This window comes from Juglans microcarpa x Juglans regia, chromosome 5S (assembly GCF_004785595.1).
Source record: "Juglans microcarpa x Juglans regia isolate MS1-56 chromosome 5S, Jm3101_v1.0, whole genome shotgun sequence".
In the NCBI taxonomy this organism is placed as follows: domain Eukaryota; kingdom Viridiplantae; phylum Streptophyta; class Magnoliopsida; order Fagales; family Juglandaceae; genus Juglans; species Juglans microcarpa x Juglans regia.
Window position 1 is genome coordinate 7,987,354 of NC_054603.1, and position 66,438 is coordinate 8,053,791.

Here is a 66,438-nt window from a genome sequence, read left to right on the forward strand (position 1 = left end):
ACTCTTTAGACCGCATCATTCATGGCTATATATAACATGCCAAAGTAGCAGACACTAAAACATCAACCTCGTGACATAGTCAAAAGTTACCTAAGGGCACAAATAAATTAAGGTAATCAATTATGACCTACAGGACTCACACGGTGAAGAAGTAGGGAACTATTCACTCACCTTTACTATTGGTCGCAAAAAGCACATGTAGTATGAAATACATGCTACGGTGGAGTTCTCTTTCCAAAGAAAGAGCGTATATCTAATCTCAATTCACCATACAGATCTTAGTCTAGTCGCTATCTCAGCGCCTAACCCGAGTCCCTCCATTTGCTTGTTATCCAAAGCGCCAAAGAGGGTCTCGTATTTGGCTAAACTACAGGCTACATGGATTGCGAGTAATCATGCACGGTCCTTAGACCTCATCTTAGCTCCCACTAAGACGACATATCTTTTGTGTCTTCCAACTTATTCCTCTCTGGACAAGTACCAAGTGACACATTGTCTCATATTTGCTCGCTACCTCTTTATAGCGCCAAAGGCGATCGCTCTTGTGAGTGAGCCGATCTAAGCCTGTCAATATATCTTTTTCACCATAACTCCTAAATTTATGGTGAATATGTGTGCTTACCAAAGAATGCTTCCAATCACGCCACATGATCATAGAACACATTAGTATCATGTGCACGATGAGCAATACCATGAGGTACAGAGAAATCACATGATCAACAACAAATTATTAAACCATAACTCTCAAGTGGTGTTTAATGACCATTTCTCTTCATGCGCATTCTAATGTGTAATAACTTTCTAAAGCATGCTCCTATTAAGAGACTCAACTTTTACATGTAAAAGTCCTTTACACAACCATGAAGTCAGCGATGACTCATCGCGAATCTCATTTAGGTCAGACTCACAATATAAGCCTTAGATTTTAGTCAGCAAGTCTAACTGCGATTTTTTAGAATCTACAAGGTAACCACAAATGTTATTCAGCAAACTTAATTTGCGATTTCAAGGTTTCATATAAATCTCTTGCACTCAACAAAAGCATGTGAGATAACCATAATTTATTTTTCATTAAGGGTAAAGCGATTAGGGCCTTTGCCCCAAAAGACAATCATAATAGTCTAGTCATTACTTTTAACGACAATCGCATCACAAACTTACTTAATCAAGTAAGCCATATTTACCATCTAACAAGATCTTAACCTCTAACTCCCATGAGCAAACCATAATGGAAACACCAATTAGTATAGGCAAAACTAGATTCTTTAATATTTTCCATCTCATTAATTGTCTATGGATTTTGAGCAAGAGCTCCTAGAAACTGTTTTCCTCATAAACAGTCTCACAAGACATGAAGCCTGAGTTTCTTTTCACAAACCCATGTCCATAACCTCGTAGTATGGAAAACCTTTTATTAGCAAATAATTAATTATTTAAGACAACCAGTTCACAATATCTCTTATAATAACACTTTTCTAATATTGTCAACAGCGTTCAAAGAACCACATTTTATTCAATAGGTCGTTTAATAAAAAAAAAGACTAGGTACATTAGATATCTTTGAATAGATGGTTTGTTTAGGCTGCATATAAATAGCACCAGCAGCATTCATTCGCTTTCAGTACCAACATAGTACTAGCAACAATCATGCGCTCAAAGTACTTCATGCCTAAACATCACAAAAGCTAACCATATAATTCTCCTATGATAATCAGCTATTTAATTCTTTTAAGAAAAGTTTCAATAAATATGCGATCAATAGCTATCTAAATGCAACTCAATTAGTGACAAGAAATGGATCTATACCTCTATTAAATCCACTTTTCCTTTGTCAATTAGATCAACAACCCCAGGTTGGATCATATAAGTGAAGCGAATCTAAGATTCTATGTTGGGATTCCTATTATGTGAATTCAATACCTTTAGCAGAGCCATATTATAAATATTCTTTTCTAGTCTCTAAACGACGAGAGAATACTGATATAAAACTACTACGCTATTTATGAGAATCCTTATAATCTATAACTTTTGGGAGTCACAATCACTAGTGGTACACCATCACTCAAATGTATACTCACACTAGTTGTTGAATTACTCCCACTATTTTCGGCGATCTTTTAAAAAAAAATTGAAAAAATTAAGGTAATGTAGAATGAAACGTGATGAAAACATTCTTTACAAAAAATAAGTGTTACAAAAATTCACAATTCCCCACCCTCGCCGAAAATACGAGTAATTTTCTTGACTCAACCAAAAAATGATCAAGTTTAGATCCTCTCGATTTTTAATAGAATTCACGTTTGCACAAAATAATCACTCAACCTTTCTCAAAAGCGAATAAACTCGATCTAAAGACGACAAATAAGAATTAAGGCCGCAACCCCATATTACATCAACCTAAGTGTGATGTAACAATTGCTCTGCGCCATAATATCATTCTCAGCAAGTTAATAAACTGCGAGATACTTGTTCTCATCATATAACTCATACGATTGCGATTTTGAAAATATTTTAACTGAAAAATATATTTTCCTAAAAAAAAAATTGGATCGCATTTATATGATGAAACAATATTTTTATTATCTAAGTCCTTAGTGTGCATGTATAGGAACTTTCACATAGAAAATATTCATATTGTCTTTTCTCTTTGACTCTTCTAAACCAAGGAGAGAGATCCCATTAGCGAGAAAATCTTCAATTTCTCAAGCTTCACACCCATTATCCTATGCCTCCATGGCATATTTTAGTATATCATTTCTCCATCCGAGAAATAATACTACTGAGTCAATGAGTGACCATCCAACTTTTAAACCTCTAGGAATTCTCACTAACACCACTATTTTCAATAAGTCTTAAATCAAATTAGGTATAGACTTCACAAATATCGCATTAAAAGTACTAATAAAAACATCGCTTTGTGCAACAAATGCAGTATATGACGTTTTAGCTGCTAACTAGCGTTATATCCTTATTTCTTGCATACTCAATATTTTTCATATTCTTCAATTCATTATAGGAGAGAAAAGAAAAACTTTGCGAGAAATTATCGTAGTTTAAAACTTATCTTGCATCAGTACAACCACGAGCAAGATTTTTAGGCTGAATTAAGTTATTTCTAATTATTCAGATTTTTGCTATAGTTACTATGCAAACTTCTAAGGTGCTTGGTATTACATTACTCTCAAGGGGTGTTCCAAAGTTTATATATCTGCAAGAACCTATTTGTTCTCGCTAGTGAGAAATAAAACTTAAGTAAGATTACCAGTGCTAATACCACATAAAGGTGCATTGATAAATCCTTTAAAAATGAATGTGTTAATCAAGAATGTACTCGACACTCTTGCACATTCAGATTTTAATTTACTTACTTGCCAGACATACTAGCAAGTTTTAGAGAGTATATGCTTATCTGTGAGTTAATCTAAGTTGCTTTAAGATTATAATGCTCAACCTCAAATATAGGTGCAATTAATCTTTGTGTTACAAAACAACACGCAACTTCTGTTATTACCCACAAAAATTCAAAGCCAAAATAGTGGTTTAGCTCTATTTGACAGTTGATCCCATCAACTTCTATAAAAAATTATAATGCATGCGTCCCACGCGCACTTCCAATTTTCTTCTAGACCTTTCAGAGGTTTCACAATAATGATGGTCTAAGACTATTTGACACTCATATTAATCTTTATTTGTTTCCAACTACTGTTCATGTAGGAGATTAATGCGACGATTAAGTCGTATAAACAATCTCTAGGCTTTCTTCATGGTTATCTCAAAGTTATTAAATTATGCACATCTAATTGCACACATATCTAAAAAATTTGCCGCGTTAATCTAAGTCAGAACAAAAATAATTAATACATGTCGCAAGATCGAAAATTTGCTATGCTTCCTAATCATCTCTTGCGCCTCAATGCTTAATTATTAATTTCTAACTTAATTTTCACGCAAATTTATATCGTATAAGAGATAAATTCCAAATCAATCTCAACCATACTCCAACTAGGATAAGTAATCTACCGAGTTAGTCTCATGTAAAAATAATTTCTTCCTAGATCGAAGAAATCAATTTGAGTCAATCATAAGCATGGACTAATCAAACTCGGGCCACTTAATCCTTTAGTTTATCACATTCTAAAAGGCTGAAGACTAATTCTTAAAAAAAAGTCTAACAATACAGGTGATAAATTAAGCTCACAATTACATGCAATCACAATACATATACGAAAAATAATCACATCACATTTCATCCCAATAATTATTATTTACCAAAAAATAATAATCCAAACTATTTATAACTTAAAATAAAATGCCTAATACATCATAATATCATGGCATGCATGTATTCAATAAGTACATGCAAAATATATTTCAGAAAAAATAAATAAATATTATATGCCACAATTACATGTTGAATTAATAAATAAAATCAGCACATAAGTTCTAGCCCAATGGTTATAACCCTTGCGTGAGGTCTTGGGTTCAAATCACCACCCAAGCATTTTGCACAAAAAAAAAACTTGTGCCACTGAATTTTGGACAGCCAATGGGCCACACCCACATGGGCGCCCAGTTGCTGTGCAAGCCTATGCCTGCTGGGCTCACAACCCAAATCGCCCAGTGGCCCCCTTTTTCTTAATAATAAAAAAAAATGCTGGGTTTTCAAAAAAACAATTTGGGCCGAGGGTTATTTAAAACAATCGCATTTCGTTTTGCAGCTACGGCTCAAAAACAGGTTCTTAGCCCAAAGAAAATATAAACCAAACAGATGGGTTTAGCAGAAAACAAATTTACAGGGCTGGGCCTAAAGCTTTATTTAAAAAAAAATGGCCCAAATCCATTTTGCAGCCCACATGTATATATCAACCAAAAAAAAAAAATGCACTGTTCTTCTTCACTACAACAAATTTGAGATTTTGGGACGAAATTATTTAGGGACGAAACTTTTTTCATCCTTAAAAGTCATTTTTTGAGACGAAATTTAAATTTCGTCCCAAAAAATCGATGAATTTAGAAAATCGTTCGAACGTCAAAATAACCGTTCGAACAGTATTTTCTGTGACGAATTAAATCGTCTCAAAAAAATTTTTCCGTTCGAAAGTGAAAAAATACGTTCGAACAATAAAATTTGGCGGATAATTACTTTATTATGGCGGGGAAAGTTCAAAAACGTTCGAACAAGAATTTGTTGTGTTCGAACGGAAAATATTTGGTGGTAAATCCTGGCGGGAAGGTTTCTAAACCGTTCGAACGAAATATATTTAGTTAGAACATATTCAAGCACCACATTTATACATTCGAAGGTATAATATTAATCTCGGTACGAAACTCAAAATATAAAAAATATATATCATATATACAAATTCATTAATTAATTTTATGTAATTAATTTTAAAATATTTTAATAATTTCTTTTACGTTAAATAAGATTTTTAGTTAAATAAATATTATCAACCACATATATATTAATCAACCAAATAAAGCAAATTATCAAAATGCCATATATATTGTTCATAATTACAACAAAAGAAAATATAAATAAAAGATAAAAACTATTGTGATGCGAGGTCTCTACACACATCCTCGACTGCAGCTAATTGTGTCTCTACCTGTGTCAGTCGAGTACTAACTGTGACCTGAGTTGCATTATTGGCATTAATCACTGTACGTAACTCATTAACCTTTGTACGTAACCCAGAGACGGTAGCCATAATCTCTGTACGCAACTCAGACATGGCAATATGCACTGCAGTATGCACTGCATCAATCACTGCTGATGTGTGTACGCTGATCTCAGCACGCAATATGTCAGCCATCTCCTCGCGAATATATGTGCGTGATGTCTCAGCCTGTGTAGATGTCTCACCAGCCGATACTCCAGTATCTCCCGGCTGCGCATCTTTCTGAATCTCAGCCCTATCAGGAACAACCCCACGAAAATGAAATCTAGAGTGTCCCGTGCTCCGTGATAGGGTGGTGCTGTTGATCGGTGCCATCGGAAATCGGGAACGCTCAGCAGGTTCGGACACAACCCCGGCATGTAGCAAAAATCGAGTGATGAGGATCCCAAACGGAAGTATATCTATCGTAATGAACCATGCCTCTGATCGGATTCTCTCAAATATATAACCAACGAGGTCGATCGGGATGCCACGAGCGACCCGTATCATAAATCTCGCTCGATCCATGCCGACCTCCGTCTTGTGCTGCCGTGGGTCAATATTATTGGCAATGATCAAATTCATAATCTTGAAAAATGAAGATAAATCTGCCTGCCTAATACTCTTGGAGCCATCGTACACTGGAGCATCTGGACCAACAATCAAGTCTCTGATCTCGTGATCAGCAAGTGTATCGATCTCATCTGTGTAATCTAGTACCTCGTCCTGAGACATAGCTGCATCACCTAAAGGACCAGACTCTCTAGGCGGCAGGTTTGGATAGGCATCAAGAAGCCTAGGAATACCCAGATATACAGAGAGTCCGTCTGTTAAAAATATAACAGGAGCTCCTCGGACACAGATACTATATGCCCCTCCATCGTCTGGGCTAGCAGCACCGAGCTCTTTATAGAACTCAGTAACGATCTCAATGAAGGAAACGAACTCCATTACTTCTTCTCGCTGATCTAAGATTGGTGCCCAACCACGATCATTGAATACTGATGGGAGGGAATGACCCTCCCATATAAGAGCGACAAAATCAGACAGTTTTACCTGTCGCTCAAGTAAAACGGTCCGCTCTCGAACTGTTTGGATGGAAGGTTCTCCTGATCTACCACGTTTACGGCCCCGATAAGACATTATTATGATCATGAAATTTTAAAAATAAAATATACATTCAAGATTAGTGATAAAATCTAATTACGACTAAAAGATTTACAAAATTATATACTAATAGCAATTTAATAAATTAATTGATAGAACATATAATCAATTAAACGATGAAAACAATTTAATAAGCTAATAAAATGTTAATGGAATGAATTTAATAATTAGCATTCGAACGTCTAAATATATGGTCGAACGGACAATTAATAATGTTCGAACGTGTCGATCAAGTTTGAACGTACAGGTTTACCGTTCGAACGGACTGGTTAATACCGTTCGAACGTAAAACAGATCTAACTCGGCCATGGCTGAGTCAACTCAGTGACCATGAAAATACTCAAAAATTAATCGATTCCGTGGTTTCTTCGACTAAAAATAAAGTACTCTTCATTTCTAAACATCTTACGATAGATTTATGATGTTCTACGGTAATTATTGATAAAAAATGTAATTTAAAAAAAAAACAAATAAAACCATAAAATTATAAAATAAACGGTAAAATGAGTTTGAAAATACATACCTTTACTTGGGAAGAAAAGTGATTGACGTATGTGCTGATCACGACGGCAGACGGCGGTGAATGTAGTGCGTTCAAACGTTTTCTCACTTTTTCAAACGGTGGGGACGGCGGCGTGAGAGAATGAGCTGCTTGCGATAACTTATACGTGCATAACCGTTCAAACGTTAATAGTTAAAGTTCGAACGTTAATATAAAACCGTTCGACCGTTACTATTTCACGTTCGAACAGAAGTTTTGTAAGTTTATTAAAAAATATATTAAATGTATACTATATTTATATTCCTATAAATTGTTATAATATATATACTATTATAGTAGATTATATATAATGTAATATATATGTAATATTATAATATATATTATGATAGTAGAATACTTTAAATGAAAGCATAATAACTTATAAAATATTTTTTTATAGTATAATAGTAATATATCATAATACTTTACTATCAAAGTGTTATATATGAGATATTAATATGTATATAGTACCACATAATAGCATGTAGTGCTATATGGTATGAGTTTATACTTAACTAATATATGTCATATTATATATTCCATTATACTTTACCTACTAAAGTTATATATGACATTATACAACATATATATATAGAGTATAGCTTACTAATATACTATCATCTTATAAATTTCTCTACAGTTTATTATGTGACCTTAGTATATTTGAGGCTATATATATGTGAGTATATATTACTAATACATATGATCTTAATAATATATATGATAGTATAGGTCACTACATATATGATAATATATATTACTATATATATATACTATATATTTAGTATAGATTACTATATATATGATAGTATATATTACATTATATATGATAGTATATATAACTAATACATATGATGTTATAGTACTTTTCATTTAATGATGAAAAAATTTATATTTAAACATAAAGGATATGTGTTCGAACGGTACTCGTAAACCGTTCGAACACATATGTTAACGTTTGAACGTAAAAAAACATTCGAACGGACAAGGCAAATGGCGGGAAAACATCCCGCCAAAAACAAGACAGTTGGATTACCGTTCGAACGTAATTTGTTATAGTTCGAACGGATTATTGCAGTGGTGGGAAAATATCCCGCCAATTAAACTATAGTATCATCTAATATGTCTATATATATTAATGTTGTTCTTTTATTCAAAAGGTGTAATGAAAAAAAAAATATAAATAAACATTTACAATACCGTTTGAACAGTTAGAAATTAAAGTTCGAACTGTTAATTTTCGAGCGGTAATAAATCAATAACGTTCGAACACATATGTTAACGTTCGAACGTGAAAATTAGGAGGGAGTTTTCTCCCACTTAATATTTTCACGTTCGAACGGTTAGTAAATAACCGTTCGAACATGAAATGTTCTTCAAAAACACGACAGAACCTCACAATTCCGTTTCTCTCCTCCTTCTGTCGCTCCGTGTGGTCGCCTGAAGATTACCCCTTCGCATATCAGAGGTATTCTTTCTCAAACTAGCCCTTAAGCTCAAAAAAATTGTTCATCTCACTCCATTATTCTCGGATTATTACTTGTAGGATAGTTTGTGATTATTCTCGGATTATTCTCGGATTATTTCCTTTTCATCTTCAAAAATTCAGGTATTTCTTTTAAAATAGAAATGTATGGTTTGAACTTTATATTTTGCAATGTTAGAAAGTTGTATGCTTTGAGATTGTTGTTTGTGTTTGTTAGAGTTTGGGATTAATGGAGTTTTCGGCGTTGTTGAAGGCGACTGGAATCTGGAATGAATACGTTCGAACGGGTTCGGATTACCGTTCGAACGTATTCATTTTGTTCGAACATAGGTTCTCATAGTTCGAACGGATAATGACATTACATCAATAACGTATACAGAATACGTTAGGTTTGGTATGGTTATAAATTATATGTACTACTAAATCACAAATAATTAGGACCAACTACCATTTAATATTGTTAATTCTAAATAAATAAAATTAATATTCAAATTAAAATACTACTAAATCTTTAAATTAAAATAGAAATAGTTAAGATTTAATAATACTTAAATACTTAAAGATAAATTAATAAGTTTAATATTCAAATTAAAATACTACTAAATCTTTAAATTAAAATAGAAATAGTTAAGATTTAATAATACTTAAATACTTAAAGATAAATTAATAAAATTAATATTCAAATTAAAATACTACTAAATCTTTAAATTAAAATAGAAATAGTTAAGATTTAATAATACTTAAATACTTAAAGATAAATTAATAAAATTAATATTCAAATTAAAATACTACTAAATCTTTAAATTAAAATAGAAATAGTTAAGATTTAATAATACTTAAATACTTAAAGATAAATTAATAAAATTAATATTCAAATTAAAATACTACTAAATCTTTAAATTAAAATAGAAATAGTTAAGATTTAATAATACTTAAATACTTAAAGATAAATTAATAAAATTAATATTCAAATTAAAATACTACTAAATCTTTAAATTAAAATAGAAATAGTTAAGATTTAATAATACTTAAATACTTAAAGATAAATTAATAAAATTAATATTCAAATTAAAATACTACTAAATCTTTAAATTAAAATATAAATAGTTAAGATTTAATAAAACTTAAATACTTAAATATAAATTAATAAAATTAATATTCAAATTAAAATACTACTAAATCTTTAAATTAAAATATAAATAGTTAAGATTTAATAATACCTACTAATTAAGTTTTTGTTGTATTGTTGTATAAATAATATGTTGTTATTGTTTGACATATATTAGCATATTTTGCATTGTTTGTTCATCAAAATAAACCTTAGACCCGTTCGAGAATTATCAATCCGGATGAATGCTTGATTGATAACTCTTGAATTGTCCAGAGTGGACAGTTTGGGATTGTAAGATCATTCTCGCAAACTATAGAACTATATCTGTTGTCGTCCAACATTATGATTTTGGTAGATTCATCCATTGTTCTCTGGATATGCAGTTTCGGTGATGGTGCAATGACGTGTTAATCGTCAGTGCACACAACCAAACGAGCATATTTGGAGAACTATGGGGAGATGCTGCCGAAATTTTGTTGGACGTGACAGATAATAGATCATAGGTTGGCGACTATGATCTTACAATACCGAACGGGATAGGACCAACTACCCGGTGAAAGGTGGCATACTCATTAATTGGTACATGATACATAGTTGTTTGCTGATGCATTACAATATTGTTTGTAATGAATATAGTTAGGCATGGATAAGAGTTGGATGAGAGTTAGCGATCGATTGGGTCAGAATTACAATGTATATGGTGAAGGTGTTAAAAAATTCTTGGAGTTTGCATTGGGTACATGTGATAGTGATGGACGTATCAGATGCCCATGCAGAGAATGCAGGAATTTGCGTTCTCATAAGATAGACTTGGTGAGAGAGCATCTGTTTGTCAAAGGTATTGATAAGGGTTATACTGATTGGGTCTTACACGGTGAACCATATCCAACTTCATTTGAAGCTCCACATGAAGAAGAAGAGATCGATGAAGATGTACAACCAGAGATTGTTGGAGATGATTACGATGAGGATATGGAGGAAATATTAGGTGACATCGGTGCGGGAATGTTTATGAATGAAGGTGACATGGACACATCAAGCTCAAATGATGGGGGCCATAACACTTTTGCACGCTTGTGAAATGATTCACAGCGTGAGCTATATCCAGGATGCAGAAGACATAGTAAGTTGTCGTTTACCGTAAGATTGCTTCACATAAAATCAATGTGTCGATTATCTATTAAGGCAGTCAATATGTTACTTGAGCTGTTTAAAGAGGCACTGCTGACAGACAATACTTTACCTCGTAACTTCTATTAAGCAAAAAAGTTGGAACGAGGACTCGGATTTGATTATCACGTAATACATGCATGTAAGAATGACTGCATATTATTTTGGCGAGAGAATGAGCAGTTGAACGAGTGTCCTATATGTCACGAGTCAAGATGGACATCGGACAAGGCAAATGTTCCGCAAAAGGTCATACGCCACTTTCCATTGATACCTAGATTACAACGATTATTTATGTCACGCGCAACGGCTGTAGATATGACATGGCACTCATCAGACAGAGTAAGGAACGATAATATTTTGTCACATCCTGCTGACTCCCAGGTGTGGAAGGAATTTGATCAAGAACACCCATGGTTTGCTGAAGAACCGCGTAACGTAAGACTTGGGTTGGCAACAGATGGATTTAATCCTTTTGGGAACATGAGTACTAGTCATAGTACTTGGTCAGTTGTACTTATGCCTTATAATCTACCACCGTGGAAGTGTATGAAAGATCCATATTTCATGATGAGTTTGCTCATCCCAGGTCCGAGGTCATCGGGAAATGATATAGACATACACTTACAGCTATTGATTGCAGAATTGAAAGATTTGTGGAAGAATGGGGTTGTCACATTTGATTCGTCAACAGGCAAGTCGTTCAAGATGCATGCTGCGGTGTTGTGGACAATAAATGATTTTTCAGCTTATGGGAATTTGTCAGGTTGGAGTACTAAGGGGAAAATGACATGTCCAACTTATAACAAATATACCAAATCTGAATGGCTTACGTACGGGAGGAAATTATGTTTTATGGGTCATCGTCGATTTTTACCTGGTGACCATAGATGGCGTGGAAATTCTAGAATGTTTGATGGAACTGTTGAATGGGGCCAACCTCCACCATATTTGTCTGGCGAAGATGTACTTGCACAATTTATAAATGTTGGCTGTAATGAATTTGGTAAAAAACAACAAAAGAGAAAACGAGCTACGAATGAGTTGAATTGGACAAAGAAGAGTATATTTTTCGAACTCCTGTACTGGTCGAAGTTAAAATTGCGACATAGCCTTGATGTTATGCATATTGAAAAAAATATTTGCGAATCCGTATTGGGAACATTGATGTCAATTGAAGGAAAAACAAAGGATACAATAAACTCAAGGAAGGATTTGAAGCGGTTGGGAATAAGACGGGAAATGCAGTTGCAAGAAAATGGTTCGTCTGCCTACATGCCGATTGGGTGGTATACATTGTCAAGGAATGAAAGGGTTACATTTTGTGAGTGGCTAATGAAGATCAAATTACCGGACGGTTATGCCTCGAACCTAACAAGGTGTGTGAGAACAAATGATTGGAAAATAACTGGATTAAAAAGTCATGATTGTCATGTTTTCTTACAGCATATCTTGCCTATTGGTATCCGTGGGTACTTGACCAGAGATGTGCGTGTGGCTTTGACTGAGTTGGGTGCATTTTTTAAAGACTTATGTGCTAGGATGTTGAATGTAGAAGCTTTGGATCGAATGGAACGAGAAATTGTCATAATATTGTGTAAGCTAGAAAATATTTATCCACCGTCATTCTTCGATGTCATGGTTCACCTAGCCGTTCATTTGCCACGTGAGGCTCGACTTGCAGGACCAGTTCAATATAGATGGATGTATCCCATTGAACGATTTCTTGGAAAGTTGAAACGTACAGTGGGTAACAAGGCCCATCCAGAAGGATCAATTGCAGAAGCATATATTGACGATGAGTGGCATACCTTCTGTTCCAAATATTTCCATGGAGTTGACACTCGGTTTGATCGGCCAGAAAGAAACTTTGACGTTGACCAAGCAAGACAACAGAATATATTTTCTGTGTTTTCCCAACAAGTTCGTCCAATTGGTGCAGTGCGTGGTTATGACTTGTGTGGAAGAGAGTTCGAGAAAGCTCAGTGGTACGTGCTGAACAATTGCCCTGAGATAGAGAACTACTTGAAGTAAGTTATAACTTTTTCTTAATTTAAATTGCCTCATTAATTTTAAAAAAATACAAAATATAAAATATTTGTGGTAATCATCAATTTCAGTGATCATATTAACGTGCTCAAGGAATTAGGAGTAAATGATATAAACCAAAAACATGAAGAGGAGTTCCCAAGATGGTTTGAAGAACGGGTAATGAAATTACATATGCGTTACTCAATAACAAATGAAAAATTATTAATTTCAACTTTGATATAGTATACGCTTTACTCAATATGTAGGTTGTACAATTGCATGCGAATAATCCAAATGATATATCTGATGAACTGTATGCATTGGCGCGTGGCCCATCGAGACGCGCTGCTCGATTTTCTGCATGTATTTCTCGGGGAAGTAGGTATCACACACTGGATCGAGATTGTTATAGGAAAATCCAAAATAGTGGTGTCCTAGTCGAAGGAAGTCATGATGGAGAAAATATTGATTTCTATGGGGTTATTGTCGATATAATTGGAATGAAATATTTAGGAGAGCTTGCGATGTATCTGTTTAAGTGTGATTGGTGGGATTTAAGCAATCCTCATACTGGAGTCCGTGATGATGAATATTTTTTTAGTGTTAATACATCAAAAAAATGGTATGAAGATGATCCTTTTATTTTGGCTTCTCAAGCATCTCAAGTATTCTACTTAGATGACTCGAAGTTAGGAAATCAATGGCGAGTAGTTCAAAAATATTCTCCAAAAAATATATATGATGTTATCCCTCAGGCGGAAGGACAAGATGAAGAAGAAGATGACTCTTCTACTCAAGAAGCATACCAAGAGAGTCAACCCGCCTTAAATTTATTTGTGGATTTGAGCCAGTATGAGATGATTCCATTAAATAGAGAAGATATTGAGGCTGAAATTGTTGATGCGACAGTTGAGGAAAATGTTGAATCATCTGAAGTATCTACAGATGATGAGAGCGAATTGTCAAATGAAACTGATACAGATTCTGATTGACCAATTATGTGTTAACATTACACTTGATGACAAATATTTTACTTATTGAATGTATCAGTAGTTTGAAATTATGCCGCCAAAGAGGAAGGAAGTTCGCAACCCATCTCCACCTGTTCCTAGCTCTCCTTCATTGTCACCATTAGAGATTGATTTTACAGAACAAGGTAAAAATCTAATACTCATAAAAGTTATTAATTAAGGTCCTATAATAGAGATATAAATGAAATTGATTACAATGTTATATTTTATAGAATCTACAGTACAATCTCGTCAAGGTCGAGGCACCACTAGAGGGGTGACGTTGGAAAAATATCGGAAGGTAGGTAAGATCAAGGTTAACATTCCTGACGAACATACTGGGGGCGAAGGACAACCAGCAGCTTGGCTTGCATCACATGTGTGTGCTCCTACACGAACTTACGCACCTTTGGCAACGACTTCATGGAAGAAAGTCCCCCAAGATGTTAAAGAGTTTATCAAGAAGCGTTGTTTGGTAATGTTTAAAACATTGATTTAGTAGAATAAATTTCTATATTTTCCTTAAATTTAGAATATTATAAATGATAATGTGTTTGTGACTATTTTTTTAAGGATGATTTCGAATTAAATTTTGGTCGGAGAGAGGAGCGTAAGACTGTGGAAGAGCTTATGGGTAATGCATTCTGTAAATATAAGGCGAGGTGTCATGAGTATTATAATAAGTTTGAGAAGAAGGAAGATGCACGCCAATATCCTTTCAGGATGTCCGACCTTCTGAGTGGGAAAAACTTTGTGACATGTTTGAGGATCCATCATATCAGGTATAATGAAATTTAATTATTTTACTTGTCCTATCTGGCATTTCGCTTCATCATATTTTCAATTTCTTTGCAGGAGCGAAGTTCTATAAACAAAACAAATAGATCAAAATTGAAGATTAATCATCATGCAGGCTCAAGATCTTTCCATCGCCTTTCTAAGAAATTGGTATTGCTATTTTTTTTATTGGATATAGTTAATTATTTGGATAAATCATAATGACTTTATATCTGAACACATTTATTGTAGCAAGATTCAGATACTAATTATGATCTGACAAAATTATATGCTGCATCGCACACTGATCGTAATGGAGAGTGGACTCATCCTGATGCCTATGAAAATTATGTAAGTTTTATAACCTGTTTTAATTAAATATATTAGAATATTTATGACGATATTAATTCTTTATCTTATATATGGCTAGGATAAAATGATTGCCCTACGTGCTGAATCTGCGTCAGATCAAAATTCCTCAACAAGTGATATTGAGATTTTTACACAAGTCCTGGGTCAACGTTCAGGATATTTGAGGGGTTTGGGTTGTTGTGTAAAGCCTGGTCCCTCTTCCTCTTCTTCTGGGAATGCATCTATGACTTCTATAGCGCTAGAGAATGCGAATTCCAGAATCGAAAAATTGACTGCAAGACAGCATGAGTTAGAGGCTCAATTGGCAAAACAAACAGATATGGAGATGCGCCTTAAACAACATGAAGAACAACAAGAAGAGTTCAGAAGACAGATGCAACTCCAAATGCAGCAGCTTATGCAACAGTACAGGCCTCTAAGCAACTGATGGATTTTGGGATTATCTATTTATGTACGAACAATGCCTGTCTCGACTGTTATTTATTTAGTTTGCGCATATTTTAACACTTTTGTGAGTGTTAAACAGTTTCTAATGTATTTTTTCAAATAGTATGAATGTCTATTTGGTTTTCTATTATTGATTTAAATTAAAGAGATATCGTTTGAACGAACGTAAAACGTTCAAACTCTATGTAACGACAATAACGTTCGAACGTAAACGTAATGTTCGAACGAAATTTATGTTCGTAGAGTTCGAACGATCACACAACGTTTGAACGTAAATAATTTCAGTCGTGTTCGAACATAGCCTATACCGTTCGAACCCATATACCGTTCGACCTGACCATTTAACGTTCGAACACAAAGACAATTCATAACGTTCGAACGAATTCATGTGTGTTCGAACATATTTCGAAATCGTTCAAACACGTCACTACTGTTCGAACTTAAAATGTTTTCCGTTCGAACCATTTTCTAGGACGAATTTAAACCGTGACAAAAAAAATTTTCGTTCGAACGTGTTCGAACGGTTTCCTTCAATTTCGTCCCAAAAGAAATTTTTTGGGATGAAATGGTGATTTTCGTCCCAAAATACCTTTTGGCACAGTGATATTGGAACGACTTTGGGACGAATTTTTTTCGTCCTAAAAATTTTTTTGGGATGAAATTGGGGTCTTTTGGGACGAAAATTTTCGTCCCAAAAGACCTTTTCTGTTGTAGTGCTTCTTCCTCCCAACGGTTACAATGTTCTTGTAACGAAAGATAAATATATTTTTTTTTCAGCTGCTTGTAACCACCGACTGTTAAAGTGCGGTGGCCACTAACCGAGACTCTGAAGCTCCTGGCAAAGGCGCCGAGCCGTGGTAGCGCCCCCCCCCCCCCACGCTGCACTGTGTGCAATGCTACACCATGGCAGGGTTTTTGAGGTGCTGCATCTTCATAGCAACACTGGGCAGCATGCTATCTTCAGCTGCCGCAAGCAGCGCTGGGGAAGACGAACCAGCCGGTGTGCGCAAAGCCTTGTGTGGCGTAGCATCCATCTGGTGCCCCGAAGCTTGTCCCGCAACACCACACAGCACTAAAAAAATGGAGTTGACGTGCTCTGTGTGCAGCAGAGCTCGCAGCACCACCATGGTGCGCGTTGCTCTGCGCGCATCAGAGGACAACACCTCCGTCGTGGCGCTCGCAGCTATGCATGTAACAGAGGCGGCCATGCGGCTCCTAGGTGCTTCTCGCACCTCCAAGTGCTCTGCACCCTGTGGCAAATTGTCAAAGCCATCGTGGGTCGCGTCCCTTCATATGTGCTGTGGTGGTGGCACCCTATTGGTGCGTGCCGCTCTGTTCACTGCACCACCATGGTGCGCATAGGTCTGCGTGCAGCAGAGCACGTTGCGAGGCATCATCGCGGGCTCATGAGTGTGATACACCGTCGCAGCGAGGTGGGTACACCTCGTTTGGTCTGTGGCATCATCACATGGTGCCGCAACACCTCAGGTGGATACCGTTGCCCTCTTGCGCGCGTAGCACCAAGGTGCTCCAATCACCTATGGTTTGCACTGTGCAGGTGGTATCTCACTGATATTATATTGTAAACCCAATATAATATTATATATAAGATACAATGAAATTTCAACCTAGCTAGCATGCAGCATGCTAGGCCGGATATTATAATATGACATGTATATGAAACAAATCATGATTTGCCCTCTTTCAATAAAAAACTATTGTATTCATGATTTAACGTTTTTCTTTGAAGTTGTGAACATAATAATTTAGCAAAAAAAAAAAAATGATATATAGGAAGTATACAGAAAAGAAGAAGAAAAAATGTTAGATTCAACGTCGGATCGCATATATAATAGAATAAGGTTTTATGAGTACTTATGAGTCTTTTTATAAAGATATTATGTTTAGCTTTTAGAAAACAGCAGCTTTTAGGTCCAAAGTACTGCTTGGACGACTTTTTTAAAAAAACTAATTAATTTGTAGTTCAGATTCTGGACTAAATTTTGACTTTAATAAAAGACACAAGTAATTGTTTCAAATTTTTTAAAACCGAGTATCCCATATTTTGGGGAGTTAAGGGATTATTTTGATTTTTTGGGAGAATAAATAATTTTTAACAACTTTTTGGGTTTTTTTTTTTTCAATCACTACCAATTATTTAATTAATTGTAGTTTAACATATCCTATAAGATCTGACCAATAATATTATAATATATATATATCACTTCACTTATTTCTTTGTTCATCACGATGATATGATCATATCATATTTAGAGGAGAGTGTGTTTAGATGTTGAAATGAATTGAGTTGAGATGATAAAATATTATTATAATATTATTTTTTAATATTATTATTATTTTAAGATTCGAAAAAGTTGAATTGTTTATTATATTTTGTGTTGAAATTTGAAAAAGTTGTAATAATGAGTTGAGATGAGTTGAGAGTAGTTGAAGATTCAAACAAAGCTATATCCGATTATGTTGTAAATTGAAGAAGAAAAAGGAATTTTTTTGAGAATTCTAGTAATCATATTTTAAACGTTTGCGGCAGTGTACATTTAAATGAACATGCATGCATATATGTATGTATGTATATACATGTCTTCTCATGCACACCGTCGTGATCTCTCAAACTATCGAAGTTCCCCAAAGAAAATAATGGAGGGTGCGCGCGCGCGCTAAAAGCTTGACAAAAGAAGCATCCAAGCCATGCCTTAGTAGCATCTGCAGCTTTGATTTCTGCATGCCATTCTGTGCCAAAAACTCCCAGACAAAACCTATATTGGGAGGGTGAGAGAATGTTGGTATGTTTGTCTTTGTCCTACATCAATATTGTTCGATGAAAGAATGATGACTTTTCAAGATTATTTTCCCCTCTTCTGATCCTTGTCTTCTTCCCCTCGGACCAATCCCACCTAGTCTGCATCAACAAAGAGAAGAATTTGTGAGAGAGATGTTTATTTCAGAAAACAAAAGGAAATAGTCTAGCTAGATATATAGCTAGATCTATCACTTCCAAGGCTAATTAAAGGGAGTTTTTTTTTTTTTTTGGGGGGGACAAGCTGACACACAGCATCATCCAAACCCTATTATTCCTCCAGACACACCCTTCCATGTGCTACTTTCAACATTCCCTTTGGAGTTTCTTCAAAACCCTTTTCCTCTTTAGCAATGCTGTTGCCTCTCTCCTCATGTCATGTACACTAAACAAAATAGCCCCCCTTAGATTTGGCCACTCAACCATCTTCCTTTTGGACTTTGCAGCTTTAGTTGCTGATTCTCTCAATCTTTTTCTAAATCATTGAAATTATCTCATCGAACTGCTAAACTTGCTTGGAACATTTGTTTGAAAATGAACGATCTTGACAATACCGAAGAGTCCCTATATATAGAAATATATATTTAAGGATCTTCAGAGAGCTAGGTTAGTACTCCACCGTCCGACTAACTTGAGAAATATTTATACATATACAATACTTTTCTGAAATGAGCAGTAGTACTAGGGAAGAGCAGGCCGATTCCACCGCCATTCATTCCTCCATTGCTCTATTGCAGGAAAGGTTCAGAAAGCTGCAGAAAGTGAAGGAAATGAGAGAGGAAAGAGAGCTCATGAGAATCCTCGCCGAACCAAAACAACACATGAAAAATCTCAACAACGTCCCCAGCATGCATTGTGACCAATCAAGGTCCTTTTTCCACTCCGAGTTTATCCTTCCACCACCACCAGGGTCGCCTCCCCAAGTTCCCCTCCCCATTTTGCCGCCATCTCAGAGCAGACAATCGGGCTACAGTGCTGGCTACAGCGACGGCACCGGCACACTCTCGATGAACTCGTGGCCTATAGATCATATACCCTCTTCGGCAGCGCTCACTCCTTCGAATAAATTCAAGGATTCCGATTCTGACACAGATGTTGATACTTCTCTTCATCTGTAAACTCCTATATATAAAGCTTTTTTCGGCGATGATATATATATATATATCTATGTATATGTATATGTTTATGTAAGACATGTACGTGCTTGCCATTTCGGGTGATGTGATATTAATGGAAGCTATAATCAAAAGATTTTCAGTCTATGCACCATTAAAATATATCAGCGACAGTAATTACTAAAACAGATGAATCATCATGTTGGTGTACCATATCGTTAGACCAATTATTTAGTCCAATATTTGATAAATATTTCAAGAACCTTTTTGTACGTGTCGTTAGAGATAATATCAAAAGATAATGAATTTGCATGCAGTCTAATCATTTTTGTAATTAATTTGCAGCATGCGCGCAGCTAGCTAGCTAGTCATGTTTTCGTTAAAGCAGGCAGGCAATTAGCTCATGAAAACGTCCAAGTCTGATCTGACGATGATGTTTAGACCTAGTTTTCACCATGTTATGACGGACACTAGTTAATTGTCGTAGATGATCAGTACGTACGTACCCAGTCAAAACAACAATTATGTCGTTTAAACCTATGCTTAATTAGGACGTTACAGGCAGCTCGCGCCTTGGAGCTGCCAAGAAGCTGCTTACAAAATTTAATCTAAAGTCCGATTTCAATAAAACCAACTTCAAGTCTTCAACCTTTACATCATGTGATGGACCCGGAAAATTATTCAGGCCATCAACCGCGCCACTGAATGATTGGATCGCCGACAGGCTCCAGCAAGATATATAAGAAAGCGATTATCGAAATCTATCAACTTTTGAGCTAGATCAATACTTATAGTTAATGATAAAGTCAATCATGTAGCTAGATTTGAGGGGTGATCATGATACCAAACGGTGTATTGTTTGTATTCTTCCACGGTGATGGTTTTCATGGAGGTATGGGGGTATTGTTGGTTGAGAAAATATCAAGAGAAACAATCATTTGATTGAGTCAAATGGTTATTTTCATTTTAATGGTTGTGTCTTTTACCAACCGGTACCTTATAATCTATAAATAGAGATCATTTATGTACAACTTGAACACTTACAATTCTTTTGTCTAGCACCAACTTGCGTTGAGACAAATATCCTCACTAGAGTGTCACCATATTCATGTGCAAACATAATCTATTTTCGTTCAATAATTTTTTTCCGTCAGTACTTAATAATTAAACCAAATGACATGACTTCTCGAGGAATATCCATTTTATTGAGATTTTTGTGATTAATTATGGCTTTTACAATATGCTAGTCATGTACGTACGTACATGTGATGACGAACTTGTAACTCACTACAACAAATCATCATATCACTACAACAAATCATCATATGCTTTTATGTTGTACGTACGTTGTGGCTTTCTAATTGATGGTGGGCTAAGTTTGGACATTTTCTATATGGGTGAATCTCCCAACTGGTCGGGAGTGTAGTTCCCTTTCACACCAGCGAATGACGAGTTGCCACGTAGGAGTTGCAGCAAAATTGACTTTACACCCGCATGCAGGTAATTACCTTTTATTTCTTTCGTGATCTCTTCCCTCTCTCTCTCTCTCTCCCTCCCTTCCCCCATCCCCGTCGCTCGCTCCCCCCTTCACTCTCTCTCTCTAATATACATACACACACACTCTCTCTCTCTCAAATCAAATAATCTCTCATTTGAAACCTCCTTCCTCTCCTCTGACTATTGCCCCCCTCAACCTCAAGTCTCATGCGCAAACATCATGCTCTCCCAAACAACCCAACTCCTTTGAGCAATAGTCAATAATAGATCAGAGCTTTTTTCCCATTTTGTTGTCTTATGCTTAATTTTTCTTCATTCATTTTTCTATTTGGTTGTAGAGAGCTAGTTTTATAATTTTTTTTTATGACAAATACCACACAACCTCCCTGTGCATGATCTCTCAATGAACCCCTCTGCCATCAGTTTTTGATCTCTTAGGTTAGTTTTTACACTGATTTTGTTTCCTTTTAATTTCTGTTTGGCTGCTAAGAAAATGTGAGATCGATTTATGTTTGAGTGAGCTTAGTCTATAATGTTGGGGTAGTCCTTTCGAACCCCACGGTCTTCTTGCAATAGCAGACTATAGCATTAATTTTTAAAGAACAAAGTAATCTTTCTCCTTCAAGTTTAAGAAGGTGTTTCTCGACTTAGAATTCTTTGGCATAAGAATTCTTCCAGGAATGTCAGAATTGGCCAGCCTCTTTTTAGAGAAAAAGTTACTCAGTGAACTGGTCAAGGTCTAAATGCCAAAATAAAACAATAAAAATTTTATATATGTTCTTCAAAGTTTCTCCTTTTTTCTCGTGTGAAATTTGCCCCAGAGGAAAGAGGGGAAAGGAAAAAGAAGAGGGGAAAGGAGAAAGAAGAGGGGAGAGGAGAAAGGAAATGGGATAGTGCACATGGAGAGAGGGGAGAGAAATGAAAAGGGTTGATTCAATACATCAACATACATGATAAATCACATAAGTCTCATATGTGTTGAGATCTTATTGGTTGGTGTAAATTAAGGTGCTATGTACACACCCGATCGGCTCTGAGCATTTCTCTTGCTATATATGTAGTCATGAACTTTGTGAGCATATATCCCCGTCGCTTGTGTGTGTGTGTATGAAAAATGATATTTACAGTTATATAATATAGTACTAGGGCTTAAAATCGAATGTAGCAGTGCGGTTTTGTTTTGGAAAACAGCATCGACATGAAGAATATATGCTATTCTCGACCGAAACTTGCCAACAGGGAGAAAGAGAGCTGGCCTAAATTCCATGGTCGGTACCGATCAATTCGGCAGTTTGGGAAATCGATTTTCCCATCACCAAACGACAGACAATGCAGACACAAAAAATGGAAGCTTGATTTTTCCATCACCATTTATCAGACACCAAGGAATCCACAAAACAAAACCATTAACCCAACACAATAAAATGAACCACTTGAAGTCCCAAATTTTTCCATGGGCGACGAGATGAGTGACAAATGTTTGAGGAGAGGTTAACGGAGGAGATGGAAAGGGAGGGAGTAGAGGTTAACAGAGGAGAGCTACGCTCTGTGACAGAGAGGGCGAGATGGATGTCATCAGTTGTTGGAGGGAGAGGCTGCGCGGCGTGAGAGAGGAACGACTTGTATTGGCGATAATGACGGTTGTGCGTGAGAGAGGTGAGAGAGAGTCTGAAAAGACTCAATCCGGGGAGAAGAAGAATGAGAGGGGGAGAGGGGGACACGAGGGTATTAAACCCTAAAGCTAAACGATGTTGTTTGGTGTATTAAACTAAATGATGTTGTTTCACTTTAATGTTTTTTTATAAATTGTAGGTTAAAAACAATGTCATTTCCCTCACTTAAGTGAAATAATGTTGTTTTACATAATATATATATATATATATATATATGATTTATTATCAGTCGGTTTGGTGGTTTGGCTTTGGTTCAAACCGGGACTGAATTGGCCTGTGTCATTTCATTAAATTTATATTGTCAACCGATTGGTTCTCTGTCGGCTTCGGCTGATTTCGAACTCTGGTGGCAGGTCTGCATCAACAAAGGTCGGTCCCGACAATTTCTGTACAGCTCTAGAATAAGCAAGCATCGTGTACTTCTTTTTAAAAAAGTGATCGAGTAAATATGAAATATACATGAAAAAATTAATTTTTTAATTGTGGACCCTACTCTTTTTTAAAAAGAGTGTGCAATGCTTGCACAACCCATAACTGTATCTAACATTACTTTTTTTGTAAAACTAAATAAAATCTAAAGGAAATGTAGAACTTTTGAACATTATAAAATTGATTCAATATATTAACATATTGAATATCTTAAAACACTTAATACTTGATAAAAAAAAATTGAAAATAAATCATGCAAATATGGGGCCTAATTTGAGTGAGTAGTGTTAGATACAGTTATGACTTGTGTAAGCGGTGCACACTTTTTTTTTTTAAAAAAAAATAGGATCTACTATTAAAGAATTGGTTTTTTTTTTTTTTTTTTTATGTGGGTCTTATATTTACTCACATTTAAAAGAAAATATACGACACTTACACAAATCATGATTATATCTACTATTATTCATATCAACATAATCTATAATTAAGTATGCTGGCCGCTGCATGCATTGAATGCTCTTCATGTGGACATGAACTTCTTCTTCTTCTTCTTCTTCTTTTTTTTTTTTCCTCCTAAGCAAGCAAACTTCATTAAAATAAAAGATTATACATGTTAGAGGGGGTAGGGTTCCCCAACAAAATACCCCAAAACAACAACCACAGTGCAAATGTGGTGAAGAAAAAAAGGGTTATGAGACCAATTTCTTAGTCTCTACCCAAGCCCTGCTAAGAGGGAACCGTCTTAAAAGAGATTTTGAAGGTAAGCCACTGCTAGAAGCGGTGCAAGCGGATGAACTGCAGTTGAAAGTCTTGAAGTATTTGTCGGTGAGGTCCTTAGTCTCTCTCACAAGATCACCGGTTAGGAAAAGTAATAATCCGGATAGATTGGCATGGGAAGGGCAGATCTGCAGAGGAGGAACAGTCAACCCAGGCCTCTGGAGTGGTGCGTGAAGACCACGCGCTGGTGGAATGGAGAAGGGATCTGGCCGATCTGAAGGATCGAAGGGTGGGGAGTCTGCTGGTGCGGCGCATGTAACTGGCGGAGCTGTCGGGGTGAGGCGGAGTGTGAAGACCACGCGCGGAAACAAACCACGTGTGAGGGCCACATGCCGGCATTTTCGGTGCGGTTCCGCATTGTCCTAGTAGATCGGCGGGAGGGAAACTTCATGGTAGGGCGTGTGTTGACTGTTCATGGGCGAAGTGCAGCAGATCTGAGAAAATCTGCACCAATAGAAAAGTACTATCATAAAAGCATAGAGTAATTCTACTCTTAAGCCCATTTGTCTCCAACACCACACACCCGATGATGTGGATTTTTTTTTTTTTCAAAACGTTCGTTTCACTTCCCCCCAAAACCCAAAATTTAGAATCATCACCTCCCCTCTGCATTTTACCCAGGCGCCCTCCACACCCAAAATCCCAAATCATCCAGGTGTCCCATTCAAGACCGACTCCGAGGTTCTCTCTCGCACTATACCGATTTATATTTTGGGTTTTCTTCAAATACAAAATCGTAGCTTTTTATAGAAAGATTTGATTTTTTTCTCTGGAAGGTGGAAGCTAGGAGTGGATTAAAATGAAATATTGATGCTTGAAATGTTTTTGTGAAAGTTTCCCGGAAAGCTTGAGGTTTTGGAGATGGGTTTTCGTTTCTTGACTTGTAGTTGGGTCTTGGGTGAGGACCTTTTGAGCTGGCAGCGTCTGTCGGTAATGTAGTTCTTGAGAAGGAATGGTTCTTGGTTTTCTTTCAATAGCTCGTGTAAGTGCTTTTGAGCCATCATTCAAAGTCTCTAACAACACTGGTTTTGCCAAAAGAAGAAACTATATTATAAAGCTGATCCCAGGAGAAAGTTTGAAACTTTCGGGTGAGTATATATGAATTTCAACAGCGTGGAAGATTGAAGAGGCTTCAATTGAAGTGGAAGTTCCAAAGGGAAGGGCGAAGGTGGACTTGGGCACAAATGTACTACAGAGAAGAGAGAGAGAACCTTGGAGTGAATGGGTCACCTAGGTAAGGGGTGGGTAAAACGCAGAAGGGAGGGGAAAAAAAAAATAAAAAGAAGTCCATGGAAATTTTGGGTGTGGAGGGCGCCTGGGTAAAAAAAAAATAACTCCACATCATTTGGGTGTGTGGTGTTGGAGACACAAAAGGCTTAAGAGTAGAATTACTCAAAAGCATATTCACAAATAGGTAGTAGAAAGGAAGAGGAAAAGGAAAAGGAAAAGGAAATAGAGAGGAAGGTGGAGTCGAGGCTCACTCTTGCCTCTCCGGCAACGGCACTTGGAATGATTGGTTTTATTTTTAGAGAGAAGGCTCTGTCTAACAAAATGAGAGAGAGTGATATTATTTGTGGACATGAACCGCTTGTTAGGCTGCTTATAGTATTTTCAGTTGGAATTTTGGGCTCTGCAGCCCATTTACCTCAAGAAAAAAAACATGCACACACGAGTTTGATTCGCAACGGATCGTATCCCCAAATACAATAGAGATTAGGTGAGTTTGGATCCAAATTCATTTCAATTTATTATTATAATTTTTTTAAATTTTAACATAAAATATAATAAATAATTTAATTTTTTAAAATATTAAAATAATAATAATATTAAAAAATAATATTTTAATAATATTTTATTATCTCAATTCAATTAAATTTAACTCAATTCAATTTAATATCCTAACGCAGGTTAAAATGATGATAGAGTTGTTGCATAATCCTTTTATTGATCAGGGTAAGATGAAATCCTAATATCTTAGCCGATAATTTAGTGCTGCGCTGCCCGCACTGCATAAGAATATTGTATTATAGGTACGTACGGAGAGCTATCCTTCTTTCTTGAAGCGAGTACAGTACTACTGCAACCTAAATAAAAGTAGTGAGCTAGCCCTCGTTCTCCAGTTATTTGTGGCACATTTGTAGATTTGGTTGAGGTTGGTTTGCAAGCCTATTTCCACGTATTTTAAATTAATTATTGATAAAATTGATTATTTTTTAAACTTTCTATAAAAAAGTTAAGTTCATCTTAACTTATTATATATATATATATATATATATATATATATTTAAAAACAAATCTCTACATATTTATATTTAAATACATTTTATTAAGATCTATAAAAAATTACTATTTACAAATTAATTCAAATAATTTGAGATCATCTCAACATCTAAATATAGTAACTCTTGTTGATAAAAATATATTAAAATTGAGAGATGAGATGAGATAGTTTTAGATGAGTTGAATAAAATATTATTAGAATATTATTTTTTAATATTATTATTGTTTTAAAATTTAAAAAAATTGAATTATTTATTATATTTTGTGTCAAAATTTAAAAAAATTATAATGATAAGATGATATGAGACGAGTTGAAATCATTTCTCAATTGAAACGCGCCTTAATTTCAAGGGCGGTATGCATGATTTGGGTGATCAGAATATTCAAGTTCATAAAGTTCTCACTTTCCATGGCTTTAAGAATCATTTAATTAGGCCATAAAAAATTATTTTTGAAACGACTCTCTCTTTGGATTATCTTTTATATCGATGGGCGTGGATCAATTTATTGATTTTGATTTCAAATTTCCTTTTTTTTCCTTGTATTTCTACTAGCTATATATATTGATTATAGTAATGTGTTTGTTGAAGATCTGCATCTCGTTCCTTTTTATTAACGAAAGCTTAATTCCTTTAAAAAAAGTTTTGATCAGGAGCTGTTTGTTTTTTTGTTTTTGTGTTTTTACGAGGCAGACCATTTAAGTATCATCGTTTGCCTCTTAATGTATGGAACGATAAGTACATATATAAGCTGAAGATGAGCGGTCCATTCATCAGATGATCAAAGTAGTGGATTAGGTGTCAAACCAGATGGAGACTTCATGGAACCATATTAAGCTCCATCACTGTTTAAGAAACACAAAACCTACCTAGCTCCCAAAACTAGTAAGGTTAGGTGGGTGACGTTACCTGCAAAGGGGACTGTGGCCTAATGGAGTAATGAACTTATGGTCACAATTCACCATGATAACAAATGTGCACAAATACAAAACCTAACCCCCCCAAATGCACCCGCACCATAAATGTCAGCAAAAATATCACCCATAGGACCCACTTTAGACTATGTTTGGTAAGTGAAGTAGAGATTACTCTACTATTATTCATAAACAGTTCATTATTATTTATAGATTATACACAGATTCTCTGAAATCTTATTCTCCTTTTATCTTTATTAGCTTTTATCCAATTTTAAAATTAGGGTCCGATAAACTAGATTTTATAATATTTATTAAATATTTAATGTAGTAAAAAAAAACTTATAAAATAAGAGTAGGGTGCATCTTCTCTTCCAAATTGACGCACGTATTATTGTCATATTTTTCATTCCTACGTTTTACAGCAGGACGATTCTCATCGAGTGTATAATTTCTTCTTTCCCAATGGCTGCTTTACCTTCATCATATATCTCATTTTTTTTAAAGGTATAATTTAAAAAATTGAATGCATGATTGTGATACCGTTTTATAAACTTGTATCTTAATTTGAGGGATGAACATAAGCCAAAACCTTTCTGCCATGGGAAAGAAAAATACGACACCATTAATTTCACCGCCGCCTTCATTGATTGGAAGATTCAAGGCTCCTCTCCAAACCTTATCTTGCAGCTCTTGCTCCTCCTATTTAGGAAGACATCTCTGCATCGATCTAGTAGCCTCTAGATTCCCAGAGAAGAAAAAAAGAAAGAAAATTTGAATAAAACATTCTCAAATGCAGAACCAGACGCGTGAAACTGGTGCCCCCATTCAATGCGCGAAAAAAGTAAAAAAGGCCCCATTAAATGCACTTTAAAGTGGAGGATGAGGTACCCTGCGTCTCTTCAAGTCATGCATTTCTAAAGTCTCCAGCTTTGACTACTTGGCAGGCATAAAGTAACTGAACTAAGCTCCACCACCAAATATAAGCTAATTTTTTTATTTTTTATAATCTGAACACAGGCGAAGTTAACAAATGAAATAAATGGAGAGCGAACAGTTGTCTGTGCAGTTAAGTAGTTCAAGTTTTTCCTGCTAGTGGGGGTTTCAGTTTGTGTACAGATTGGGGGTTTGGTGTGCATGTGAGGGTTGTCTCTTGCGCTTCCGCCTCCTCTCTTCTGATCGCGGGTCTTGGGAAGGATGAGTTACTTGGGTGTTGGCGTCAGTCCAGGGAATGTCCCAGTGTATCATGTAACAAATGTGAGGCTTGTTGATAGGAGGGTGCGGGTGGCAGAGTTGGTACTGAGGTGTGTGATTTGTGGTCTTGGAGTTCTTGCAGTTGTTCTTGTGGGGACTGATACCCAGGTCAGAGAAATCTTCTCTATTCGGAAGAAAGCTAGATTTGTAGACATGAAAGCTCTTGTGTAAGATCTCAAATGCTACCCCCCCCCCCCCCCCTCTCTCTCTCTCTCTCTCTCTCTCTCTCAGGTTTACCATAATATAGTCCTGATTATCCCATGATTTTGTGAAAAACTTTCATTTTGCATCCCCGTGTAGGTTTTTGGTGATAGTCAATGGTATAGCTGCTGCCTACTCGTTGGCCCAGGTGCTGAGATGCGTTGTGAGCATGGTTAGAGGAAATGTGCTGTTCAGCAAGCCCTTGGCTTGGGCAATCTTCTCTGTTGATCAGGTACATTGCATTCTGGACTTCTTTTTTATGACTCTTTTCTCCTGACAAAAAGAAAAATCTACACTCTATGCATTTCTTATTTTATTTTCACTTGAGACATCCATATGCCTCATATCAAATAAGATTTCAATAAAGCCATTATCCATGTTGACAAATAGCATATATTGATCTGGGATTTGAACTGTCCCGTAGGTGTGGACTAATCCGGCCTAATGAAACAATAATCAATGTCCTTTGGTTGGTTTGATAAGGATAATATCATTAGCTATTTCATTTTCCCCAGTTGAGAGTAGAAGCAAACCCTCTGTGATTACATTGGTGCTTTAATCATTACGATGGCAAATTGCAATGACATACTGTAATTCAAGATTTTCCAAATTTCATGTTGTGTTTAATGCTGAATATCACTCCAATATCACCAAAATTACATTTAGCTATTTATCCCAAAAAGTAATATTTTTTTTGGAATGATTTGGAAGATAAATACCGAAACAAAATTGAGTGTGTGCTAATATACAGGGTTCCCGTGTTTTCTTAATGTACGAGGCTGAAAATGGGGCTTTTCTTTTATTTGCGAAGATTAATATCCAAACCAACAATTTATGAAATTGAAAGGTCTTAATCCTCCATATTTTTCCAATGGCTCAAATGTATTTTTGAAAACAGTACAACTTTCTAATGCGACGCCGTAAATAGATTTTGGTCCCTGAATAATTTTTGTCTATACCTGCTGCATGAATGCCATGTTACAAATGGCATGAGAGTAGCTTGCATTCTTACTCAAAGAGTCTCAGACCATGTCCCTGCACGTCTCTTCTTGTCACCTTTACAACAGTCCACTAATTCTTACAACCAGGGAGATGTCCATGAGATAAAATATCAGCAAATTTTGGGTCCTTTCATTTGACTCTCGTGAAGGTGCAAATTGGCACAGACGTAATGATCAGGATTGAAGACTCCCTGGCTAGCCAAGCTGCTTCTAACCAATTCAATCCCAACCATGGCCGGAACTGATGGCTCTTATTCCCTTGGTAGCATTTAAAATGTGAAATAAATGGAGCCAGGCTATTTTGTTCATGATCTCAGTTAGTGTTCTTCTCTGAGAAAAAATTGGTGAGACTGACTCTGATGGACTTGACTAGGTGTGAGAAGAAGCTTTGGATGTTCTATTCTATTGTATAGTTTTCAGACCAATAATTCACAAGTAGAGAATGTGATGTCATAAATACTTGTAGAACTGTTTTGGTTGGGAATCATGACTGCAGATAGAACAGCCAGCAAGATATGTGGTCTAGGCTTGTCTACAATATTTGGCTGACCTCCTAATTATTATTTTCTGAACTTTGCTACTCATCATCCTCACACGTCACACTTATTTTTATTTTATTTTTTGTTTTATTCTTCTTAAACTAATTGAGTTCTTATACTCATCATCCATATACCACACATTTGGTAAGAGAGAAAAGAAAAGAAATTTTCTTATTTTCTGCTGGGCTTGCATCAACAAATTTTTCACTTGCCAACTGGTGCTGCTACGTAGAGAAGGGTAATTCATTTGTTTGCCGACTCCTATGACAAAATTTTAGCAGTAGATAATTTGCATTATGTAGTCTCGTATAAAATAAGTGAGGGTGTGATCAATTTGATGCTAAGTTGTAGTATATTGTTCATTTGAAATTGGAGAAAGCACTTCTCTATTCAAGTGGGCAGAGAAAGAAAATTGCATACTTATTATGTCATTTTGTCAATGTTATCTTGTTCGGGCAGGTAATGGCATACACGACCGTATCTGCAGTGGCCGCTGCTACACAATCTGCAACACTTGCAAAGTGGGGCCAGCCAGAACTGCAATGGATGAAGATATGCAATATGTATGGGAAGTTCTGTAACCAAGTGGGAGAGGGAGTAGCAAGTGCGATATTAGTTAGCCTGAGCATGGTGGTTCTGTCTTGTATGTCTGCTTTCAGTCTGTTCCGCTTGTACAGTGGCACCAAGGGCAGGAGCAGAGCAAGGTGGTAGGTTTAAAAATCGTCTGATGTAAGTGTTTGAATTATCACTACTCTTTCAGCCATTGCCCAAATAATTTTGTAACTTGGAGGCAAATTCTGGATGCTACCGATGTAAAGTCTCGTTACTCTCTTCAAATACTACAATAATTGTAGCCTTTAGGCAGTTGTTTCCATAAACTCGTTTGTGTTTTGGTTCATTCAAAGACCCAAAAAAGGGTACCTGTACTGAATTGGGAAAATGGCCATTTAAGAATATATCTAAGTTGAGCAGAATCTTGTGCTAGAAAGCGATTTAAAAGATCACGAAGAAGACATGAACTGATATGGATGTGAAATGATCCATGTATGATATCAGTTTTGTATAAGAGGCATGGAAGATTTGGTGAGGATGAATATATTTGATCGCTTAGCGTCTGTTTTGTGAAAAAATAAAAATAAAAAATTCCGACTCAAACTCCTTTTCTTGGATTGAGGTTGCAAAACCACAAGGAACCCATCCAAAACTACAATGCTCCAGATGATGTCCGATATGTTCTGGTAGGCTCTTGAAGGCTCCTCCTCCCTCAACCCTCTGTCCTTCCTGAGAGGGAAAGAAAAAGCCCTCTCTGCTTCCTTTCTACGAAGTCCTCCCCTAGTCCTCTCTTGACCCTAACCTACATATTTATTTCACAGGTTCATGTCACATGACATGCTTATTCCATTATCTGTTTAGATATAAAAATACTCTCAATTCATTTTATCTCATCTCATAATTATAATTTTTTTAAATTTTCATATAACATATAATTAACAATTTAATTTTTTTAAATTGTAAAATAATAATAATATTAAAAAATAATAATATTTTAATAATATTTTATTTAATTTATCTAAAATTATCTCGACTCATTATCCAAATGAGTTTCAATGAAATTTGGATTCTTTTACTCTTTTTTTTTTATACTAGGGTATCTTGAGCGGGCAAGTAAAACTCAGGTTGGTGGGTAGTCCCACCCGCATATCCTTTCTGTTTAAATGCCCGTCCACTTGGGCTGGGCTGATTGCCCATCCCAAGCCCATGCAGGGGCGGCACAAATGTACTGGATGCGGGGTCCGCCCAACAGCTCCTATATCTTATGGGAGACTTCCATGTTTTATGCAGCTATGGTAACAAAATGCTTACAAAAATAACAAAAAACAGAGTTTTCACTTAGTTTAACAGCTTAGCTTACCAATATGTAATCTTACATTAAAGAACCAAAATAATGAAATGTAATAATTTTTAAATTATAGTAAAATGATAGAAAATCATATGTTTAATTGTGTGATGGACGAAATGAATAAAAATGTATATGTATAAGAAATAAATATTAGGAGTAGAAGCTTAATTGAAAGCATGAGTGCAAGTAAAACATGTTTTGACGAATCAGATGTTGGAGCTTCATTGTATTATATTGATTATAGTTAGGCTGCACACATAGTACAAAATCTAGCATTTTGAAATGATGTAAAATGAATTTTATAATCTGACTTGTCATATCAAATTACATTAATTTATGAATTTATTTTTATGAGATTTATTTTTATAGATTGATTATTTCTCAACTAGAATAAATTCAAAGAGTAATTAAAAAGAATGTACTAACTGATTAAAACCACCAGTTGAAATGATCTTGAGCACTTGTCAACGTTTTTAAAAACTCTGGATTTGAATTTAGAACACTCTACAATTGTGTTAAATCAACAATATTTATTTTGCAACATTCACTTTAAACTACCAAAAGTTATAATAATCTGCATTGTGAATTAAATATATACACACATATCATTAGAATCAAATAATTAAATTATGTCCTCTAACTTATTATTATTTGAGCTTAACAGTTGAACCTTAAATAAGGGCACTCAATATTTTTATGATACAAAACCTAATTTGGTCTAATTAATCTTATAACAAGAAGTAAGGTGTGAAGAGCTTATAAGCTAAATCTACAATCCACAATTTTACGTCCTGAGTACTTGCTATATATAATTATAATTTTACGTATATGACTCATTTTGTTATTTTTTTAAAATTAAAATTAAAATTTTAATTATAGTTAACATGTGGAGAATTAAGTTTTTTATAAATTTTTCTTAAATACACTTAGCATTTTTCTTTATCTTTTTATTTTTATATTTCCATATGTGGATTTGTTAATCAATTTATAAGGAAAAAAGAAAAAGAAAAAGAAATGTAGCCATTCTTTCCGTTGTAACACCGTTTAAATATTTATATTTTAAAATAAAACACCGTTTATAGCCGTTCTTTTCTTCCCATTTTCCAATTTGAACTTCAAAGATTTTGAAAAGTAAAGCGCCGAACATTCCAGTAACGGTAAAACAGAAAACCCCAAAGTATCCAGATGGTGAAATCGTTCACCATTTGAATGGAGAGAGAGACTTCCGGTGGAATTCCTCTTTGCCCTGCCTCGGCTTAGTCTTTGCCCTCGATTTTGCTCAATCGGTGTCTTCTGGTGCGAAACATTGCCTCTTGATTAATGGTTTTCAATGGTAGCGATGAGTTCTAGTATGAGCTAAGGTCGTGAGAATCATTGAAATTAGACGAGCTCGAGCACGAAGTCATTTGTCTGCTCGAATTAAAGATTTACGGTATGCACGCCTTTTTCTCTCCTCCGTTTTGTCTGCTCGGGATTAAAGAATTCCCCTCTCTCTTCTCCTTTTCGAATTGGGCATGTGCTTCTTGTTCTTTTGCTAGCTAGGTTTTTCTTGCCCGGTTCTCTCTCTTAGTTAAGATTCAGCCCACACCCTTGTTTGTGAACGTATTCCTTTGAGTCTACACGATTTTAATGTTTCTTTGTGATCTCACCAGGTCCTCAGCTATTCGGCAGTGAGAAGCACCTCAAAGATTTCTCACGGCAAGGCATACCCACTGCGATCGTTGATCTCCAAGGCCTCTGCGGTTTATATGTAAGTGAAGGTGATAGGGGGGAAATTTTAACACTAATGATTTGCAATGTATCTTTAGTTTTGTTTTTTGTTTTCTCTATATCTTCAAATAAATTCGTATCTGAATCGAATGCAATCATTGTTTTACTTTTTCTTTTCCCCCGATCTTTCTAGTGAAAATTGATTCATATGTGTTTATAATTCTCCACGGGGGTATATTGATTTTGCAATTTTAATGCAAATCCACTTCTAATTCTTTTTTGGTTTGGCTTATCCTCTTGGGCCCTTGGCTAGGAATATTCAGCTCATCCACACCCTTCAATGAGAACGTATTCGTTGAGTCCATACGATTTTGAATTTTTCTTTGTAATCCTTCCAGGTCCTAAGCTATCACGCGGTGGGACTCACACCGAGATTATTGAACATCATGTGCGTGATTTGGCCACTGTTGGGTATCCAGTTAAGAGTGTGAAACAACCATGCTTCAGTGGCTTCCATCATGCTTGTTACTAAAATTGCGTACAACATTGTAAGTGAAAGTAATAGGATGCTTATTTTGACATTAATGATTTGCCACAGTTCCTTTCCTTTGCCACCCCACAACCTCTGTGTTCGTATGTGAAATGAATGCAACCATTGTTTTAATTTTTTCTTCCATCATCTCATCATCTTTTCATATTATTATCATCTAGACGAGACTCAATAGTTTCATCATAGGCATTATTTGCCTCTAGAAATAAAACTTGAGTGTTTAGAAAATGTCATAGTATATATAAGATTAAAATGAAAATGGAATAATGCACAAATGAATTTTTCTCGAAAGTTGATGTTAGCAAGAGGGAAGGAGGGGGCATCCACGTGGGCTGACCCCCTCCCTTTATATCTAGAGTAAGCTATATGTTACTTGACTTGTAACGGATGGCTTAATGCCAAACATTACAAGCTGTTGCAACTTGCAACAGCTGCAATTTGATTGCAGTGTAATGGCTAGCCTTATGTTGGTGGACTATAAATAGTCCACCTCAGTTTGGTTTTGGCATCATCTGAAATACACAAAAAGCTCTCTCTTTTTGTTCTCTCTTGATAAGATATTTAGGTTGTAGATTTGTTAAGTGTTACTTTAGTTTTATACTATGTAGTACACTTCACCACTAAGAGGAAACGTTTGGGATTTGTCAATCTGGAGAAACTTGTGGAGCAATTTTATAAGCTGAGCTTGAGGTATTTTTTCGCTGTGCATTCTTACATTGGTATTAGAGCTTTTCTTAAAGTTGCTTCCAGTTTATAATTTTTCTCGCATATGCTTGATATTTGTCTGGGTGTCATTTTTTTTCCTATTCTTTTTATCTGGATTTAAAAAACAAAAAAAAGGCCATTGGAGGTGCTGCGCGCACCTTGGGGGGTGCCGCTCTGCGCGCACCCAGCTGTGCCGCGCACACCTTGGGGGCGCCGCGCGCATCGTGTGGAGCAGCCCACGGTGTTCAGAGCACTTCGGTGAGTGCTCTGCCGTCCAGCCCAGTCTCGGTGGCTTCAAGCCACTGTGTTTTTGTGGTACTGTTCACAGTACCAATTTTGAAGGTTGAAGAAGACAATAGTCTTCTGGTTTTTTTTACACGGGCTGGGCTTAAGCCCTTTGGCCCACTTTTTTTTTTTTAAAGAGATATGGGCTGGGCCATTTGGCCCTTCTGTGTTTTTAGAAAAAAAAAAAAAAAAAAAGGTCTGGGCCATTTTTCGAAGCCCAACCTTGTTTGAGCCTATTTTATTTTAAATACAAAATTAAAAGAAGGGGATGAAAATGACAACCGTGAGACTCGAACTCAAGACCACTGGTCAAAGGTAGCGCGCACCACTGGGTTGCGACTTACCTTTGGTTTAGGTGAGGGTTTTAAATATATTTGTTATACATTTATTTCGTTTCTTTTTTAAAAAAAAATGTTGTTTGCATGATTTAATATATGCTTAGATATATTGTTATATTACATGTGATCTTTTATTTAATGTTTTAGATTAAATGTGATTACATGTGAATATATGGTTATATTCATTTTTTATTATTATTCCATTATGTAATATTACATGTGATCTTTTATTTAATTTTTTAGATTAAATGTGATTACGTGTATATGTGAATTGAACATGTGGATATGTGATTATTTTATCATCTATGAATGTTAGGCTTGAATGTTTATACATTAGTCTTTAATGATAAAATATAATAATTTCCACTAAGTAGTCTTAGTTAGAATTGTCAGTGTAAATGATAGGCTGAAAGAATTGCAGTGACCCCAGTAAGAACTGTAAATGCACTGTATAGCCAAAAGACCATGGTGACTCTAGTAAGAACTGTAAATGCACTGATGGAACAAGAAAAATGAACTGTAATGGTCTTATATGAACCATCTTTGTAGACTGGCCCAACATGTTGCTGTGGTTGGAGTAGCTGTCCTTGTAGACTGGCCCAAAAGGTTACTACAATTTTAATAGGTTATGTCTTTACAGGTGACTAGGGCTAGATGACTACTTAAGATACTGGGAGTATAATTGAGATTTATAATGATTAATTCTCCCATATTTTTTTTTTAAATTTGCACGGGAATTAGGTTACAAAATTTAATAATTGGATATTGTGGCGCAAGAGATGATTCTGAAGCCTAGCGATTTTTTAATCTTGCGACATGTTTAAATTATTCTTTTTCTAGCTTGGATGACGCGGCAGATTTCTTAGGTGTGTGTGTAATATCCATTCTTTGTGTACTGTAGTGAAATGACATCCAAGAGTATAGTTGTCGATTTAAACAAAAAGGAGAAATTGGATGGGGAGAACTACGACATTTGACATCGCAAGATCCAATATGTCTTAGATGAGCGAGCAAGAGGTCTTGGAAGTCTTATCTCACTCCCTTACTGAGCCCGAGGAATGGACCTCGGAACAACACAAGATAGATCAATTAGCTTATACTCAATGGGCTAAGAAAAGTCGGTGCGTGCGCATAATCATGTTAAGCAGCATGCACAATGATCTAACGTGTGAATTCGAGATCTATGACACTGCCCAAAGCATGTGGGAAGCTTTGAAGTTGAAGTTTGATGGAACTTCAGCCACTAGGTTGCGTGGATTAACCATGAGGTTTGACTCCTACAAGATGGGCTATGTCGACCATGATCCGCGAACTTAAGTCGGCAGGAAATAGCCTGACTGATGAACAGCAAGTCCAGGCAGTGATAAGATCACTATTGAATTCTTGGGAGAATATGAGCTAGAACCTGATGCATAACGAGAATATCAAAGACTTTGATGATATCTTGTGTCACTTGGAATTGGAGGTTGAGCGCCTAGAGGTTGCTAAGCCCAATCATACAGCCTATGTAACTGATTCTGGTTTGCGTAAGGCATCAAGGTCTAAGCTCAAGAAGTCCAAGAATGGGGTAGCTGCTAGACAAATTACGAAGGTGTCAGGAACTTCTCAGCACAGTAAGAGGGGCAAGCGCGGGAAGAACAAGTCAAAATTAGAGTGCTTCAACTGTGGAAAGAATGATCACTTCGCTCGTGACTGCACTGAGTCGAAGAAGATACGCTCTGACTTTTCTCGCATTGTTTTTGTAACTAGCCATGTGATGGTTGCTCACTCCTATCCTGTGTGGATTGTTGATTCAGGAGCGACCGAACACATAGCGCGAGACAGAGTCGGATTTGTGGAGTATCGCCGGATTCCAGTTGGGAGCTATGATATCAAGGTGGGGAATGGAGCTAGCGTGGAGGTACTGAGACTTGGTATCTACAAGCTGGATTTGCAGGATGGCCGCACTCTTTTTCTCTACAATGTGCTATACGCTCCCGAGATATGACGAAACTTACTTTTTATAGTCACTCTATTAAGACTTGTTTTTCGAATTGTATTTGAAAACAATTATGTTTCCTTTTATTTTGGCCATGTGTTTTATTGTAATGCTTTGCTTCAAGACGGTTTCATGATATTGAATTTGGATTATTCAAATATAAATGATTCTATTGTTTTTCTTTCTACATCTGATAATTTGGATTCATATAAATGGCATGCTAGGTTTGACCATATAGGGTAAGATAGAATGACTCGATTAGCTAGAGAATGCCTTATATGCAATCTCGTTAAGGTCATCTTGCCCACATGTGAACATTGTCTAATGGGAAAAACTAAGAGCAAACCGTTTGGAAAAGCCACTAGGGCATCTTTTCCACTACAACTAATCCACTCAGACATCTGTGGTCCAATGAGTGTGAGGGCAAGACACGGAGATGTCTACTTCATTACATTTATAGATGATTTTTCACTTTACGGTCATATCTACTTAATCTCCCATAAGTCCGAAGCATTGGAATGTTTTAGGCGATATCTAAGAATGGTTGAGAATCAGTTAGACAAGAGTTTAAAAACTCTAAGAATTGACTGAGGACGAGAATATCTCTCTGAGCAATTTAAAAGGCTTTGTGATGAAAAAGGAATTAAAAGACAGTTGACGATGCCGAGTACACCGCAGCAAAATGGCGTGACGGAAAGGAGAAATCGAACACTGCTTGAAATAGTTAGGTCAATGATGCGCAAGCAAACTTACCAATTTCTTTTTGGGGGATGCACTTTTGACTGCTGCCTACATTTTTAACCGAGTGCCCTCCAAATCAGTAACTTCCACCCCATATGAACTATGGATCGGCGAGAAACCCACTTTGAGTAACTTGCGGCCATGAGGTTCAACGGGTTTTGTTCACTATCTCTCTCATAAGCATGAGAAGTTAGGCCCTAAAGGGAAGAAGTATATCATTATAAGGTACTCAGAACACTCTAAAGGGTATGTGTTAATAAGCGAACAATCTGATGGAAGTGTGACTGAGATTGAGTCACGAGATGTGGATTTCATTGGAGATGAGTTTCCAAGTAGATGTGAGGTTGATAAGGGTTTAGAACTTCATGAGATTGTGGAACAAGAGGAAAGTGCTCCAAGGAATTTAGTTGAGAATGAGGAAGAAATTCTTCAGGCTCCTACAAATTATAAAAAGGATTTGATCCCAGTAGGAGCACACCACTTGTCAATCAATCACAACAACTTCAGCCGCGTAGAAGTACACTTGAAAGTATTCACCGTCGTCGTTTTGAGATTGAAGGGGAAGCTTTTATGGTACCGCATGATAATGATGAGCCTAGGACAATTCATGAGGCTCTCTCATCTTCTACTAAAGATGAGTGGATGAAAACTCTTAATGATGAGATTGAGTCTATGAAGACTAATCAGGTATGAGATCTGGTTAATCTACCGACATGGCATACAAAGCTCGCTTAGTGGCGAAATGATATACTCAACAGGAGGGTATAGACTATGAGGAAACATTATCACCAGTGGTGATGTTTACCTCAATTCGCCTGATTCTAGCTATAGTAGCAAATATGGATTTGGAACTCTACCAGATGGGCGTTAAGACAACATTTCTCAATGGAGAACTAGATGAGAAGATCTATATGGATCAACCAACGGGTTTTGTGGTCAAAGGTCAAGAGCGCAAAGTGTGCAAACTCAAACGATCTATATATGGCTTAAAGCAATCATCTAGACAATGGTACATCAGATTCCATCGAGCCATTCTAGCGAATGGGTTTACAATGATCCTGTTGACAATATACTACTAGCTGGAAATGATAAAGGGTTGATAGTCGCCACAAAAGAGTGGTTATTCTTCAATTTTGAGATGAAGGATATGGGTGAGGCAGAATACGTTCTAGGAGTTAAAATCTACAGAGATCGCTCAAAGAGACTTTTGTGTTTATCCAAACAGACTTACATAAAGAAAGTCCTCGAGCGCTTCCTAATGAATGGATGTAAACCCATTGACACCCCTGTTGCAAGAAGCGAGAACTTATCTAAAGAGTTGTATCTTAAGACTCAAAGAGAAAAGGAAAAGATGACCCGTGTCCCTTATGCTAATGATGTGGGTAGTCTGATGTATGCAATGATGTGTACTCAGCCTGACATATGCTATGCAGTTGGCTTAGTGAGTAGATTCCAATCTAACCTCGGATTGGCTCACAGGAAAGCAGTCAAAAGGATTATGCGATATCTCAAGGGAACTGCAAACTATGTGCTGTGCTATCAGGGTTCAGATTTGTAGCTAAGAGGTTACAATGATCCCGATTCGGGCAGCGACCTAAATGAGCGCAAATCAACCACTGGGTATGTCTTTCTGCTCAACAAAGACGCCATTCAGTAAGAAACAACCATGTATAGCCTTTATCCACCATGGATGCAGAATACAACTTGTTCTGTAGCAATTTAAGAAGTTGTTTGGTTTTGGAGGTTCCTCAAGCATTTAGATATTGGCATGGATACTTCAGATCTGGTGACAATATTCTGTGATAGCATGGCAGTTCTCGCATATGCTAAGGACTCAAAGTATCATGGAAGAACCAAATACATAGATATCAGATATCACTACATCAGAGACATGATAGTGCAAAAGGAAGTGGTTCTGAAACACCTTTCTACGAGTCGCGTAGTTGCTGATTCCTTAACGAAGCCTATAGCAAGAGATGTCTTTGAGGCTCATGTTAGGAATCTAGGACTGCGTAGACTGTAAATGTAATTTGTGTTTTAAATGACATTGAGATGTAATCTTTCCTTTGAGATATTAATACAATATGATTCAGTTTTTTATTGTATTTTTTTTTTCTAATACACACAAGATATGTCAACAGGCTAAGATCGGCTCACTCACACGAGTGATCGCCTCACTCACACGAGTGATCGCCTCTAATGCTTGAGTAGCGAGTAGAGATGAGACATTGTGTCCCTAGGTACTTTTCCAAAGGGATAAGTTGGTTGACACAAATATATGTCGCCTTAGTAGGAGCTAAGATGAGGTCCATTGAGAGGACTATGCATGTGTTACCCACCATCCATGTAGCCTGTAGTTAGCCAGATGCAAGATCATCTTTAACGCATTGGAGGCATGCAAATAGAGGAATTCGGGTTAGACGTTTAACGAGCGACTAGACTAAGATCTGTACGGTGTTGAGATAGACATATGCTATTTGAGAAAGAAAAATCTACCGTAACATGTGTTTCATACCACATGTGCTTATACGACTATATGAGTAAGTGAGTAAAAGGTTCCCCACTTTCTCACTGTGTGAGTCTCAATTTTTAAATGTCATTTACTTTTAACTATATCACGAGATGGAGGTTGTGATGTCTACTACTTTGACATGTTGTCTATGACCATGATTGATATGGTCTAAAGAGGCATTGCTGGGACAGCGGTTCGACCAAAATTTAGTGATATGAGTGCAAAGGGAAGACTCTCCGATATCGTATCTTCGATAGTATTTGCTGATGTCAAACTATGATGCTACATTTTGGTAGCGGCTAAAGCTTGTGAACACATTGAAATGATTTGGAGGTGGTCAAGCATTGTTATGAGTTTTTTAACTCAAGAGGGTTCGAAAATGCTTGATCTTGATGCAATCGAATGAGTCTAAGACATGACCAGACACTTTAGGGATGTTATTATGCTGGTTTTCTCTGAGGGAGATTTGGTGTATGTACTCCCACCTTTCTACGTATGTGCTTGGTGGTCGCACGACCTATTTATTTGTATGAATAAGATTAAGAATATTAGAGAGATGCAGACCTGGGGTCATGTCCACTGTGTGCGAGTGGGAGATGTTAGCTAGAGGGATGGAGGGGCGCCCACGTGGGCTGACCCCCTCCCTTTATGCCTAGAGTAACGTATGTCAATCTTTACTCTACATGTAACGGATGGCTTAATGCCAAACGTTACAAGCTGTTGCAGCTTGCAACGGCTGCAATTTGATTGCAGTGTAAAAAGGCCAGCCGTGTGTATAGTAAATAGTCCACCTCAGTTTGGTTTTGACATCATCTGAAATACACAAAAAGCTCTCTCTTTTTGTTCTCTCTTGATAAGATATTTAGGTTGTGGATTTGTTAAGTGTTACTCTAATTTTATACTACGTAGTACACTTTGCCAATAAGAGGAAAAGCTTGGGATTTGTCAATCTGGAGAAACTTGTAGAGTAATTTTATAAGCTGAGCTTGAGGTATTTTTCCGCTGTACATTCTTACAGTTGATAATGATATTTGTACATTATTTTTATTTGTTAGAGAGAGTTAATTCATTTTTTGTTTTTATATCATTGTTGTTAGTGATATTTGTTGCTGTTGTAGATTAATATTTTGTTAATTTATCCTTAATGTTTGGAAATGATTTTTTTTTATGACAGGCTATTAAGAGACGAAATTATCTTGAAGTTGTTATAAAATTACAAGTTTAATATACTATTTTATTGTTTTTATCTAACTGATATATATATGTTTATAAAAAATTAAAATAAGTATTGTTAAAATTTTTATATTGTTATTCGCATTCTCTATTATTATTATTATTATTTGTGTGGTTTACCTTGCCTCTTACATTCTTATGTAGCTGAAAGAAGTTGAGAAAATGTGTTTACCCATTCTAATTAACTCACTAAAAACTATATGATTATGTATTTTTTTTATATCGCACAAAAATTAGAGAGAGAAATAGGCATAAGGGCTTTTACAACCATTTTGCAAAATTAGTCTCCATTAGGGATGCAACCCGCTCCCTAGAAGCGTGGTCTCAGACTTCGTCACCCACCGCATTGACCTTGGGAGAGGGGGGGCCCCATCGGTAGGTGCCCTGTTTGGATGACAGGTGGTAGATTAGCGCCATCACTGTCCGACCACCTTGTCTAACACCAAAACAATGACATAAAGTAAATTTATAAATTTTACAAATCCAAATAAAAGCAAAATGCCCTGTTCGGATGACGGGTGGTAGATTAGCGCCATCACCGTTCAACCACCTCGTCTAACTCCAAAACAATCATACAAAGTAAAGTTATAAATCTTACAAATCCAAAAAAAAAAAAAACAAAAACAAACTTATAGTTGAGAAAAATCTCACAAATCAACCAAAAAACCAATTATTCGAGCTTATAGAATTACAAATCAACTTAAATAAATAAACAAAATCAAGTAATAACTGCAAAAATCTGATTACATACCCACATGTCAGAAGTCATAAAGAGATGTGTGCACAGATCTTCAACCTATATATCTTTATAGCCCAGGGTCAACATGGTCGTAGTTGTGGGCCAATAAATTTGCAGACCTGTAACCCTTGCTCACAGTCGTGGGTCTCTGAATTCAGAAGTCAGCTTAAAAGAGGAGGAGAAGAAAAGGGTAAGACGAAGGAGAAGAGATTGGAGAGAAAAAAGAGGATGATGGCCACTTGGCGTAAAAACCCTGAAAGGAAGGGGGAGAAGAGGAGCACAGTGACTAGGAATGAGAGAAATGTGAGGCGAAACAAACTATGGTATTTATAGTTAGTCTTCATATATTATTATATCTATATATATATATATGATATGATGACTTATATTATATATTTAAATTTATATAAATTATTAAGGGCCCGATTCTCCATCGTACAGTTAGCTTTATATTTTATATCATTGTTATTAGTGATATTTGTTGTTTTAATTATTATTTTGTTAATTTATTCTTTATATTTGCAAAAGATTTTGTGATGACAGGTTATTAAGAGACGAAGTTATCTTGAAATTGTTATAAAATTACAGATTTGATCTACTATTTTGTTGCTTTTATCCAATAGATATATATCTATTTATAAAAAATTATAACTATTGTAAAACTTTTATATTGTCATTCACATTCTTTATTATTATAATTATTTGTGTGGTTAACCTTGCCTCTTACATTCTTGCGCAGATGGAAGAACTTGACTTAAGGTATTTACAGCTTCTAATTTACGCACTGAATACTATATGATTATGTATTTTTTTTAAATTGCACAAAAATTAGAGATAGAAATAGACATAAACGATTTTACTACCATTTTGCAAAATGATAAGTCCCCATTAAGGATGCAACCCGCCCCCCAGAAGGGTGGTCTCATACTCTGTTGCTCACCTCGTGGGACGCCCCGGGGGGGCAGGGTAAGTTGGGCTTCGGCCATTATCTGTAGGTGTCCTGTTCGGATGACGGGTGTAGATTAGCGCCGCCACCATCTAAACACCTTGTCTAACACCAAAACAATCACACAAACTAAAGCTATAAATCTTACAAATCCAAATAAAAGCATAAACAAAGTTATTTTATAGAAAAATCTCACAAATCAACCAAAAAACCAAATGTTCGAATTTACACAATTACAAATCAACTTAAATAAATAATCAAAATCAAGTAATAATTGCACAAATCTGTGCACAGGCCCACATGTCACAAGTTATAAAGAGATGTGTGCACAAGTCGTCAATCTATATTTCTTTATAGCCTAGGGTCAACATGGTCACAGTTGTGGGCCAATAAACTTGCAAACCTGTAACCCTTGGTCACAATCGTGGGTCTCTGAATTCAGAAGTCAGTTTAAAGGACGAGGTAAAAAAAAGGGAAAGACGAAGGAGAAGAGATTGGAGAGAGAAAAGAATATGCTGGCCACTTGGCTTGAGAGCCTGAAAGGACGGGCGAGAAGAGCAGCTCGACGACTACGAATGAGAGAAATGCGAGACGAAACGAATTGTGGTATTTAAAGTTAGGCTTTATATATTATTATATCAATATATATCTATATGATATTATGACTTATATTATATATTTATATTTATATAAATTAAGGGCTTGACTCTCCATCGCGTAGTCAGCTTTATAGTTTATATTATTGTTGTTAGTGATATTTGTTCTTGTAGATTAATATTTTGTTAATTTATTCTTATTGTTTGTCAAAGCTTTGTGATGCAGGTTATTAAAAGACGAAGTTATCTTGAAGTTGTTATAAAATTACAGGTTTGATCTACTATTTTACTGCTTTTATCCAATAGATATATATATCAATTTATAAAATATTAAAACAAGTACTGTAAAATTTTTATATTGTCATTTGCATTCTTTATTATTATCATTATTTGTATGGTTAACCTTGCCTCTTACATTCTTGTGCAGACAGAAGAACTTGACTAAAGGTGTTTACATCTTCTAATTTACACACTAAAAACTATATGATTATATACTTTTTTATATCGTACGAAAATTAGAGATAGAAATAGGCATAAAGGATTTTACTACCATTTCGCAAAAGCATCAATGTACATTAGGGATGCAACCCGCCCCAGATGGTTGGTCTCAGACTCTGTTACTGACTGCATGGGACCCGGGGGGGGGTAAGTTGGGTTCTGGCTCCTATCTGTAGGTGCCCTGTTCGGATGACGGGTGGTAGATTTGCGCCACCACTGTCCAAACACCTTGTTTAAGACCGAAACAATCACACAAAGTAAAGTTATGAATCTTACAAATCCAAATAAAAGAATAAACAACCTTATTTTTTAGAAAAATCTCACATGTCAAAAAAAAAAAAATCAATTATTAGACCTTACACAATTACAAATCAACTTAAATAAATAAACAAAATAAATTAGAACTTACACAATTACAAATCAACTTAAATAAATAAACAAAATAAAGTAATAATCGCACAAATTTGTGCAAAGATCTGCATGTCACAAGTTATAAAGAGATGTGTGCACAAATCGTCAACCTATAGATCTTTATAGCCCAGGGTCAACATGGTCGCAGTTGTTGGCCAATAAACTTGCCGACCCGTAACCCTTGGTCACAGTTGTGAGTTTCTGAATTCAGAAGTCAGCTTAAAGGAGGAGGAGAAGAAATGGGCAAGATGAAGGAAAAGGAATTGAAGAGAGAAAATAGGATATTGGCCACTTGGCTTGAAAGCCTGAAAGGAAGGGGGGACTAGAGGAGCACGACGACTAGGAATGAGAGAAATACAAGGCGAAACAAACTATGGTATTTATAGTTAGGCTTCATATATTCTTATATCTATATATATATATATATGATATGATGATTTATATTATATATTTATATCTTTATAAATTAAGGGCCCGACTCTCCATCGCATAGTCCGCTTTATATTTTATATCATTGTTGTTAGTGAAATTTGTTGTTGTTGTAGATTAATATTTTGGTAATTTATTCTTAATGTTTGGCAAAGCTTTGTGATGACAGATTATTATAAAATTACAGGTTTGATCTACTATTTTATTGCTTTTATCCAATATATATATATATATATATCTATTTATAAAAGTTAAAAGAAGTATTGTAAAATTTTTATATTGTCATTCGCATTTTCTATTATTATCATTATTTGTGTGGTTTACCTTTGCATCTTAAATTCTTTTGGAGATGGAAGAACTTGACTAAAGGTGTTTACACCTTCTATTTTATACACTAAAGACTCTAAGATTATGTATTTTTTTTATATCGCACAAAAATTAGAGATAGAAATTGGCATAAGAGATTTTATTACCATTTTGCTAAAGCATCAGTCTCCATTAGGGATGCAACCCGCACCCCAGAAGGGTCTCAGACTTTGTCGATCACCACATGGGCCAAGGGGGCCGAGTTGGGCCAGTCCCCTATCGACAGGTGCCCTATTTGGATGATGGGCGGTAGATTAACGGCACCATTGTCCGACCACCTTGTCTAACACCAAAACAATCACACAAGCTAAAGTGATAAACCTTACAAATCAAAATAAAAAATAAATAAATTAAAAAAAAAACCCTTATAGTTGAGGAAAATCTCACAAATAGACCAAAAAACCAATTCGAACTTACACAATTACAAATCAACTTAAATAAATAAACAAAATAAAGTAATATTCGCACAAATCTGTGCACAGACCCACATGTCACAAGTCATAAAGCGATGTATGCATAGATCTTCAACCTATATATCATTATAGTCCAGGGTCAACATGGTCGCAGTTGTGGGCCAATAAACTCGCAAACGCGTAACCCTTAGTCACAATCCTGGGTCTTTGAATTCAGAAGTTTGCTTAGAGGAGGAGGAGGAGAAGAAAATGGCAAGATGAAGGTGAAGAGATTGGAGAGAGAAAAGAGGATGCTGGTCACTAGGCGTGAAAGCTTGAAAGGAAGGGGGAGAAGAGGAGCATGACGACTAGGAATGAGAGAAATGCGAGGCGAAACAAACTATGATATTTATAATGGCTTTATATTATATAATTATGACTTATATAATATATTTATATTTGTTGAACATAAGGTTTCAAACCTCATATAATTACATATCTATATATGGATTTTGATGATAACAAATGAATTCAAGTATAAAGGAATCTCAAGTTCAAGTTGTATACACAATGAAGCCAAGCATGAGCAAGAAATGGAACGAGCTTGCAAATGAAGCTCTTAGAGTAATTTTGTACATTTCTTGATAAAATTTGAAATTGGATTTATGCTCAAAATTAATCTTTTATCATAAAGTATCAAATTGCATTTTCCACATGTGCATGACATATTTAAAAATTAAATTTTGAAATTTGAATTTTTGAAATATGATTGATTGTCATCTTTCACATATGCATGTTTTGTTTGAAACTTCAAAAGTGAATAATGTTGTTTTTGACAATTTCAAGAAGAAAAAACTTTGATTTGAATATTTTTGAAAAGTGAATGATGTTGTCTTTGACAATTATGAAAAGTAAAACTTTGATTTGAATATTTTGAAAAGTGAATGATGTTGTCTTTGACAATTTTAAAAAGAAAAAATTTTGATTTAAATATTTTGAATAGTGAACGATATTTTCTTTGATAATTATGAAAAGCAAAGATTTGATTTGAATATTTTGAAGAGTGAATGATGTTATCTTTGATAATTACGAAAAATAAAACTTTGATTTGAAAATTTTTAAAAAGTGAATGATGTTGTTTTTGATATGTGAATCTTTTTAAATTTGAAAATGAAATCTCATATGCCTATAAATAGCTCATTTGAGATTTTCAAAATAAATGACAACAATAAGAGCATATGCACATTCATTCAAAACTTTTCACTCTCTCTTATCTAAGCATTGAGGCTTAACCCTTGTTCATTTTGAGAGATATAGTTTGCGCTGTATTGTTTTTATTCCATTCCTTGAGGAGTGTTTTCTGATAACCTACCCACTATCAGTTCTTGTATCAGTAAAATGGTGTGTATAACCCTTGTGCTTGTAGAAAATGTTCTACACAGGGGGAATAGAGATTGAATCACTACGTGTAAGGTGATTACAAGTGTAGAGGGTATTTTACACGGATTCTTTATAGCGGTATTGCTCAAATGTGTAATAAGTTTCGATCTCCACTTGAAAGAGGTTGAATAGTGAATTTGAGAATCCCCAAGGGGTAGCTTGAGGCGAGGACGTATGCAATGAAGCTGAACCTCGTTAAATACTGAGTTTGTTTTCTCTTATCCTTACTCTTTGTATTTATTACTGCTTCGTATTTTGTTCATATTTTATATTGTGTAATTGACCTTATAATTGTTGATTTTTAAATACAACACAATTCACCCACTCTTGTGTTAATCATCTGGGCAACAAGTGTTATCAGAACGAGGCCTTTTTTTACAAGATTAACTATCTTTTGAGTTAACATCTCATGTCTAACATTACAGTTATATTTAGTGAAGGCCAATCTTGCAATCGGCTTCCATTATTTTATGGAGACAATTACATATTTTGGAAAAGCTAAAATGAGAATTTTCCTTCAATCTCAAGGTAAAGAAATTTTGAGATGCATCATAAATAGATCTTATATGCCAACAAAAGTTGTTGATGGGGTAAAAGTCAAAGAGGAAGAAGAAGAGTTCAATTATGAAGATGATATAATTACAACATTGAATTCAATGGCTATGAATCTTCTATATAATTCCCTTAATGAGAATGAGTTCAATAGAATAATGACTTGTAAGACGGCAAAAGAATTTTGAGATAACTTGAAAGTTACTTATGAAGGAACTTCGCAAGTCAAAGAATCAAAAATTTATATTCTTACTCATGATTGTGAAATGTTTAAAATGAATGATGATGAATCTATTTCTAGTATGTACACTCGTTTCACTAACATCATAAATAGCTTGACAATTTTCGATAAAGTCTATTCCAATGTGAAAGATAGTTAGAGAAATTTTCAACTCTTTGCCAAACTGCTAGGAATCAAAAGTGACGACGATTCTTGAAGGTCTCTTACCTCAAGAAACTTGAAGTAAATGATCTCATCGGGTCACTTACCATCTATGAGTACACATTGAAAATAGGAGAAGAAGAAGGAAAGCCAAAGAAAAGCTTGGCACTTAAAGTTGTTTCTCATGAAAATGAAAGTGATGAAGATGAGGAAAGTGATGACCAAGATGATGAAATTACGATGATAACAAGGAGAATTAAAATATTCTTAAAGAGAAATAAAACTCATTCAAAGAAATCTTTCAAAAAGTTTTCAAGGAAAGATATAGGTAAAAATGATTCTTTAACTTGTTACAAATGCAATAAACCAGGACATATAAAGGCGGATTGTCCTCTGCTAAAGAAAATCAAAACAAAGGAAAGAAAGCAATGGAAGGTACATGGGATAATAATTCAAGTAGCTCAGACCGTGAAGCAAACAATGGAGAATCTGTAAATCTTTGTCTTATGAGTAAAGATGACCTTGAGGTAACAAATCTTGACAATATAGAAGATCCTTCATATGAAGAATTGTAAAATGCCTTGGAAGAGGTATATGAGGAACTTGAGAAATTGGGTATCACATATACTGCTTTGAAAAAGAAAAATTCTTCTTTAACAAACGGAATTGATGTTTTAAAAAAAGAAAATATCATTTTGAAAGATGAAAATCCTGGATTAAAGAAGAAAATGACTGATTTAGAAAAGATTGTTGAAACCTTTACAAAAAGAAAAAGAAATTTTGAAAAACTTCTTAGTAGTCAAAGATGTGTTTCTGACAAGACAGACTTGGGTTATATGACAAAACAAAAATACAAATCTTATAAAAACTTCTTTAATAATCCTTCTAAATCAAAATCCAATATTCAAAATTCTTTTCAGTAAAGTAAATTTTTTAAAGAAAGATATTATTACAATCACTCAAATTCTTCGTATATGTCACATTCTATTTGCAATTTTTGTAATAAAAATGATCATAATTATCATGTCTGTCCCATTTGAAGAAAATATACAATGACTATTAGGGTCATATGAGTACCTAAAAATCTTGTTTCTTCTAATACTAATAAATGAAAGACCCAAAGAAATTGGGTACCAAGAAAAGTCATCTTAATTGTTTTTGTAGGTATGCATGAAGTCCCCCAAAAGCAAAATCAAATGATTTTTAGATAGTGAATGTCCAAGACACATGATGAGAGACAAGTCTAAGTTCATTGATCTTACATCTAAAGAAGAAGGACATGTGACATTTGGAGACAACTTGAAATGAAAGATTATGGGAGTAGGTAAAATTGGTAATGAGGCTCTCTCATAATTGAAAATGTTCTACTTGTTGAAGGTTTAAAGCATAATCTTTTGAGTATAAGTAAATTATGTGATAAAGGATTTACAGTTACTTTCAAAAGGGATAAATGAATTATTTTGAATGATCATAATTGCAATGCATGTTTTATTGCTCTTATAAGCAATAATGTTTATACTATTAAATTTGAAGAAGTTGCCTCACAAGATGCTATTTGTCTTTTAGCTCAAAATGAAACTAGTTGGCTATGGCATAGAAGACTTTGTCATGCCAACATGGAACTTATTTCCAAACTTTCAAAAAATGATCTTGTGAGAGGTTTACCAAAGACAAATTTTCTTAAAGGCAAAATTTGTGATGCATGCCAGTTTGGTAAATCCACTACTAGACCATTGCAACCGATACAGATGGATCTTTTTGGACCAAATAGAGTTACAAGTCTAGGAGGAAAATATTATGTATTTGTTATTGTTGATGATTTCTCTAGACATACTTGGGTCATCTTTCTTGCTCATAAAGATGAGACACATAATGTCTTTACCAAACTATGCAAGAGAATTCAAAATGAAAAATGCTATACTATTTTAAGTATCTGAAGTGATAGGGGGAAAAGTTTGTTAATAAAGATATTGAAGTTTCTTATAATGAAAATGATTTTATGCATAATTTATGTGCTACTCGAACTCTTCAACAAAATGGGGTAGTAGAGAGGAAGAACAAATCTTTTCAAGAGATGGCAAGAATAATGCTCATTGAGAACAACTTGCCTAGTTATTTTTAGGCCGAAGCGGTAAGTACTGCTTGTTATGTCATAAATAAAGTTATATTAAGGTCTAAGTTAGATAAAAACCCCTAAGCTTTGGAATGCGAAAAAGCCCAACATTGGTTACTTTCTTGTATTTAGATGCAAAAATTTCATTTTGAATGACAGGGATAATTTAGGCAAATTTGATGCAAAATCTGATGAAGACATTTTTCATGGATATTCTACATGTATAGATTCTTGTATAGTCAAAGTCTTTTTATTGAAAACTGATCATCTCAATCTCAACAAAGAGAACACAATAGAGGAAGTCCAACATGAAAACATCAGGAAAGATCATCAAAACTTGATGCAAGATGCAGCCAAACAGTAGAAACTTGTGAAAGATCATCAAATGGAACAAATTCTAGGAGAACCTTCATAAGGAGTAAGTACTCGATCATCTCTTAGAAATATCTGCAATCATACTGCTTTTCTATCTCAAATTGAACCCAAAAATATTGATGAAATACTTCTTGATGAATTATGGATTCTACCTATGCAAGAAGAGCTAAATCAATTTGAAAGAAATGATGTTTGAACACTTGTCCCTGACCCACAAATCATATTGTTATTGGAACAAAATGGATTTTAAAAACAAGAAAGATGAGTTCGGAGTCATCATTAGAAACAAGGCTCGACTTGTAACCCAAGGTTTCAATCAAGAAGAAGTAATCGATTATGATGAGACATATGCATTGATTGCAAATTAGAAACTATTCGAATGCTACTTGCTTATGCTTGTTAAAAAAATTTCAAACTTTTTCAAATGGTTGTTAAAAGTGTTTTTTTAAATAGTGTTATAAATGAAGAGGTATATATTGAGCAACCTCCAGGTTTTGAAAATCATATTTCTTCAAATCATGTTTTAAAGCTCACAAAAGTATTATATGGACTCAAACAAGCCCTTAGAGCTTGGTATGAGAGATTTATTGGCTTATTGATTGAAAAAGATTTTTTAAGAGGAAAAATCGATACAACTCTTTTAATCAAACATAAAAAAGATGATATTCTTTTGATTCAGATTTACGTGGATGATATAATATTTGGTGATACTAATGAAAATATGTGCCAGGACTTTGCTAAGAGTATGCAGGAAGAATTTGAAATGAGTATAATGGGAGAACTTAACTTTTTTCTTGGATTGCAAATCAAGCAAGCAAAAAGTGCAACATCCATCAATCAATCAAAATATTTCAAAAAATTACTCAAAAAATTTGGAATGGAAGGTATGAAGGAAATTGGAACACCAATGAACCCATCTACCAAAAGTGACAAGGATGAAATCGGTAAGCCAATTGACTCAAAGGTATATCGAGGTATGATTGGTAGTTTATTATATTTGACAGCTATTAGACCAGATATTATGTTCAGTGTATGCTTATGTGCACGTTTTCAATCATCTCCAAAAGAATCTCACTTGACTGCAGTTAAGCAGATTCTTAGATATCTTGCTGGTACAATTGATATAGGGTTATGGTATCCTAAGTATATTTTTTTTTATCTAATTAGCTACTCATATGCAGATTATGTTGGTTGCAAAGTTGATCGAAAAAGCACTAGTCATTTCTTAGGTCATGCACTTGTTTCATGGTTTAGTAAAAAGCAAAATCCTATTGTATTATCTACTGCTGAGGCAGAATATGTTGTTATGGGTAATTGTTGTGCTCAAGTTCTTTACATGAAGCAACAACTTGAGGATTTTAAACTTATGTACAATCACATTCCAATAAAATGTGATAATACAAGTGTTATAAATCTTTCAAAGAATCCAATACATTCTAGAACTAAGCATATAGAGATTAGATATCATTTTCTTTGAAATCATGTGCAGAAGAGCGATATTGTACTAGAATTCACAAGCACACACGATCGTTTGGTAAACATTTTCACAAAACCTTTGCCAAAAGATAGACTATTCATGATTAAAAGAGAAATAGGAATAATGTATGCCATGAATGTCTATTAAATATTTTCTTATTATCTCAAATGGCTTACAAAAACTTGAGACTTTTATCCTCATTTTTCAAGCGCTCTTGCTTTTCATATATCAACATGTCATCCTTATCTAAAGGATTAGGTAGTTGAAATGAAGAGGTAAGCAATGATTTTAAATCCTTATTCTCTTGCCTCAAGTCTCCTATTTTTTGTTAGACTCGTGAACAAGTCGTTGAAGTACACAAATCTTCTCGTTAAGTTTTTCAACCTCACGACTTCTAGACTACAACCGTCAGGAAAATGCGTTAATAGACGATGAGTATCGAGTACCGAGAAGATCACTCTCATGTTGCATCATGGCACCTATGGTAGATGCAGAAATAACTGGTGGCTGAGGTGCAGTATACCCCATGTAGTGAACAAGGAGATTGTTGGAAGAAGATTGTTTAACCATTAAAAAAAGATGGAATTAGATGCGAATGCAGATGGATTACAAAGAGTAAAGAAGACTTGATGTGAATTAGATGAAACTCAAGACTGATTTTATAGAGATGGAAATGAGAACAAGACAAGTTATCAGTTCTTCAAAACTTACTTAGTCAAGATTACAAAATATGCTGGATGCATATTTTATTTAGCTAAGCCAGCGAGATTAACTGTAAACTGTCCTTATTTTTCTCAAAAACGCTGAACCTCTACTGTTAACTACTGATGTTAACTTTGTATTTGTACTCTCTCTCTTGTTCCAGCTTCTCTATTCGTGGTTGCGGGTCATGAGCGTACCAGTCCACAAATTTCTTCAACTCATTGTTTTCTTGTTTTAATCTTTTATTCGTTCTACTTTTATTAATAAGCCTTTGATACAACTCATATATTTGATTGTTAAGCCAATTAACCTCACACACCCTTGCCAGTAACCTCCAAGACATAGTTGTAATGGAGGCAGCATATTGAGCACTAAACATTTTTGATCCTGCAACAATCTCAGTATAAGTCCTTCTTGAAAAATGCATTTATGCTCATATCATGACATTGATGGCGTCATGAGATAAAATTAGCGGTCGAGGCGTAAATGGTTCTTGATTCAAATCTAGAGCATTGTTGGAAGAATGTTCCTCAACCATTGTATCATTCTGAATAAACTGAAACTAGGTCAATAGGCTATGCTAGAATTTGTTTTGTGGGCAGTCGAAGGGTGAAAATGGTATTTTTATAGAAATTCAGAGCATTCAAATCTCTATAAAAGGTGGTAGAGTTAATCCAGGCAGGACCCGGGTGGGGCTCGAGGCCTTACAGCTCCCGTCAGGGACCCAGGCGGCTCCATGTTTTGCGGCACGCGTCAGTGACCCAGGTGGCTCCATTCTTTACAGCACTTGTTAGGACCTAGGTGGCTCCAGGTTTAGCGGCACTTGTCGGGACCCAGACGGCTCCAATTATTCAACTCTCCACAGTTTCTATAAATGCATTATTTTCATCAGTCCATTGGCATTGCTTACTACGATTCTTTTTTAATGATGCCAAAAGAGTGAGAAGTTTTAGACTAAAACATGTTACTTTCTAATGCTTTAAGCTTGTTATATATGCTTGAAATTATGTTTATCTATTGCTTGAAAAACTAACGCACATTCTCAAGGAGAGCTTAAGTATTACTACAGGTTTCAGAGTTCTACTAAATATTTGTCATTATCAAAAAGTGGGAGATTGTTGAACATAAGGTTTCAAGCCTTATATAATTACATATTTAAATATGGATTTTGATGATAACAAATGAATTCAAGTATAAAGGAATCTTAAACTCAACTTGTCTACACAATGAAGCCAAGCACATCAATAAATCAAGCAAGAGCCAGAAAAGGAATAAACTTGCAAATGAAGCTCTTAGATAATTTTGCACATCTCTTGATAAAATTTGAAATATGATTAAGGCTCAAAATTAATCTTTTATTATAAAGCATCAAATTACATTTTTCACATGTGCATGACATATTTAAAAATTAAAAATTTGAAATTTGAATTTTCGAAAGATGAATGATTGTCATTTTTCACATGTGCACGTTTTGTTTGAAACTCTTTAAAAGTGAATGATGTGTCTTTAAAAATTTCAAGAAGGAAAAACTTTGATTTGAATATTTTTAAAAAGTGAATGATGTTGTCTTTGACAACTACGAAAAAAAAAATTTGATTTGAATATTTTAAAAAGTGAATGATGTTGTATTTGACAATTTCAAGAAGGAAAAACTTTGATTGAAATATTTTGAAAAATGAATGATGTTGTCTTTGATAATTATGAAAAGGAAAACTTTGATTTAAATATTTTGAAAAGTAAATGATGTTGTCTTTGATAATTACGAAAAGTAAAAATTTGATTTGAAAATTTTTAAAAAGTGAAAGATGTTATCTTTGACATATGAATTTTTTTAAATTTGAAAATGAAGTCTCATATGCCTATAAATAGCTCATTTGAGATCTTCAAAATAAACGACAACAAGAAGGGCATACGCACATCATTGCAAGTTTTACAACATTTATTCAAAACTTTTTACTCTCTCTTCTCTAAGTATTGACCCTTAACCCTCTTTCATTTTGAGAAAAATATAGTTTGTGCTATATTTTTTTATTCTAATCATTGATGAGTATTTTTTGATAACCTACCCACTATTAGTTCTTGTATCAGTAAAAATGTGTGTATAACCCTTCTACGTGTAGAAGGTGTTCTACACAGGGAATAGACGTTGAATCACCACGTGTAAGGTGATTGCAAGTGTAGAGGGTGTTCTAAACGGATTTTTTGTAGCGGTACTACTCAAAAGTGTAATAGGTTTCTATCTCCACCTAAAATAGGTTGAATAGTGAATTTAGGAATACTCAAAGGGTAGCTTGTGGCGAGGACGTAGGTAGTGGGGCTAAACATCGTTAAAATATTGAGTTTACTTTCTCTGACCCTTACTCTTTATATTTATTACTGTTTCGTATTTTGTTCATATTTTATATTGTGTAATTGACCTTATAATTGCAGATTTCTAAATACAACTTAATTCACTCCCTCTTGTATTAATCATCTAGGTAACAATATTTATATAAATTAAGGGCCCGACTCTCCATCGCATTGTCAGCTTTATATTTTATATCATTGTTGTTAATGATATCTGTTATTCTTGTAGATTAATATTTTGTTAATTTATTCTTAATGTTTGCAAAACCTTAGTGATGACAGGTTATTAAGAGACGAAGTTATCTTGAAGTTGTTATAAAATTATAGGTTTGATCTACTATTTTATTGCTTTTATTTAATATATATATATCTATAAAACCATTAAAATAAGTATTGTAAAATTTTATATTGTAATTCGCGTTCTCTATTATTATCATTATTTGTGCGGTTTACCTTGCCTCTTACATTCTTGTGCAGATGGAAGAACTTGACTAAAGGTGTATACACCTTCTAATTTACACACTAAAAACTATATGATTATGTATTTTTTTTTTATATCGCAAAAAAATTAGAGATAGAAATAGGCATAAGGGATTTCACTACCATTTTGCAAAAGCATCAATGTCCATTAGGGATGCAACCCGCACACCATAAGGGCGGTATTAGAGTCTGTTGCTTACTGCGTTGGCCGGGGGGGGGGGGGGTGAGTTGGGCCCCGAACCTTGTCGGCAGGTGCTTTGTTCGAGTGACAAGCAGTAGATTAGCACCACCACCCACCTTGTCTAACACCAAAAAAATCACACAAAATAAAGTTATAAATCTTACAAATCCAAATAAAAGCAACAACAAACTTATAGTTGAGTAAAATCTCACAAATCAACCAAAAAACCAATTATTCAAACTTGCACAATTACAAATTAACTTAAATAAATAAACAAAATCAAGTAATAATTGAACAAATTTGTGCACTAACCCACATGTCACAAGTTATAGAGAGATGTGTGCATATATCTTCAACCTATAGATCTTTATAGCCTAGGGTCAACATGGTCACAATAGTGGGCCAATAAACTCGCAGACCCGTAACCCATGGTCACAGTTGTTGGTCTTTGAATTCAGAAGCCAACTTAAAGGAGGAGGAGAAGAAAATGGCAAGACGAAGGAAAAGAGATTGGCGAGAGAAAAGAGAATGCTGGCCAGTTGGCGTGAAAGCCTAAAAGGAAGAAGGAGAAGAGCAGCACGACGACTAGGAATGCGAGTAATGCGAAGCGAAACAATCTATGGTATTTATAGTTAGGCTTTATATATTATTATATCTATATTTATATATGTTATTATGACTTATATTATATATTTTTATTTTTATAAATTAAGGGCCCAACTTTCCATCGCATAGTCAGCTTTATATTTTGTATCATTGTTGTTAGTGATATTTGTTGTTGTTGTAGATTAATATTTTGTTAATGTAATCTTAATGTTTGTAAAAGATGCTGTGATGACAGGTTATTAAGAGATGAAATTATCTTGAAGTTATTATAAAATTACAAGTTTGATCTGTTATTTTTTTTGCTTTTATCCAATAGATATATATCTATTTATAAAAAATTAAAATAAGTATTGTAAAATTTTTATATTATTATTCGCATTCTATATTATTATCATTATTTGTGTGGTTTATCTTCTCATGTAAGCCACTTAAAAAACAACTTAACTTGTTTTTTTCAGATATGCCTTTGATTCTATTTGAAAGAATCTCAATTTCAACCTTATACTCAGTGACTGTACTAACTTGCTTAAGGCGTGTTAAAGCCTCCATAGGACCATCATACGGAGAAGAATCAAACCTGATTTGGACAGCTTTGATAAAATCTTCCCCCGAATGAAAAGCACTTGCCTCACTAGCATCCTGAAACCAGATCAGAGCTTCGTCATCCATGTGAAAGGAAGCTATGAAGATACGCTGACCAGGAGGGACCTGGTGGTATAGAAAATACTGATTAGCATGGTAGATCCATGCTGAGGGATTTCTACCAGAAGACTGAGGGAACTCAAGCTTAATTCCCTTAAGAAAACCTTTGCCAAAATTGTCAGGATGAGAAACCACTCCTGAGTCATCATTCATATCAATGTTTCTTGGCAACACTTGAGGATCTTAATGATTTCTAGTATCTGTTCCAGGATCGTCAGAATTAGTACAAGAGATTTGTGAGATCTGTTGTAACACATCATGGATTTTCTTATCTTGTGCCTCCCGTTCCACTTTGGAAGCCTCCTGCTGCGCCAATAATAAGCCAATTACATCCACGATCTGCTTTTGTTGCCAATCTTGCTGTTGACGTAAGTGATTCATGGAATCAACTATTTGAGCATACGATCGTGTTCCTTCGTCCATGGCTGATACCAACTATAATGGACCCAAACTTGACTAATTTGAGATAGTCAATCTTCAGTAGGGTTAGAGAGTATAGAGAGAATAAGAGAAATCCAGAGGAAGAAAAGGGAAGTTGGTGAATATTCTGAGATGAGGAATTTCCCTCCAACTCGTATATTTTATACTTCTGTTTCCAAGCGACATCGTTTAACAACATTCCAAACCAATTACAACCAAAACGATTGCGTTCTATTTATTTCATACAAAATACTAAACCAAACGATAGTGTCTTGCTAAAAGACTTCCTCTAGTTACAATATGACATCGTTTCCCACTTACTAATTATACTAATTGAACACTAACGAACCCCAACGGCTACTGTTGTTCTTCTTGCTTTTGCACACAAGACAACACCTGCACACGACCACTTTAGCTTGCTCTTCCACCCCAGCACCTTTTCAGCCCCAACACTTTGAGGTTCTGAGCCATTTTAACCATGAGGGATCTCTATTGTGGGGATATATTTTTTTAATTATTCATATGCTTTTAGTTTTTTAATGAGAAATATATATCATTATTTTTATTTAAAATGATATGTTGATGTGGAAATAAATTGCCAAATATTGAAATTCTATTATTTTCATATCTGATCACATGACAATTGTCTTTTAGAAATCGAATCCTAATTAAGAATTTATTAAAAGTTATGAACATATTCTAACTAACTATTTTTTTTTTAAATTATAACTTCAATCTAAACATTTATCAATGTAAATAAAAGTCAACTTTTTATCGAATCATTTGCTAGATTTTAATGAAAAACAAAAGATACAAAAATTAGAACAACTATTATAAAAATAAAATAAAAAGAGTAGTGTTACATGTACTTACACTTTTAAGTATAAGACTCATTTTATCAATTTTATTTTGAAATACAAATTTTGAAATTAAAATTTCATAATTTTCAGCATATCAATAACGGACATGTGGAGAAATAAGTTTTTTGTAAATTCTTCTTAAATATTTTCAAACAAAAATTATCCAAAAAATTATTTTTTAAATAGTTAATAATTTTTAAATTTTATTGAGAAATGTTACTCATCATCCCCACAACACATACCAATATATGATTTGTTATTTTTGTTATTCTATTTAAACACATATGTTTACACATCAATATGTGTGTTTAAATAAAAAATGAAAAATGAAAAATTACATGGTGGTGTTGTGGTGTAAGAATGATGAGAAAAAATTTTCTTTTACAAAATCCAACGAACAAATACATAGAAAATATTCTTAAACATTCTTAAAATGTCACTTAATATTGCGGGCCGTAGTTACCCTGGCATGTACTGACGAAAGAAAGAAGAGTGAGTCGTATGAGTTGGAGAAAAAAACTAGGTACGCACAAATCCAATCCCTAAAATTCTACTCAACCTCCGGTCTGCCTATCACACATCACACACCTGCCCGCTCATCAACCCGGTTCGTTGCCACATCACAGTCTGCCTTTCTCCCTCACTCCTCAATCCTCGCTATCCATTCTCTGCGAGGAATCCCTTCTCCCTCACCCAAACGAAGACCGAATCCCTCACTCTCCCTTCTCTGCGCAACACCCCCACCCTCACTCAACCTTCTCTGTGTAGGCCCCTATTCTCCCTCACCCAGACGAAATCTGAAACCCCCTACCCTCACTCTCATTTCTCTGCGCAGGCCCTTCCCTCCCCTTCTCTCTCACCTAGACGAAGCCCGAAGCCCCTACCCTAACTCTCCCTTCTCTGCGAATACCACTTCGGATCTAGTTTTTGGTGTTCAACAAGAGGAGCTTTCCTTCTGTCTTCAACTTGTGGTGTTCCTTCCTTCTTTGCATTGTACTATTCGAGCCTCTCTCTCTCTCTCTCTCTCTCTCTCTCTCTCTCTCTCACCGTGCTCTTTGTCTTTCTCACCGAGCCTTGTAAGGATCCCTAATTTGTTTGAATTTTGTTGAATTTTGTTTGAATTTTGTTGAATTTTGTTGCTCTTATACACTGATTTGGTTAAATTTTGTTGTTGTTATACATACACTGATTTGCTCTTATAAAGATTTCTACTTTATCACACATATTCTTGGCAGTGTGTGAGTTTAATGCATGAGAGGAACTTAAAAATGATTGAAGTTGAAGTTTTTGGGACAATTGTTGGCAGAGGTCTATGCTATTAGATTTCGACAATATCAACGCGAAGTAATTTTTATTTATCCGAATACCTGCTTTGTCATTCAAGTTGAGCATCCTCTGATTGTATTCATATAAACATTTGTGAGATTTAAAAAATCTAGACTTTTGTGGATTGACAGTATTATGATTGTGAAGCAGATCAACAATGGTCATCACCCATACCCCATTCACCAAGTGAGCATTCGCCTTATAATTTGTTTTACTCGTTGGTCGTAGCTTCGATAGATTACTGTGGCTAGGATAGTACTTGCCGCCGCATGCATAGCCAATCGTCACATACTTCGCACTCTCATCTACCTCTCTCTTCGTCCTTTTTTGTGATAATACTGAAACTCTCTTGTTTGTCATATCGTTTGTAATAGGCTACAACCTCTTTATTAGTGGCAAATTGCATACTAGAATTTAAAGGCTCAGTTCGTTCATCATTATCTAATACTTCATTCATCCCTTTCGCATCCGGCTCTATATTTACATCGGATGAAGTTTTTGAAAAGGAAGATTGAATGGTTGGGATTATCATTTCTATTATAAACAATGAATAGTGACTCATCGGATTAACTCCAACATTCTTTTCACTAAATGACATAGTTGATGAATCACTTGCGCAATATGGGTAGGGCTTACTTGGTCCGCATGGTGGCATAACTGAATGCTGAAATTATCTAGTGTGTTAGAAAGACTCGGTAGTACGAACGTACAATAAAAATTTGTTAAAACGTGAAAGGGTACTACTTGGGTCTTATCTTGAACTCCTCTCAACTCCTTTGGATTACCCGACGGAGGGTAGGGCATTGTTGTAATAAAGGGTGGCATCTCCGGATGCTGAAATTACACACTGTGTTAGTCAGTTCAGAAAGTACGAATGTACAAGAAAAATCATTAAAAGAGTGAAATTGAACTACCTAGATATGACCTCATCTCAGCTCCTCTGGATTACTTGACTGGGGGTAGGACATGGTTGGTCCAAAGGGTGGCATTGCCGGATGCTACAATTACCAACTATATTAGAAAGACTCAAACGTATGCACGTAAAAAAATTCAATATACTAAAAATACTTCTACTTGCCTACCCCAAGCATACAAATATGGATTTGGATACGTTGGGTTGGTGAAATCGATGTAGAAGGCTTGGTTGGCCTTCCATCTTCCTATTCACCCATCATGCTATTTCAACCATTACCATGTAAATTAATATCAGCATAAGAAATCCATCAACATACCCATAACACTTATGATAACAACCAAACCAACATGCATCTCCTGCACTCAATAAAAGGCTCAACGAAGGCTGAATTGATTGACGCTAAGTTGGAGTTACCTTATCTTCTTAGTTCTTCTAATGAGCGTTCCCTATTTTTGAAGCTCCGGTCATTCCTCTCCATCCAAATGCACCACATACGACATATGGGAACCATCTTTTATACCGTTGCAATTTGGGGATTACCAACCTCTCTAGCTGGAAAGGAGATCCACTACCCTCTTAGGCATTAGCCATGAAGCCCAGTTCCTTGAAAATATCATCACATTAGACCCTAGCCACCTCACAATGGAGTAACAAATGGTCCACGGACTCACCACCACATCTTTTACACATACAACACCAGTTAATAATAATAATCCGCTACTTCCTTAAGAGGCAGTCCAACCAAAGAAAGCAACTTTAAGAGGCACCTTACTTCTCTAAATACCATTGCAAAGACTGACAATCCATTGCAAAGAACCACTAGGACTTTCCCTTAGGTCCGCTACTGAAGCATCCTGTTTAAGTGCAATCTGAAATAGAGCAGGGAATGCAACGTTGAGATTTCTATCTCCACCAAGTTTTTCATGCCAAAATCCAATCCTGGAGTCATTGCCAACCACAAATCTTAAGTGTCTAGCAAAACCTCCAAATTAAGTATTCCCATACTTGGAAGCAATAATTGCCCTCCAACCCTTAGTGGTTGGCTCAAATGGTAAAGGCCTTGGTCTTGGTGGTATGCTCCCTCCAAGTCTAAGGTTTGAATCCTCTTGGGTGCAAACAATTTCTAGGGGTCATCGGACCGGAAAAACTTCCCCTTGAATTACCCAATGTGGACTTGCGGGAAACTACTTGCTGAGGGCATGTGCATCCCTGGGATTAGTTGAGACTTTATTCTCGGATACCAGTGCCAACTAAAAAAAAATACTTAAAAAAAAGTAACAGCCATCCCAATGCCTCCCCTTTTTTGGGGTATTGCTAAACCCACCCTTAAGGAGAGCCTTGTTACAAACCTTTAAGTTTTGAATCCCCAAACCATCGTGGCTTCACCACCTTTTTATGCAGGTTGTATGTTGGGTAAAATTGTTCTTTTTGTTTTTAAGAAGAACATGGAACAACATAAAATGAATTTCAGGTCTTCCGTGCTACCTTTTTTTTTTGGGCACAAAATGAAAACCTCAACTAAGCCAAATATTCTATTTAGCCCTGCTGAACACATGTTTTTAGGGTCCTAAATAATGGGAAATTTGTTATTTTAGATTCCAGTGCATTTTTCTAATTCATCTTCAACTGAAAACTAAAGTGACATGATATTTGTCACCCTCCCATTCTATCTTTGCAGTTGTAAAAAGTATCCACATGGAAACTGTAAGGTTGTCCAACTCTTGGCGTGGAAAAAGTCTACGTGCCTGGGGTCTTTGGTAAACACTAATGGTGTAACAGCCGCTGATTGGATACCTGTTATTGATCAAGTGCTCTTGATCTCCAATATATTGCTCACATAAATTGCTGGAGTTACTCCAGTTCGGAAGTTTTATCCAAATTTTTCAAAGAATATGTACAATGATGATGTGATCTCTGAAGACTCAAACTCTTCTGGTAGGTAAAGGTAAGCATGTCAAAGATGTCAAGATTGAAACATGTTTCCATCAGACATAGATGACCTTTTTTAAGCTTTAAGGATAGGAGTGAATGCATTTGATTTTCTATTCCTTCTTTCTCTTAGTTACCAGAGACTTATTTTGTTTTAGTGCCGTGAAGGACAATGACAAAGTGGATTCAAAGTATGCCTTGGATATGGTGACAGGAAAACTTTTGGGCTCTCTAAATGCTCTTGAAAATGGCCATAATTTGGGATACAACAATTTTGGATTTGAAGAACATCATGCCAAAAAACCTTTAAGCGTGAATGCTGTTGCTGGGGCCCAAGACTACGTTTGTTGTGGGCTTCGTTTCAGCAAATTGAGGAAGAAGTAGGCACCGTAGCTACTTTTTTCCCACCATGGTCACTTTGCTGAACTCTTGTTTATGTTAATCGAAACTGGGCATTTTACCTGCCTGCATGACCAGTCACACTGGTCAGAAATCGTTCAGGGAAAAGAAGAAAAAGTAAATTTTCCAGAAGTTCTTTGAGAATGTAATTGTAATCATAATTTACTCAGTCTAGACTCATTGGGATTACATGATTATTTCCTTTTTTGTGTCCTTGCACAATATCATTTCTTCCTTTTGTTGGGAAAGTGAGATAGATACCTCACTTGCTAATAATTGTTCAAGAAGAAACTTTCCAGAATGTTAGAATTCTATACATAAGTATAGATATTCTTAGGTATATGTGTGTGTATATACTTACAGACACGTTTCTCTGAATGTGCCTTGGTATAAGTGGTATGTTTAGATGGAATTAATTGAAATTAGGGTCCCATGGCAAGGTTTCATTCAATGTTTAGCTGTCCAATTGATTCTTGTTTTGACCAATATTTGAGTTATATTCCATAATATTTGGCCGATACTTTTCGTTCCAAAATTTTGAATATTATCCTAAACAGATATGGTGAACATTGTAGGCTTGGGTCATAGAATGAGATCGTTTGTTTTCACAACTCCTCTCAACCCATCTCATTTTATCTTATCTAATCATTACAACTTTTCTAAATTTTCAGACAAAATAAAATAAACAATTCAACTTTTTCAAATCCCAAAACAAAAATAATATTAAAAAATTATATCCTAATAATATTTTATTCAACTTTAACTTTAATATCAATTTATCTCATCTCATCTACGAAAACAAATGATGCAGATCGTAATATTGAGAATCCACATCTCTATTTGATCCTGATATTTTTCTGCTACTAGTATCCTTATGAAGTTCGACATTTGTATTCACCTAGTATTTTTTTTACACCTCACATTTTCAAGATTGGCTGATTTTGTATATAAAATCATAAACTGTCCCCTTTCATTGTTTTGGGTGCTAGTATCTAGTCCAAACTGCTAGAATTGCTGGTTGAAGTCTTCCTTGATCAAATTTTTAGTGTTGAACTAGGGACCAAATAAGCTATCTAGAGGAAAAGCTTTTTCTATCATGTAGAAAGATATATGTAAAGCTAAGAGTGATTATAAGCAAATATAAGCATTTTATTTAAGAGCTACTTTTTATCGTAAAATTTGTCATCCTCGGTCCCACTTGGGGATGTGGCACATTTCAAGTGGCTTCTTTTATCAATCACTTAAATGAAACTAAAAATGTGTCACATCATCGAGTGTAATGAGAATAATAACATCTAGAATGAATAACATCATTACTCTTAATTTAAACTCCAAAAGAATGAACAGTTACCTAGCTAGATAGTTAATTTAAGTTTTTGTTCTGTATTGTGGGACCTATATGACCTTTACAAAGCTGCAAGCAATCTCTAATTTTGTTGCTTGTACCATGAAGTACAACTGGACCATATAATGAGTTGTCTTTATTTCTCTTTGTTTGCAATGAGTCTCATACACTACCTTGTCAAATAAATATATAACACCTTCAGTTGTTAGAATTTATTTCCTTTTTCTGATTGGTAGTTGTTTGAATATATTTCGGCTACTCACTGATTAAATATGATTTTATTTTGTGAATAAAATCACAAAATATTCCGAAACTATGATGACAATTGGATGACAGTTTTTGCTGGAATCATTCAAAAGCCCTGTCATTGGTTGTGTCTTGGTTTTCTCTCCAAAACATGTTAATCAATCATTGGGATTGTACCATGTTTGCTAATCTGCTTAAGTCCTTGTTTTGGCATTCCATTTATCTTTTACAAAATTTGATCAAGTGTTTTTTAGAATACTCCGCCACCTAAAGTATGGTTACAAAGAACATTGTTTAGGCAAGTGACATTAGTTGCCTTAGTTTAGAATTACGCTGACAGAGCCCCTAGGGATTGTGGTAAAGGCTTTGGTCTTGGTGGTATGCACCCTCCAAGATCCAAGGTTTGAATCCCACTAGGTGCAAACAATCTCTATGGGTCATTAGACTGGATGATTTTTTCCTTAAATTATCTGAGGTACACTTGTGGAAAACTTCTTGTGCTATGCATCCTCGGGATTAGTTGGGACACTGTTCCTAGATATCTAGAACCAATAAAAAAAAAGAATTACGATGACAATATTTACTGTATGACGTCTCTGATAATTGTCTTAGTTTTCTGTGCATGTTTGTGTTGCAATTTATGATGCTAGATTTGTGTGCATATTATGCTGTTCATGGTTTGGTTGCTTGTTTTTAGTACATTCTATGGAGAGCCTTGGTCTACCTGTGTACTTTGTCGACCCGGGCACTCCAAAAATTACATAATGAGGTATAATGTTTGTCAGCTTAGATTTGAGTATTGATTCTCTTGCACAACTAGTTCCTTAAACTATACTTCTAATTTGATGTTGTGTTTGTGTTCAATGCTCCCTCTTTTTCCTGCAGCTAGGTTATTGTATTCCCTCTATAATGTTGTGATGCATTGAGCGTGCCAATTATATTGACCTGCTGTTTAGGCACCATGTCGTTTCATATTTCAAGCATTCGACAATCTAGGCTTTAGATAGACTCTGCTAAATCCACTTAATTCTAGTCCTAACTAC

General features: G+C 35.3%; 2 protein-coding genes and 1 long non-coding RNA gene across 4 annotated transcripts; all 3 read left to right on the forward strand.

Moving 5' to 3' along the window:
- The first annotated feature begins 19,258 nt into the window (after nt 1–19,258).
- Nucleotides 19,259–19,708, forward strand: LOC121267057. The gene has a single exon (XM_041170935.1). The coding sequence runs from the start codon at nt 19,259–19,261 to the stop codon at nt 19,706–19,708; it is 450 nt and encodes a 149-aa protein (XP_041026869.1).
- An 8,204-nt stretch (nt 19,709–27,912) lies between these two features.
- On the forward strand, nt 27,913–31,147 carry LOC121268455 (CASP-like protein 2B2). Its single transcript, XM_041172745.1, has 3 exons — nt 27,913–28,695; nt 28,829–28,961; nt 30,729–31,147. The coding sequence occupies exons 1-3, from the start codon at nt 28,472–28,474 to the stop codon at nt 30,978–30,980; spliced, it is 609 nt and encodes a 202-aa protein (XP_041028679.1). The 5' UTR covers nt 27,913–28,471; the 3' UTR covers nt 30,981–31,147.
- A 2,183-nt stretch (nt 31,148–33,330) lies between these two features.
- Nucleotides 33,331–34,703, forward strand: LOC121268126. 2 transcript variants are annotated; one of them, XR_005941118.1, is made up of 3 exons: nt 33,331–33,601; nt 33,822–33,919; nt 34,278–34,703. It is a non-coding gene; the product is annotated as an uncharacterized LOC121268126 (long non-coding RNA). The 2 variants fall into 2 exon arrangements; XR_005941117.1 differs by lacking the exon at nt 34,278–34,703 and adding an exon at nt 34,193–34,266 and having other exon boundaries at nt 33,332–33,601.
- The last annotated feature ends 31,735 nt before the right edge of the window (nt 34,704–66,438 follow it).

Excerpts from the sequence above, each read along its gene's own strand:
- LOC121267057 (XM_041170935.1), top strand. The coding sequence starts at position 19,259 with ATGAGCAGTAGTACTAGGGAAGAGCAGGCCGATTCCACCGCCATTCAT.
- LOC121268455 (XM_041172745.1), top strand. The coding sequence starts at position 28,472 with ATGAGTTACTTGGGTGTTGGCGTCAGTCCAGGGAATGTCCCAGTGTAT. Across the intron at positions 28,696-28,828 it reads GTAGACATGAAAGCTCTTGT|GTTTTTGGTGATAGTCAATG; the intron begins GTAAGATCTCAA and ends ATCCCCGTGTAG. Across the intron at positions 28,962-30,728 it reads CAATCTTCTCTGTTGATCAG|GTAATGGCATACACGACCGT; the intron begins GTACATTGCATT and ends TTGTTCGGGCAG.